The sequence below is a fragment of the Strongylocentrotus purpuratus genome, unplaced genomic scaffold (assembly GCF_000002235.5).
Source record: "Strongylocentrotus purpuratus isolate Spur 01 unplaced genomic scaffold, Spur_5.0 spur5_scaffold_17, whole genome shotgun sequence".
Classification (NCBI taxonomy): domain Eukaryota; kingdom Metazoa; phylum Echinodermata; class Echinoidea; order Camarodonta; family Strongylocentrotidae; genus Strongylocentrotus; species Strongylocentrotus purpuratus.
In genome coordinates this window covers 9793857-9865945 of record NW_022145602.1, presented here as the reverse complement: position 1 = coordinate 9865945, position 72089 = coordinate 9793857, and the positions used below count along the sequence as shown (strand labels likewise).

General features: G+C 36.0%; 3 protein-coding genes across 3 annotated transcripts; 1 reads left to right on the top strand and 2 right to left on the bottom strand.

The window, feature by feature from the left end:
- Positions 1 to 17301: 17301 nt before the first annotated feature.
- LOC753460 (trypsin-2) lies at positions 17302 to 25700 on the bottom strand. Its single transcript, XM_030988653.1, has 5 exons — positions 25598 to 25700; positions 23185 to 23371; positions 19661 to 19923; positions 18333 to 18478; positions 17302 to 17807 (listed from the first exon to the last, which is right to left on the bottom strand). Exons 1-5 carry the CDS (start codon positions 25644 to 25646, stop codon positions 17643 to 17645), a joined length of 810 nt encoding a protein of 269 aa, XP_030844513.1. The 5' UTR covers positions 25647 to 25700; the 3' UTR covers positions 17302 to 17642.
- A 15010-nt stretch (positions 25701 to 40710) lies between these two features.
- LOC100891279 lies at positions 40711 to 44388 on the bottom strand. Its single transcript, XM_030988652.1, has 2 exons — positions 44229 to 44388; positions 40711 to 43870 (listed from the first exon to the last, which is right to left on the bottom strand). The coding sequence occupies exon 2, from the start codon at positions 43812 to 43814 to the stop codon at positions 43296 to 43298; it is 519 nt and encodes a 172-aa protein (XP_030844512.1). The 5' UTR covers positions 43815 to 43870; positions 44229 to 44388; the 3' UTR covers positions 40711 to 43295.
- A 12840-nt stretch (positions 44389 to 57228) lies between these two features.
- On the top strand, positions 57229 to 60115 carry LOC115925049. The gene is made up of 2 exons (XM_030988201.1): positions 57229 to 58022; positions 59074 to 60115. Exons 1-2 carry the CDS (start codon positions 57756 to 57758, stop codon positions 59671 to 59673), a joined length of 867 nt encoding a protein of 288 aa, XP_030844061.1. The 5' UTR covers positions 57229 to 57755; the 3' UTR covers positions 59674 to 60115.
- Positions 60116 to 72089: the final 11974 nt, after the last annotated feature.

Below are 72089 nucleotides of genomic sequence, written 5' to 3'. Positions count from 1 at the left end.
AAATTGGACAGGCTAAATGTTTTGTATTTAATGGACATTTATCGACAGACTGTAGAGACTCATTTTATATGTATATATGTATATATATATCTTCTGCTTTTTTCCAAATAGACTTGCCATCCCTAAAATGGTCACAGATTATGGAATATATGTTTTAGAAATACACATTTAGTATAAAAGCATTCTAAGTAATTTCTACTTATTAATGATTGAAATTGGTGAAGTAATATAATTGAAATATATAGAGTGCCATAAATGTAATTTTTTTTTGGTCAATGACAATCATGTTTTTTGATGCTGCTTATAAATATCGGCTTGCATGGTGATGTAGATTTCTAGGACTCCCCAATCCTTCCCCTCTCTCACATGGTGCAACCGCAAGCCTACTGTAATTCATGTTTTTGTTTTCCTACTCTGCCTACTAACTATTTGGATGTGAGCACCATGACAATGTGGCATGTTCACTTGACTCTCAACCATAGGGTGGAGGGATTGGACCCATATACTGAATTTATGTTATTTCTTAAAGGGAAAGTCCACCCCCAAAGTAAGTTTGTTTCGATAGAGGCAGAATAATAAGAAAATCAGGTGAGTGAAAGTTTGAGCAAATTCTGAATGAAAATAAGAAAGTTATGAATTATTGAAGTTGTGATCAATCAAATACAAATTGGCAACTCTGTGACTTATTATACGAGCTCTCCTTCATTTGCTTTGTGCATAATATTCCATAAAATCATGTTTTCTTCGTTATTGATGACGGAATATATATTTGTTCCTTGCAGGGGGAGTATAGAAACATATTTGCAATTATTATATGTAGGGTGCATGTACAGTGTATGGTTGAAATTTTTCTTGAGGGAAAATGAAAATTTTAGATTTTTTTAGTACTGAGTAAATGGAATTTGAGCTCGCATGATACGTCATAGAGTTGCCAATTTGTGTTTGATTGATCACAACTTCAAAAATCCTAACTTCCTTATTTTTAATCGGAATTTGCTCAAACTTTCACTGACTTGTTTCTCTCATTTTTCTACTCCTATTAAAACTAACTTAATTTCAGGGTGGACTTCCCCTTTAAGAATTGAGTTGAGGTCTCGTCAAATACCAGTAAAGGGTTACATTATGATAGAAACGGTCTTTAAACGCTTAGGACAGGTCGATAATGTAATACACAAAGTTTTTAATCATCAAAATTACGACTCAACTTTGCTTGAAGTTGCATGCACTGTACAAACAAATAAATACATTTTTAGTTATTCACTATTTCATTACAACAACAATAATATTTTCTATCAATAGACAACTCCATGGGGCTCTGATAATACAATGTAGTGGTAGCATTGAAGTTTTAAGGCAGCTCAGACCACGTTTTGAAAACATATTTATGCAGTAATAAGCACCCTTTTAATTTTACAGTGATATCTGGGTGACTATTTCGAAAGATTTTAAAATGTACTTGAGCATACACAAAGAATTTATGCAAATTAGGCTTACATGTACATCATAGATGACATTATATTTTACGTGTATATCCAATTACTTTGAATTAGATTTGCAAAATATTCAAATTATGCAAGGAAACCTGTTTAATTTCTAGACTTCACTGTCAGAGACTATTGAGTGACTGACTGACTTCTTTTTTTTTCTTTGGTAATAACATTCATGTACATACAATGAGTTGTAAAGGGTAAATGAGCATTTGTCTACATCAATAACCCACTTTTTTGGCCTGCAAATGGGACATGGTACCTTTAAAAAAAATACCATTGTTTAATGTACATTATTGATAATTCACTAGCAATGGTTGATATTTTTATATGATATAGTTTATGCATGTGAACCCATTACACAGGTTTGCATTAGAAACAAAATCTCTTAATATAAAGATAATTAATTGTAATGGAAGCAGAATCCACCAATATTCAATGGTAAAATCAAGAGGTGCTTCAGTTTTTGATGAAAATGTGGAACAAAACAATTGCACAAAATTACCCCGATAAGAATGTACCATAGTACATGTACAGTTAACATCTAAAATATTCATACCTTTTGTACATTTGATGTTTGTCGGTGCTTTTAGTGCTTTTAGTAACCAAAGAATGAATTGTGAACTTGTTGAATTAGCCGGGTCTTTGTTGAGTACCTTTTAGAGTAAGGTTCAAGATGTACCATTTTTAAGAAACCTAAATTGGGACAATTCAGTTTTTCACATACACTGTACTTAATACAATTTCAAAACTTGGTAAGGGTATAAATAACTTGGTATTTAACTGCGCATGTCCATGTAATAATGTAATGTAGTTGTTCCAGATACGTATTTCATGATTCCAATATTTCTATGTTATTCCATTTTGTGTAAACTGCAGTGGTATTGCATCATGTCTTTTTTGTTTGATGAGATTAATTAGAGTAATTTGTGAGTAATTAGTCAATTTTTGAGAGAGACACATAGGACAGATTTCACAAAGGAGGTTAAGATTTAACCCGTGGTTTAAACTCTCATTTACATAACCCATGGTTTAACAAGTCAAGTCAGGAGGTCTAATATTAGACGCGCGCAAGGCAAGGTACGCTTATTTTGAGCTCATTTTAAACCATGGTTTATGTAAATGAGGGTTTAAACCATGGGTTAAATCTAAACCTCCTTTGTGAATTCGGGCCAAAGTCTGTGTTGTAAAGACATGTTCAGCTAGTCAGTCAAGATCTTGTTACATGTTAAATTTATGTTTCCACTAGTACCAAAAAGCACCTGTATTCTAAAATGCATATCTGTCAACAATGAAATGATATTCCACTAAAATCACATTCATGATCCTAGCCATGATATAGTCTGTTGAGAGCTAGAAGGGTGTTAAAGATGAAGTTGAGTTCTGGTCATGCGATTGCATTATGAAAGAAACATCGTGGAATCGATCAGAAAAGGTTGATCAACTAGAAGAATATAAGTATAAATATTGGTGTGTACTGCAAGGTTCTGGAATCATCAAAATGATAAGAAATTTGGCCAAGTCTTGGTAGAGTTACAAGCTCTGTACACAGAAAGATGTATATGGGACTACACGAACACATGGCGTAAAAATCCATCCCGATTTTTACGATGTTACATGCCATATTAAGAATATGAAGGCATTTGAAGAGCCATGCTTTACAGGAAAAATGTTTTATTTAATGTTCTTCCACACTTGCATAATAACAATGATAACACTCACAAATTATTTTTTACCTCTTCCCAGAACTCGTCCTTCTCTTTTACTCTGTGTTAAAGTATATGAGGTACAAGTACATTAATTTCCTTCTACCTTTCAACCGACTAAATATTTTGTTGATGCCTGATGGTGGTTATATCCCCAAATGCTAGACCTTTTGTTGCCAATTTGCCATATTTTTAAGTCCAGCGTTATATACTAATTTTGTAATTCATATTGTATTTTTCTAGTGTAAGTGAACGATGTATTGTATCTAGTTTTAGTGAATGTGTCATATTTATATGCCCAAACTTGGACTTCCCTACTCTTGAAATTATTTTTGTGTGAGTTCCGTGGCCTAGTGGTATGTTCACTCGACTCTCAATCCTAAGGTTTAGGATTCGGATCCCTGCACAGTAATGTTGTAGTTGCTCGGAAGGGTCTGTCTCATAATGTCTGCACGCACCCACTAAAATCCTAACTACTTTTCTGCTGGCAAAAATATTTTAGATTGGTCCATTTAGATATTCAAACTCCTAAGTTTAGATGGAGAATATTTTATTTTGTAGAAGTTGACTATGAAGACCATTTTTTTCTTCGATACGACTTGTACATTGTATTTTGGAATAGTGCCATTTAAAGACTCCACGTTGTGACAGAATTTTTGTTCTTCTAAAAGGGCAATTTGTTTTATCGTGACCATGTGTACATTCTATTTCATAGGGTGTCATGTTATAGACAGGGTAATTTAAATATTGCATCCTTTGATTCTGAACTCTATGTCTAGACAGAGATGTCTAAATAAACATTGGGAGTGTTTCACTAAGACTAAGATCGACTTTAAGTTGGACTTAAATATGGCAGGCTGTTCATGCCACTGTTTGCTCTAACCATTACTGGCATTTGTCTCTCGAGGGACGTACAAATCATGGTTACACTTCTACAGAATTAATTTTTTTTTCATAGTTCATTATTGACGGAAAAAATAGTATCTAAAGATCTTAATTGAGAAACCAATGGTGAGAGCAACCAGTGGCAAGAATGGCCTGCCATAGTTAAGTCAAACCTAAAGTTGATCTCAGTCTTTGTGAAACACTCCCCATGTGTACATTGTATATCTTCGAGTGCCATTTTATAAAAAGGTTTATGAGATATTTCACTTGTCGGTATTGATCAGAAAGCTTTGACATAACATGTAGTATGTACACATCAAATGAAAAAATGATTAAGAAAGGGTATTAATGTTCATATTTGACATTGTACAATATATTTATAAAGGTGCCATTTATACAGGGGTTTATTTAGTCACTGTGTCAGTTAATTTTGAACTCAAATTTTAAATGGTATACATTGTTGAAAAGAAAATGCCTTAGAAAAGATAATAACAATCAAATTAGGCACAATGTATACAAACCTCTTTTCTTTGACATTGTTCAATGAATATGAAGGTGCCAATGTATAGAAACCTCTCTTTTAACAATGAATTGATAAAGGTGCCATTTATAGAGAGTTTATTTAGTCACTGTGCCAGTTCATTTTGAAATCAAAGTTTAGATGTTATACGTTTTTAGTAAAGAGGGTGCTTTAGACAATATCCTGAACAGTATTAGCTATCAGATTGGACACAATGTACATGTATACATAACTTTTATCTTATTTATTTGCTGTAATCCAAGTATTTGCCTGATAGCTATTCTGTTTGAACTGCTTCCAATAATTTGGGATAATGCCTGCCTTGGACAATATTTTCTTGTATAGTTTTTCATCAATTTTTCATGTGCAAGCTCTGATTTAAACTTTAATTTACTCTCTCATGTAATTTCCATATATTGATATCTTGAAAATGAAGATTTCTACGGAATGTGTTGAATGTTTTGTGTAAATTCCATGCGATGATAGCTTTAAATTCGATTGAAGTCGTACCAATCATGTGAATGTTTGTTTTATAGGTAAATAAGTGTAGAATTTTAATATCGTTATTAAATTAAATTTTATCAAATAATCACCTGGCTTGAGAGTATATTTAATCCTTTGTATCACGTCTACTTTTCCAAATGTCCGTTTATTTGTTTGATGATGATTTTTGTTTTGCACGCCGAGGGGGTGATAACAGGATTTAGCAGGATTTAACTTCCACGAGAGCCTATAAAAACAAATATGCCTCGATTGTTAAAGCAGTTTTTATATGTTTTATATACCAAATTCACAAAAAAAATCTACAAAGAATAATTTCCTTATCCCTTTCTTGAGTAAAGACTGGTTAAAACATCACCGAAAGTCTGAGACACTGTCAGTAAATCTTCGCTGGAAAATTGCCTGAATGTTACAATCATTCGGGAATCGCACACACACTGCACTATATTTTGTATCCGCGCTCGCACAAACAAACTTTTTACACGTAAACCAATTAGGATCTTACCAAAATTTATTTATGCGGCCCGTTAACAGGGGCATGCGGGCACCTTTTAAAAGACTATTGACCGGCATGGCTAAAATTACGACTCCAATTTCGACCAATCAAATGGCTAAATTTTTAAAGAGAGGTATATATAATAATATAAAAAATGGACTACCACGTTGTTGACAACGCAATGTGATCAAATCTGGCACTGATCATAATTTTGCTTGTAGTGTCCCGTAAACATCCTGAATTAGTATTTAAAATTCCCTCAACTACAGTACAGGCTCTTAGCAGGTTAATGGAAACGCAATGTGTTTATATGACGCGTTGATTTCCGTTATGGGCGTGACCCGGGAAATTGATTGCTGTCAATTCGGGTTAATCGACTTTCACAAAAATTAGAAAGGTCATGAAGAGAACAATGCCGTAGGATATATGTTCATTTAAGGCCTTAGGTTAATTTGAGTTGCATGATTGCGCGAGAAAAAAAAAATATCCTCAAAAATGCAAGTGAATCATGCAGTTTAAAACAAAATGGAGAAGAAGATTTTTTCAATTAAATTTTGGACGTTTGGTCAAATTTCATATGTAAAATTGTTGATAACACCAATTATCAAATGTTTGCATGTATCTCAGAAATACCTTCCATAGAACAATTTCCTTCTTAGCTAATATTAATTTAAAAATAGCCTTAAGTTTACTTGAGTGAAGGAAGCAGAAGAAAAGGGGGATGATTAAGAACTAGGCCTATCTGTAGTAGAAGAAAAAACAAAAGAGGTGAAGAAGTAGTAGTCGTAGAAGAGGTTCGAAAAGGAGAAGAAGCAGTAGTAGTATCATTATTAGTAGTATTAGCCTACTACTACTACGTAGTAGTAGCAGCAGCAGCAGCAGCAGTAGTAGTAGTAGTAGTAGTAGTAGAAGTAGTAGTAGTAGTAGTAGCAGTAGTAGTAGTAGCAGTAGTAGTAGCAGTAGCAGTAGTAGTAGTTTTCGTATCAGTAGTATCAGTAGAAGTAGTAGGAGAAAAACAAAGGATGATGATACAAGATAGAAGCCCAACGAAACATGAATTACAAAAGAAGAAAATGAAGAGAGCATTATCTGAGAAGTAGAGAGAGAGAGAGAGAGAGAATGAGGAAGAGATAGATTAAGGACACAATCATGACAACTCGAATAAATATACGAAGCCATAAAACAAAAGTGGGTCAAATTCGGTCATGGAAAAAAAAATCCTTTAACACGTTTGAAAAAGATGAACTTGATACAGGCCTTCACATTTGCCATAAAGTCGCAGAATTTTAGATCCCAAAGTGAGCGTTATAAGTGCAAATTTAAATAACCTTTATGGCCAGTAACGATGGCAAGTTATGAATATTTTGAATGATACATGCTGTATATAAACAACTATTAATCCACTTTGTCTCCTCTTGAGCGGCTCTTGTCAAACCAAAGGACAACAAAGTCCGGAAACGCAGTACAAGGAAATCGGAAACTCCCGGCAACTGAAAACGACCGTTAAAACTATGCAACATGTTAAAATGCAGACAGAATCATGTTATGTAGCAACAGTTCACCTCTCAGCTTATAAAATACACGGAGTACACATCAGGAATTACTCACGGCTGGTTTGATGAAGAGACTACTTACCTTTTCGTGTTTTAGTCGGTTGTAAAAATAGCAACATTGCTTTCTGGATCGTGGAAAGACCGAATTCTTGAAGCGTTATTAGTTGGCAGCTAAAAACAAAATGTGGTATTTTTAAAAGGAACTAAACTGACTCATAGGCCTATATTTCAAGCGTATGAAATTGTGTCAGCAAGTTCGGCAACCCCAACGCGTGAATGACGACACTTTCTTTCCATAAGTCAAACAACACATTTTGTGCACGATCTTGAAATAGACGTGGGAACGGCTTTCAAAAGAGGTTTTTTATTTCCTCAAGTGAGCTTATTTATTCGTGTGGGAATCCTCTTTGTCTCAAAAATTCAACTCTGTTAAATATGGCGGACCTTCAGCGTTGGATGTTCCTTGTTGCATTAGTCTTATATATTAGTTTTTCGTTTGCTTTTGGACTGTCAGAAAGTGATCAACTACAATGCTCGGCAAAGCCAGAGAGTGGGGGAAGACCGTTCCGTGTTGGTCAGTTCATCATCTTAGAATGCCACTGGGTAGATCTGGCCGTTCCTAGCAACCTGCTTAGCAACGATTCATCAGTAAATTCCACAACCACTACCACCACCTCCTCTTCTGGTACCACTGCGAGGGGCAGTACCACACCTGCTCCTGTTGTCAGACCCGAGCTCGCGTGGTTTCGGAGGGAGCTGTCAGGAAACTTGAGCGAAACGTCGGTCAGGCACGAGATGCTGGTAAAATACCGTCTAGTTGGTGATGATTTTGGTATCGAGTTCCTCTGCGCGGCGACTAACGGATCCGAGGTTCTCTACAGCTCCACCTGCTCCCTGGTTCCCTTGGAAGTAATCCCCGAGGTAACAATAATCAGTCACCCAGGAGAGCACCATGTCGGCAAGAGCAACACCTTCAAATGCGACGCACAGCCGGCATCCGAGATCGTCACCTATGAATGGTTCGTCGACGGACGCCAACAATTCCCGGAGCACGATGTCCGCTTCGACGGCGACACTCATATCCTAGTCGATGACGAATACGAGCACCACCACGGGTATCTTACCTTTGATAGCTTGAATATGACTGATAATGGGACTGTTATCACTTGTAAAGCGTGGACGACGACCAACATAACCAACGAGGTTTCTATCGTGTTAATCATTACAGAAGACAAAGAAGAGGCATCATCCTGGACCAAGGAATCGGTTGTTTTGATAGGGTGTCTGACCGCCGGAGGTGCTCCTGTACTCTTTCTCATCATTGTCTGCATCATCTGGTGTATACGTCATGCTATCAGGAAGCGACGCCGCGGTTATGAAATTGACTACAGCGGTAGCTTCAAAAGTGAGGAAGATATACCCGCAGCGACCGAAGAAAACGGCACGCCTTTACAAAATCGTTTCCAAAGCAACACCGCGGCGAGTAACTCTAACCACCGCGCCGGTGCCGGTCCAACCGCAGCGGCTATACACCGGCCTAATTTCTTCCGCGAGAAGTTGAACCGCTTCAGTCAGCTGTTCTACGCCCCGACGCGGCACATCGATGACGAGTCCATCTACGAGAACACGACACCGTCACTGACCACGACGTTCAACGATCAGAGCCTCAGCCGCGGTGGATCGATCCCGAAAGGGGGATCTTTCACAAGGGGAGGTTCCCTTCAACTACCGCATCGTCCACCGCTGACGAAGTCATCGTCCACGGTTTCGACGCCCATGTCAGCACCGCTGTGTACCTCTAGCCTGTCGAGGAGTCAGCATGTAGAAGCAGACGAGCAAGAATACGAGAATTTTGTGCCGCCATCTCTTCTAGAAGGTTCAATTTCACCATCCTGGTAAAAACGCTGCAAAATTATCAAACCCTTATTTTAATCATGTTCATTGTAAAACGAAGAAAAGAAATGTTTTGGTCTGTTTATATTGATGGTGTCAATAACATTTTAGCATTATCGATGGACTACTAGATTCTTTTTGCAGAATATGAAAGACTGAAATCTTTATTTTCTATAGTTTTTGCTCATTGTTATAGTGTACATGTATACATGAGGCAGGGCGTGAACATATTAATCAGAGATACTTTAAAAAGAAATTAAGTTCATAGTTGTGCAAAAGTGTTCATCATCAATTATGTGTTTTATTTCAGCTAGTTTAGACAAAAATTTGTTCTAAATATCACGGTAGATGATATAATATGTCGCACATAAGTACGCACAAGCAAGCTTTGTAGCAATGGTTGCCAATATTACTTTATCCTAATCGGTTCGGATAGTAAATATGAAACATATTTTGCAAGAGCAACATAATCCTAAACTTGCATTCATACCTTCATGTCACCCTATGCAAAATAGTCCTCGTCACTTTCCTCGACATATAGCTTATTTGTATGATTAATTTGTTTATCCCTCAAAGTTGCATACTTCATGTATTTGGTTCACGATTCGGTGTCCGAATCAGGGACCCGTTTCCCAAAGCCTTTTTTCAATGACAAATATGACAAAAAAAATCAGTGACACATCTGCTGATAACCAATCAATAGCAAGGATTTCAGTAGCTTATAGCAAAAACTGTCATTTTTAATAATAACAAATTCTGTGAAATGGGGCCCTGGTGCCTAGCAGCAATATAAAAGGGGACCAATTTAGTAAATGGGTGCAATAACAAAACTTCATGGCCTCCTTACTCTTATTATGCCACACAAATAATCTTCCTGTGCCACATTGTATTTATCTAGGATAGATATACCAAATGCTCAACGGTTATGAACTGTACAGAGTGCAAGATTAATCCATACCGATGTTAAAATGGTTGTCATAGTTCTAATCAAGAATGGAAATGAGAAGTTTGCAAAGCCATTGTCATGATTGCATTGCACAAAACAATGCTTTCGTTAGTTGGTGCGTATTATATTGTTCAAAATTGGACGCGTGGCAAAGGAGCGACACTGCCAAGAGGCAAAGAAGCAAACGAAGTGTTAAATTTGTGCCGATATTGAGCTTGAAGGCCTCACTAAAACGCGTCGGAGGACTAAAACTAAAAGACGATGACGATGATGATTCTTTAAATTGATATTGTGCCATATTATTGCTTAAAGCATTAAAGGTGCAGCTCTTCCAGGAAATAGCTAATGCTCACGTTATGTTGATACAAAGGAGACGATTTCAAGTGTTCGATCTAGACTGGCAAGCAGGGGCGGCGATTTTTTTTTCTTCATGACCGGGGGGGGGGGGGGGGGGAACAAATGCGAGAGTTTTTACAATATGTAATTCTGCATTTTGAAGGATATTATGCGACGGACGTGCCCCCCCCCCGTCTCCTCGGGATCGCCGCCCCACTCTTGGGCCCTCCAGAGCCTAAAAGTGTGCTGCAGTCTTTAGTCAATATTTGCTATACATTTCTTTTGGCAATTTTTCAAATTTTCCGGGGGGGGGGGACGATTCTCCCAAAAGAAATTGAGAGGGGACGTGCCCCCCCCCTTGTCTCCCCGGGATCGCCGCCCCTGCTGACGAGTATACCCTCTTCACGGAGGGAGTAAGGGGCGAGTTCCTCTAACATGACTAAGACAGTATAGCAGCGTTTGTTTAGAGGGGGTAATAGGGTAGGGGGCATGTGCCCCTATACCTCTTAGGTCCACCACTCATGTTTTTTTCTTTTCAAGAGAGCACTGTATAAATCTGAAACCAAAGTCCTCACCAGATGATAGCATGGGATTTAACTGTGTGTTTTATAATGTGTTTCCTCTTCTTTGTTTAATTAAAGAGATATCCTTGGTTTAATCAACGAAATGGTCGACCTTAATGGAAAATCAACCATGACTAGGAAATTGTGTCGGTCGTTATTCCTCGATAAAACAACGAAGGTTTGTGTTTTTAGGTAGTTTACCTTTGTATGCCATTCACTGTCATGTTTTTGTATCTTCCAAATACTGGCGAACACTAGCTAACAGGCACAGAACGTGTTATTACACTATAAACTTTTTTTTGTTATTAAATGAGTTGCATCTTTTTATTTTGCAAGTACACGAGTTGAGAATACATTACATTGATACCTCTAACATTGTTATTATTACGCCGAGTACCCCTTAAATTGTTGCTCATAATTACATAAACAAATTATTTATGATTTTACAAGTGTATGGATTAACATAAATGTTGTCTACACGTGTTCGACATTAGCACAACAGTTTGTTTTTTAGTGGATATTTTAAATTTGTAAATGACTTATGAATTGATTAATATTTCCGTCGTCCATGTAGGACTACACAGATTTGGGCAAAGTCAGTAGCATTGGGTAGCAGCAATTAGGCGCAAATTCCCTTTATACTCTGCACTTACCTGACATAGTACCTTGCGCCATATTGTTACCTCATGAAAGAGAGCTTGGCAAACTTTGTATCTTGACCCTTTGTTTCCACGTCGAGAGGTTGTGTTGTTCAATGTTCAATGAAATCCATTAAAAAACACCCCGATCACCAAGAGTTTGAAAACTCTATTATAATGCCTATAGTAAAGGTGCTCAGATTACATTATATCATACCGATTTACTAACTTAATATTCAAATGTTATGCTAAGTGTTTAAACATAGGTTGTTCTTGACAATCTGAAAGCTTGCCCGAGGCTTGTCAGACATAGCAACAAGTAATATATGCAGACTGGATTCCGAGTAATGTACTTCATTTATTTATAACATGTTAATTGAATTACTCGTCACTAGATTGTTAGATTGTAAGATTTTATTGACTCTATCGACCCCCTCTCGGGGTATGAGAGTACAAACATATATACAACATAGAATCAATATAACAATAGTATAACTAGATCCCCAGGAAAGAGACATCTATACATTTGAATATGTTACTGTTAGTAACCAGGTCTATTATGTCACTATAATGTTTGCACATTTCAATAAATGACGCATAGGATATTGATATTGCCTTTACGTAGATCGTCTTTGCGATAACAATTGAGTTAATAGAATAAACAACTGTATAGTCCTTATTGAGGAAATACACCAGACGTCGTAAAATTATAGAGGTTATGAAACAAAACAAAAAATGAAACATGATAATAATAATCCATCATGAATGCTCAGACAACAAAGATTCAATATATATATATATATATATATATATATATATATATATATATCGAGGGTTCAGTGACACAAAGACGTAACTCTATATTTTGCCAGAATGAGTATTTGATATCAAAATGTTAAGATATATGTGAGCTTTCAATGAAACACAAAGTCTTATTAAAACACCCCATTGAAGTTAATGGCTAGTGAAACATAGACTTAACTCATTAAGGCCTAAAGGCTCAGTGACACATAAACCACTTTTTCTCAAAATGGCCAAACTGGAGTTACGTCTTTGTGTCACTGACCCCTCGATATGTAGCTTCTGAAGTAGTACAGACCCAATTCCATTCGATTCTTTTAGGTTTGGTATTATTATAAAGGAAATGCGTGATTCATGGATTCGAGAGTACCTTTTGTATTTCCTTCCTCCCTGCAAACTGCGTAGTGTTTTTATTACTTGTATTTTCTTTGTTCTCTCATAGGCCTACCAACGCCAGGACCTAGTTCAATGGTTCATGTTTTTTGTGATTGAGTGTAGACTGGATTGATCGTTTTCCACTTATCGCCTTGACCTCTTAAAGGTTATCTTTTATTGTTTGACAGATGTGGACATTTAAATGTAGGTATTTAGAAATGAGTACACAGGGTGACGTTGGAGGAACATCTGGGCCCCGTTGCACACAACTTATCATTTATGATAACTTTCCCATCAATGGTAACTACAATGGAAATCTTGATTTTGTTTTGCTGTTGAGCCTTGTAACCATGGTAGTTGCCTTTAATGGCCAATTTACCATCAGTAGTAAGTTTTGTGCAACGGGGCCCAGCCTGCAGTACCTATTGCTAAACGTGATACAATGTGTATCAAATGTATGTCAAATTTTTGAATGTGTGTATTGATATCGAAAATACAAGAACAATGCTTACATAATACATTAAGGCGGTGATATGCGGATTTATGGATGATAACATTAAATTAAACTAGCAATTATGTAGTGTTTATGGAACATTTCATTATTGATCTCGAATATTCACTTCTTTTTGCATTAAAAACGGTTTAAACTTCATGAAACATTTCCAACGCTATCAAATACAATCTTATTGCTACCAATAATTGTCCATTCCCTATGCAATAACTTCTAGTGTGGTTTAAAAACATTACGAATAAAAAAAACACGAATTATAATGATTATCATGTATTGTATATAACAAAAATCGATTCTCGTGATATTATTTCCTGAATTATAATGATAACCATGAACTATTGTAAAAAATAACATTCAATTCTCGTGATACTATTTCCATTTCATAGCAACACCAGTGTCATTATCCTGCATACCAAGTTTTTTAAAGGTAATACAAAGTTTTGGAATGGGGTCCTGAATTTATTGAACATTTTGGAAGCATATGCGATCCTACAATATTCAGTGATCGTTGTTGCGGTTGAAATCGAGTCTAAAGTTATGAAATTTTAAATAATAAACTCTTTAAGTTGTATACGTAGCTCCCTCTCAAGGTCAAGATATTAATTAAACTATAAAAACAATGTTTCTTGACTAAAATCGATCGATTTGGAAATTATATATCACAACTACGTATTCTGAGATTTTCATGGTCGCTATTTGAAATTCATCAAAGTTTACCGGGAGCACCGGTAAATTTTTCTCAAAAGCAGAAGTGTTTTAGGAACTTAATTTTCTTGTGCTTATAATACATCCACAGGGGCATCCAGATATATCAAGATTGTAAAGAATCACTATCCAGCCAATTTTCAAAATTTCCCAAAACTTTGTTTTACCTTTAATATTGTCGTGTGATTCGAATCATTTGTGTATTCCTCACCTTGAACCAAAATGGTTGCCTAATTTGTTTAACTGATGAAGTACCTTTTTGATGACATATCCAACCACAAATGTACGTTCAACTTCCTACTTTTCCACTGCCGTATATTGTATCATTGGGGTACGAGGCAGGGGGAGGGGGGGGGGGTGGGCTAGAGGGCTGCAGCCCCTGTAGATTCTTAAAGTCTCTATAATTATTCAGGCTACTACCAACTCGAATTCTGGTAGCGAGGTGCCTAAATATGCTCATAATGGCCAGCGAGGTGACTGAACATGAATATGCAATTTATGAAAGTTTTACTAAACAAATCAAGAGTATAATATTTATGTTTGGGCAAAAGGCGTTGATCCAGTTTTCCTTTAAAGCTTATCTGCCGTAGTTTACAGGAGGGATTAGAGCGCCCTGCAAGGTCACTGGACAGGTGGTTATCTCATCAACTCAGCTCTCAGTTAACATAAGAATAAGAGGATCATGGGGGACCAATGGTCACCGATTAGGCATTGTTTGTTATATAGAGGGCGCAAGTAGCTACAAGTAGTGCAGTGGGCCTTTAAAAAGGACAACAACGCGGGTGACGTTTCCTAACCTCACTATTGTCATCGATTTGTTGACTACAAAGTTATACATAGGACGTGAGAACAAAGCCAGATGTTTTGGAGAAGAAAAAATAGGATTACAGCGATAATGATTATATAACACGTTAAACCAAACTATTTATATCCATAATAAAGACACTTTTGGAAATGTCAATAGCTTTGGAAATAGACGCCAAAAAATAATGATGACAATAATATGCGATCTGAAATTGAAAAAAGAAATACAGAAATGACTGGTACTACAAAATCGATAAAATATAGCAACAATGACAGACATCCTTTAACTTCCGCTAATATTGTCTGATTTGGGCTTCCTGTTCATCCTTGCGATTTACTCCGATGAAAAAAAAGACGAAAAGCTGTAATTATATGTCTGTTTGCGTTGGTATTTTTCAATGAGGAATATTCTCCATTCTACAAATAAGAAAGAAAGGAATAAAGAATGAAAACGATTAAGGGGAGAGAGAAGGTCGGAGAGGAAAAGAGAAAGGAACGGGAATTTCGGGAGAAATATGACAATTTTAGTAAATTCTCATTTGTCAGAGGGAGAGAGGAAGCGAGAAAGACAGAGAGAGAGAGAAGGAAGGAGGGAGAGATAGAGAGAGAGAGAGAAAACGTGTGTGTGTGTGTGTGTGCGAGAGAGAAAGAGACATATATATATAGAGAGAGAGAGAGAGAGAGAGAAGAGGGGGAGGGGTCGAGCGGTAAGAAAATTGAAGTAAAAAAAAAATCACATTTATCTGTTTTTTATCGTATATAGTTCTTACAAGGATGCCATATATGTTTAAGAAAATAAATTCCTTTTCTTTGATAAGATAAAGTCCAAGTCTATTAAAATAATGCAATTTGTTTAGCAGTACCCTTCCACAATAGTAAAATGCAAAGAATTTAGCACAAGCAGTAATCGTAAAAGACGGACGGTATATAATAGATTTAATTATGACATTTTGACTTTGTAGTGCGTGATATACTAACGTTTTTGAATTAATTTTAGAAATAAAAGGCATACAATTCATTTTAGAGGTCTAGTGGTCGAGTGGATACGTCTCCCGACTGTGGATCGCATGGACCGCGGTTCGATCGCGAGTCCCGCCGCGGCACTAATGTCCTTTGGAAAGCGATTTATCTACATTTTCCACACTCGACCCAGGTAATGTATTATGGGTACATGGCAGGAGTTTAAAATTCCTCGAAATGATTGAGCGCCATGCTAAACTTGGGGTAATAATGTAAAGCGCCATGAGTGTCAAGTCTGACAGAAATTAGCCCTATACAAGAACCCACTATTTTTGTATTATTGTTTTCAAAAATAATTAAAAAATTCAAAAATAGATTAGAGACTGTTGGAAAGAATTCCACTATACCGAAAGCAAAATAATTACACACTGAACATGTCGCTCAAGCATATTGAATAACGTCAATATCGTGGTTTCGTTTTGAGGGGGGAAAGGCGGACATGAATTCTATACAGAGGTTTCATGAAACGATTAAAATGATTGTTTTAACTTCATAATTGTCAATAAATAAATGTAAATCAGACACTCTGTTTAGACTTAAACGGAGAAATTCCCCTTACAATTCCACGAGTGCTTCTAAGTGTCATCACTATCTTCAGGATATCCAACTTGAGGGTCCCATGACTTGTACAATTACTAAAAAATTATGTACTTTCATTTTCATTTAATTTGTATTGACTCAACTTTCTACATTGAAATCTTTAGCTTTTGATTAACTGCCAAATTAAGATAAATGATTATTATAATTATCCTCATCATCAACAAAATTATGTATTCAAATTCTGATGACGCACTTGAATTGGGGAGGCCAATGTACTACTTTACTAAGGCTGTTTGACTACAGTTTTGGATTACTTACAGTGTCATACTGGACATTGTATTACCTTAAGTTTCTTTCATTCTCGCTCCTTTTCTCTCTCTCTCTCTCTCTCTCTCTCTCTCTCTCTCTCGCTCTTTCTCTCTATGTTAGGTTACGTATGGATAACTGATTAATATAACCAATAACAATACGAACCCTTTTTAATTCTACTTGAATATGATCATTGGAAAGAGAGAACGAGACATGCATGCATGGATAGGAAACTGGAATGGATAGGGTTGAGTAACTGTAAGAAAGGAGAATTAAGTGAAAGAGAGAAAGAAAGAGAGGAAGAGAGAGAGAGAGAGAGAGAGAGAGAGAGGGTGGACGAGAGGCAGAGAATAAAGATAGTAAGAGGTATTCCGTGTGCATTGTGTGCGAGGGAGCGTGCGGGCGCGGGGTGAGTTAGAGACCGAAACGGACGGGAAGAGTCACAGACAGAGGAGGATTAAAACACTAGGAGTTGGATGAGAAAGGAGAAAATGTGGAAAACAAGAGAGAGAGAGAGAGAGAGAGAGAGAGAGAAGAGAGAGAGAGAGATAGAGGGGGGGGGGGGGTGTATAGGGAGCGAGGAAGTGCATTGTGTAGGCCTATAAATATTTTAAAAAAACACATGAACGAAGCATGGGGATATTATGGGGCTGGGCATGAGGTACAGTAACATAAGAGAACATTACATAAGAATGAGACTCTACTACTTGGCTTTTTTCTTCACAAAATTATTGCTTTATTTTTCACACACAAAAATAAACATCTATAATTGGTTCGGGGCAAAAGTCGAAAATAATATTCAACATTGCCTGGTACCCTGTCGACCTGTTCGGACATTTCCTACTTTACCCTGTATTCCGATATTGAAATGATTTCGTTCGAAATTAAAGCACACCGTTCAATTATATTAAAATAAACCGGAGAAATTTCCTAAAACCTGTTATCCAAATTGCACTTGATGGAAGCATATAGGCTTATCCAGTAACATTATCATCATGAAGTAACCGATCAGTTGTCGCGGAGCTAAAATGTTCATTAAAATAGCCGCTTAATTTAGTTGTTCCTCTTGATTCCGCTGATCCAGTCGTTGTACTGTGTAACCCTAGTGTAGACTCCTGGGTTCAGGGGATCAGCGCATCCGTAGCCCCAGCTGACGACACCGGTCAATTCCCAGGCCCCAGCGCTGTTCTTGCACACGAAGGGTCCACCGCTGTCTCCCTGTGTACAAAAAAGTAAAAGTCAAAATGTTTAACGAAATATGGAACTTCTGTCTGTCATTCCCGATGTTGATTTTCAAAAATATTGTTTAAATGAGTAAAGTCATAATTTTGTATAAGACATGCAGTGCTACAAAATGTGATCATCAGCTAGAGGCTAAATAATAATTCATACCCCCCACCCCCTAAAGACAAAGTCCTCAATATCATGTGCTCAGATTTGAAAAAAAAGAAAGAAAGAAGCAAGCAAAACCAAAGAAATAATCCAAAGAAAAAAAACAACGAGATAATCGAACTTTTTCAAATTGTCAACAAATCATTTCCAAATTTCGTTCAAAAAAGCAGAAAACACGTTTTAAAAATAGGTGTTTTTTCTCCTTCTCGATTGGAGCCAGGGTTTCAAAACTGCCAGATGGTCCACAGAAATAGTTAAATGGGTGTGTGTGTGTGGGGGGGGGGGGGTGTCTCACTCACCAACAACCCCCCCCCCCCCCCACCCCCATCCTGAATAAAATGGAACACATACCTGGCAAGAGTCCATGCCACCGGAAGAGTATCCAGCGCAGAACATGTTGTCAGTGATCTCGCCATTGTACCACGAGGGACGATTGCACACCTTGGTGTCGATGATGGGTACGTAGACCTGTTGGAGCTCGGCATTGTCGATGGCAGCTAAGGAAAGACGGAAACAGGGGGTTAAAGGAAACCAAAACCTTCATACTAAGTTACTTTTATTGTAAAGTTTAAGATATTTGAAAAATATCAGTGAAAATTTGAACAAAATCGGGCAAGGAATAAGGAAGTAAGAGCTTTTTGAAATGACTAGTCACTAGAGGGCGGTATTCAATTTGATGACATCATCTGTTAACAACTCTCCATGCCTTTTGTACATAAAATTTCACAATTTTGTTGTTTTCTTCGTATTTATTTGTGTTCTTGATCCGACTTCATAACATGTGAAGTAGAATATCATTTTGCATACTATATCTTGCTTTCGGGGTAGTACATTATCTCAATCACAAGAAAGAAGGAAAAATATGAAACTTGATGTACAAAAGGCATGGAGAGTTGTTAACAGATGATGTCATCAAATTGAATACCGCCCTCTAGTGACTAATCATTTCAAAAAGCTCTTACTTCCTTATTCCTTGCCCGATTTTGTTCAAATGTTCACTGATATTTTTCAAATATCTTAAACTTTACAATAAAAGTAACTTAGTATGAAGGTTTTGGTTTCCTTTAACAGTGACGATCATTGACTGAATTGATAAATAGATATATTATATGAAATAATAATACTAACAAATACAAATAATGATTAGAATACTAGTAAAATACATATAACGCCTAGGCTATTCCTCTCTCTCTCTACCTTGTTGTCTTTTAAAATCTCTTCGTTTTAATTATCTTGTTCATTCTCCTTATCTCTCTTTTTGTATTTCTTAAATAAAATGCTACTTTCTCTCACACCTCTTTTCTATCTTTTTAAAAATATATTAATATATATTATTCCCTCTCATAATTTCTCTCCCACCCTCTCTTCCTTTCTCCTATAAACTCTTACGTCTAATAATTTCGCTTTCACACTTTCCCTCTTTAATCTGTTGTAATATTTTTCATCTTGATTCTCTCCCTCTCTCCCACCCCCATTCTCCCTCTTGCCATTCTTTCCGACTCTCCCTCTCACCCTCTCACCCCCATTCTCTCTCTCTCTCTCTCACCCTCTCACTCTCTCACACACACTCTCTCTTTCACCCTCTCACCCTCTCTCTTTCTCTCTCTCTCTCTCTCTCTCTCTCTCTCTCTCTCTCTCTCTTTCATACACCCTCCTACCCCACCCCATTATCCACTTACCCTCCTGGTCGCCCCAGCCGGTAACCACGCACATGGTGTCGGCGGGGTAGTCGGAGGTGGCCACACAGGCCTCACTGATGGCGTCGTTGAAGTCGATGGGGGTCTCGAGCTTGAGCATGGCGATATCGTTGTCGAGGGTCATGGAATTGTAGTCCTCGTGGACGAAGATGCCGCCGAGCTTGGCGTTCACCTGGGTGGAATCTACTTCGTCGCGGTCGTGGGATCCGAGTGTGATGGTGTAGTCGGATAGACGCTTCCAGCGGCTGTAGAGATTAAAATCCTCTTTTATTTAATCTATTTATTTATTTATGTATCAATCTATTTACACATTTTATTGGTGTAGTTATTAATTCATAAACGAATAAATAAATTCATTCATTCATTTATCTTTTTTAATAATTTCGGCGGTATGCATTCATCTTCGTGTCAACACTCAAAATATATTGTCAACAAAACGTGTAAGCCATGTTGTTAAATTATGTAATGCAATAAAGTACCTCCAAAGAGGAAATAAATTATTGAAGATAATAATATGTAATATGTAATTATTCATTTTGTTTATTAACCATATGACTCTGTGACAGTGAATTACAACGTTAGTAACATACAGTGCGATAAAAATGATAATACCCCAAGATTAGATTTTCATAGGAAACACCAAGGAAATATAACTTGGAACATCGCCCTCCAACAGTAACTCAATACTTTGAAGTTGATGGAGGCGGAAAGGAGGATCGGAGATCTACAATCTAATGAAATGTGAAAGTGAACATGGAAACGGCGTACATATTTCCAACAGACTTCTTTCTTTGACATTCTATACTTATTATCAATGTATTGTTCTATTTATTTACTTATTTTGACACATCTGATTCCGAGGCAGCCATGTTAACCAGTAGGTGACCAATGAACAAAAACAACACTGAAAATGTATTTAAAGCATTTTATTCATAAGGTTCTTATTTTCCCAGCATTGTGATGATCATTGAAAACATCCTTGTCAATCACATTGTATTGCGTGACAGAATTCATCCTGTTTTCATTTGTTTTCATTTTTTTATTATTAGGAAATAGGAAAGTTAAAATAGTTCTTTGACTTTTGTGGTAATATAATCGGTACTTATCATCTTTTTTTGGATAAACTTGATCTTAATGGCCCACTTCATTTTGTTATGAATATCGAAAGTTAAAACAAATGAAATGAAACAATAATAGATTAAAAAAAAATAACATCATAATCACATTTAACATTGAGGAGATTACCAGGAAATAGTCTCATATTCCCGGTGTCATGATTTTATCATTAGCCCAATTTCCATTTAATACAAACACATCTTTTATCATGCGTCAGGGAGTAAAAATAAAGACAAATCGGAAATGAGATGGTGAGTATGAAGAATAAAAAATATCCCTAAATTTTATTGGATGTATGACTTAACAAAATGTATGATTACTCTTTGGCCAAATTGAAGGTAATTCGTATTGTCTCTTTTCCATGGAAATTAATCAGCCTTGACCACGTGAACAGTAATGTCACAATATTAAATAAAAAATATCCCTAAATTTTATTGGATGTATGACTTAACAAAATGTATGATTACTCTTTGGCCAAATTGAAGGTAATTCGTATTGTCTCTTTTCCATGGAAATTAATCAGCCTTGACCACGTGAACAGTAATGTCACAATATTAAATAAAAAATATCCCTAAATTTTATTGGATGTATGACTTAACAAAATGTATGATTACTCTTTGGCCAAATTGAAGGTAATTCGTATTGTCTCTTTTCCATGGAAATTAATCAGCCTTGACCACGTGAACAGTAATGTCACAATATTAACTATTGACGGAAAAGTATTCTCTATTTTTTCCTTTTGGCACGCGAATTTTCAATTTAGATGCAATCCCCCAAAATGTAATCAACGATAAGAACACAAGATACATGGCATAATGTGGGACATGAAGAATGTAAATGCAATATACAGAAAGTGTAAACGCGATATGGACAACATATGATTAAGTCAGAACAAAAAGTATTAATGATGCCACGAGTACCACCTTGGCGGGTTATGTTTCCGTATACGAATCATATACATTCGTCCATATATACACCCTCTTATACACCTCTAAATACAAATGAACATAACAAAAATATACCAATCAATAATTAAATTGTCATATGGATTCCTATATTCAGAGTCATTGATAAATTATGTGAGCATCAGTGCGCAAATGATGTTAAAAGGGTAAACATATTCTTCTGGTATCATAAGCTTTACTATGACAATATTCATCAATATTTTGTTCCTTTTTCTAGGGGGAGGCGGAGGAGGGGAAGGGGGGGGGGGAAGGGGGGGGGGGAGGCGGAGGAGGGGAAGGGGGGGGGGGGGGGAAGGGGGAAAAGGGGGGGGGGGGGTAAATTTTCGCCAGAGATGGTCCTATACCCCATTCGAGAATGTCCCTGAAGTGTTCCCATTCCCACTGTGATCATTCTGTGCTCAAACTCTGTGGTCTTCCTACACCTCCCATCCCATAATACCATACTATACTACTGCTACTGCTGCTACTACTACTGCTACAACTACTTCTAATATTTCTACTACTACTACTACTACTACTATTGCTACTACTAATACTACTACAATTCTTTCTACTAACAATTTTATTCACCCAGGGAAGACACATCAGCATTAATACTCTTCTTTCTGAGGGCCCTGCAATTATGTTTTACTCCATTAATAACTGAATTTTTTTTTCACATGGGTGAAGAGTGGTAAATGTGGATTGATGACTACCCAAGAGATGATAGTTCCGGGCTAGGATTGGAACCCTAAACCCTTAGATTGAGAGTAACGTGAATGAACCACCATACCACGCAACCTCCACCCAGGGGTCATCTAGAAATACTGTTAGCATGCGTGACCACAGTTTTTCCAGACATCCCCTAAACGAGGATTTCTTCTGAAGCCAAAATACACCCTAAATGAGGACTTCGCGTGGGTTTTTCAATAGTCTCGGCAATTGGCAATTATTACCCCCCCCCCCCCCCTATTATCCCGGTATGGCCCCGAGGACTAGAAAAAAAACTAAACTTAACGCGTATACCAGCGCGTACAGAAGGATTTTTTTTTTACCATTTCTTAACTTAGTACCCTTTTTCATCACTAAATATGGCCCTAAATTGACGTTTTTTAACCTCTTAATGCGGCACCGCGCGGACCGCGTCCAATCTATAAAAAAAAAAAAAAAAAAAAAAACACGCCTTAAAAGGCGTTTCTTTGTCACGCATGCTTACAGTATGTATATTTGACTGAGGCCCCCGAGCACCTCTACGACACTAGGGACTTTGAGATTTGCACGACGAGAGCGTGGACTGCCGCGTGTGACATTGTGTTAAGGCACTGGGCCGTCCCCGGCAGTGCCTTAAAAGGACGTGTACCTTAAAAGGATGTCACATTACCTTAAAAGGATGTCGCACGTGGCGGTCCACGTTCTCGTCGTGTAAATCTAAAAGTCCCTACTTACTAGAAGCAGTGAGCTGCAGACACGATCCATTGGTTGTCAATGAGGGTAGCTCCACACATGTGGTATCCACCCTGTCCGACAAGGTAGTTCTTCCTGATGCCGACCTGCCACGGCCAGGAGCCGGGCATGGCGGCGTCGCCTCCCACGATAAAGGTGTTGACGGGGTCGACGGCGGGCTTACCACAGTCTGCGAGAAGAAGAAGAAGAATACAAGAAGAAGAAGAAGAAGAAGAAGAAGAAGAAGAAGAAGAAGAAGAAAAAAAAGAAGAAGAAGAGGAAGTTGGGTTAGTGATGTAGACAAAATGGCATTGTTTAACGATGTTAAATCTGAGATGCATGGCCCTACATGTTATCAGTGTCTGTGATACGGTGAAATAATCACTATGAACATGGTGAACAATGAAAGCGGACAAAATATACAGTTCCTCGGGTAGACAAAGGAACATCCCTTTACTGCTTTTATGTAAAAATGTGTGGAACAGGTGTCACATGCATATTCACCTGTTCTACACATTTTTACATAATAGCAGTGAAGGGATGTTTCTACCTGAGAAACTGTATATTTTGTCCGCTTTCTTTGTCCACCATGTTCATAGTGAATGAAGCCCTAACAAAAAATGCGCTCCAAATGATCATGAAGTGCCTCAAAAAAATAAAAAAATTTGAGTGACCGGTTTTACCATACTCATTTTCCCCAATAGACTGTAGTGTTATCAAAACCGTTAGGAAAACGCACAATGAAATTTAATTTTCAATCATAATTATCTTGATAATCAGACAGGCGATCGGCTTGTAAAAGTTATGGGGCTCCTGACTGACCTAAAGGTTTATAATTATCATTGCAGCATGAGCTAAATCCAGGATTTTGTTTCAGAATCTGAGATAAAATTACCAGATCCCTTGATGCTGCGTCTTTGCATTTGGCGCACTGCATTTCTATGATGCTGTTGATTGAACAAATTGAATAAATTCATCAATTCCTGATGAAGTCGTATGAGCGAGAATTCAATTTATTGTTGTCTCATATACGGTTGTCTTATTTACTTCGTATATATATGTATTTATTATGAAAATGTGATAGCAAAATGTGTATATTGATGGTCATCTTGCGAGTAATAACCATTAACTACTCTCATCGGACTCTCACCATTAATTTTTCTCTTCATTTTTTATTTTTTATTTTTTTATGGTGAACTATTGGGGGGGGGGGGGGGGGATGATTGTACAGGCCATCACCCCACCTGAAATATTTTTTTTTTTGGGGGGGGGGATATATCCCCCCATCCCCCGGGATCGACACCCATGATTAGGACACTGCTAACGTTACAATTTCACAGATATGACATACGTGACATATTCATAATTCATGCAAAGTTCTACAGAATTTGAAGTTGGCTGCAAATGGGACATAGTATCTTTTTGTTTTAACAGAGATGGCGCCATTTAATAATGATCCATTTTGAACAAGAAATCTTCCATGTCATTTGATAATCTTCGTCCATAATCATGAACAGAATACCAAACACAAAGAGTATTTGACATGCATGTACAGCAAAGCTTAAAGAGACATTTTTTTGTAGATATGATTGAAATTTGGCAAATACAAAATTTAAACTTTCTTTGTAGGTGAGTGTAAATGGTATTTTTTTTTTCTTGAAGGTGTACATGCTATTAGACAATTATGTTTCGGTATCATACAGAGAATATACTCTCTTTACCAATATAGAAAGAGAAACATCTTTTAGAAAATAGGTGTTTAGAACTCTCTCTCTATACGTGCCATATCCTGAGACGTTGGCGACCATTAAGTGCCACAACTCTCTGTCCCATATTCTATAAAATAATTCATTCTCCCCGAGATCAATTCCACTATCAGAAATCCTACTTCTTTTAGCTACTCATCCATAGAATCCTCCTTCTACCCCTACTTCTCCTCCCCTTGATTCTTCCAGTCGGTGCAAGATTTTCCAAACCTTTCTTTTCTTTCGTATAACATGACCCAAGAAGCTCACCTGTCGACCACTAATATTATTCAGAACCTTTCGTCTTCTTCCTGCCATGGCAAATACCTCATTATTTGAAACTCTTTCTGTTCATGAAATTCTTATAGCATCCCTCTTAGGAAACGAACTTCACAACTTTCCAGTCGTTTTCTTAGGTCTGATGTCAGGGACGAACCTCCACTAACAATAAATTAGAACATAATATCGGCCTCGATTGAAAGAGCAGACAAACATTTTGAACAACCACGAAGGAACCAAACTTCACAACTTTCCAGTCGCGTTCGAAGGTCTGATGTCCGGGACCAAACTCTAATAGCAATCCATTAGAACATAATATCGGCATCGATTGAAAGAGCAGACAATAATTTCGAACAACCAAGAAGGATATTTTTGTTCTTGCAAAAACTTACCGGCCAGAGCGGCAGCGACGCAGGAGAGGAGTACGATTGCCTTCAACATGATGAGAGCTTCCAGGTTCTTCTTCCAGAACTGTAGTCGAGATGACTTGTAGGAAACCTCCGAATCCGCCACCTTTATACCAAACTGGTATCATCTTAATCCGATTTAATAAGGGCTTAGTTTTGGGGACGCGTGTGGCCTATCTTAATCCTGTCTTAAGCCAGACGTGTGCGTAGATGTGACGTTAATAAGGTCCAAGATAAGAACAAATGACCTTGCATTCATATGCATCATGTTACGATTAAAACAAAACATACTTATACTTTACGTATATTTCTAACTTCTATGTTTGTTGAAACCAACCCCCGGCCTATCTTCAATTCAAATCAATACTTGGTTGCCAAAACTGTGAGAAAAAGAGCATTTTGCTAAATTTCACAAAAATGTGAATATGTGAATAAATGTGAGTAAATGTGAATATTGCCTTTATTGCTTGCTTCAAAGGCATTATTTTATAATTATTGCAATTATATTAGTCTATGAGAAACTAAATAAAATGGTTTATATTGTTGAAATGCGTTAATGAATCATTATGTATTTTATTTTAAAGAATACTCCTGTGAAACTTCCGCTTTTGCGAATAGCACACCAATGAAACCTAAATTTACAATATGTTTAATCTTTGTTCATTAGGATTAGTATCACCGCTTATTATTTCCGTGAAATATAACCTCATTTATATCAATTACAAAGTTTAAAGAAAAATATTTCATAACTTTATTTCAGCCAGAACTGCATGAACAAATCTTAATTCAACATAGAGAAAGATGAGATTAATATGCAAAATTTGTAATGATGTAACGATATAACAAAAAGAACAACAACAACAAAAACAACAACAAAGCACTACGTATATAATAATAATAAATTGATAGATATCTTAGAGATCTATATGAAATTATTTTTACTACAAAGTAACAATATATGAAATGATAATTCCATTGCTACGCGTTTTGTTGTAAATTTACTTTTTTGCCCTCGCGAATTCACTGCTCCACAGTTCAAAATTAACACAAAAATCAACCGAAACAGACTTTTAATGTGCTTACATTGCTAGTTTGCATGATTCAGGGACTCCTTAACTACTATTCTACTACAAATTAAGTGTTTCCAAGTAAAAAATAAAATGTTAAATGATTATTTCGTCTCCTCTGGTATGAATTATTACACAATCCAGGCTAATGACTACCCAACAAACCTATTGGCCCGAATTCACAAAGGAGGTTTGTCGACAAACCTCCTTTTGTTTTTTTACAAACCAGGTTTGTAAAAAACGCGTCAAAACGCGTCATATGACGTACATAAACATCGGTTTGTCGACAAACCTCCTTTGTGAATCCGGGCCTTTAGGTGCCAATTAGTCATGTGCAAGATTTGATACACGCAAACATAATTATGCTGGGAATCTCGCTCAACAATCCTAGTTTTCGGAGATTTCCCTTTTTCCCTTTCAGTTAAATCAAGCAATATGAAATATGTTGTCTTATTCTAGAACTTACATGTACTCTGTAAACTTTTTTTTGTCTCGTAGTTACTTATAAATATTTTATATTTATATTCATTTCTAGTATAATTTATTTGTTCTTTTATATATTGTAATACTGTATAGTGTGTAAATGAAATTTCAATTTTGGATATTTGAGTGGGAAAAAAAAGAAAAAAAAGAGAAAAAGAAAAATCATATCAATGGTTACCAAATTATCTTCAATGGCCTTCAATATGTAAAAATGTCATCTATTCATACATACAATATACATCGATCTACCAACTACCTTTGCCTTATGTTTTGATTAAAACCACGATAAACCACGATCTCCTGCACGTGTTACGAACCGCTGCCTCCATGTCCACTACCTGTATTACGTAACAATATTTATGTTAATCTGCTTATTTGATATCATCACTGATGCCAGGATATATTTCAGTATCGTGATCTGGTTATCATTATTCTATTTATAAAAATAAGGTTTCAATGCCTATAACCTAGGTATAATACCATCTAATCTGATATAACAGAGACATATGGTTTCGAGATACTGCCGTGATAACATTTGTAAATATTTCAGGCTAAAATCAGCGCCCAAACACACACACCCACCCACCACAACACACACACACACACACACACACCACTTCGCTCACTCAAAAAAGTTTACACGTAGAAAATTAATAATCACTTAAAAAAAACAATCTATGAACAGTAAATGATTAAACATCTTATGAAAGAGTGTTTTATCCCAAATCATTTGATATAATTAAATGTGTGGTATGTGCTCACGTGTAAAAGAACAGGATACCTTCTATTATCAATCTCTAATTTTGATACATTTCAGTCATTCTCTCACTTTAATACTTTGGCGTAAGTCGATTTTTGCACTCCATATGGAGTTTGCTTGGATTTGTCTCATAAAACAAGTTGACCACAAACTAACTCCCACACGGTGTTGAGTGCTCAGGGGTCACGGGCCACTTTTTAAGCGGACACTTTTTTTCTTTTTTTGGTCTCGAAATTTGAAAATTTGACATTTTTCATCGTTGGGGGGGGGGGGGGGGGTAAGGTCACCTTTTTTAGGTTAGCCGTGGGCATATATATATATATATATATATATTTTTTTTAAATAATTAAAAAAAAAAAAAAAAAAATCCAAAGGGGGGGGGGGGGGGGGGGGGGGGTGGGTTTTAGGTATTTTTAGGGGGGTTTACACACATAAAAATACCAAGGGGGGGGGGGTTTGAACCCCCCAACCCCCCCCCCCCCCTTCGTACGCCCCTGCATATAGTTGGTAAAAGACTCCGCATGAAACTATAAAACCAAAATGTAATTTGCGTTCTGGCAATTGGAGTACAAAGAAGGATAGCAGGTGAATGAAATGCTTCATCAAGGCACAAACACCTGGGAAGGAGGCATCCATAAATTTGAATAATTTAGTTGATAAACGACTCCGCATGTGGACGTTTAATGGTAGAGCAGTGGATTCTTAATAACACGAACCCATTTAACAGGATGTAAATTAAATTTGGCGCGGTTGGAAAATGCAAGTTTGTACCCTGCGACTTTAATGGTACGATCAAGTAAATTAAAACAGTAAAATGGCTCTTATTTTAAAATTATTCATCAAATGGAACCCACAACGTCAGAGATATCAGACAAAATATGTTATATCTTAATAATAATTTAAAAATGTGTATAAACATTGTGAAAGTGTATCATTTTACGATAAAAGACACCGATTTAGCGAAGATGACGTCATTAGAACCTGTTTATGTGCGCTTGCATCAGGGAATTCAAGGTCAAAAGGTCAATTCAGACGCTGATAAGTTATTGGTCAAGCCTTTTTGTTTCCTTTATTCCGACAAAATTATACAATCAACCAAAACAAGTTTAATACCAGAAGAAAGGTAACGATTAGTATTTTCATTAACCGCTTGCCCAAAGTCGCTTGACCACAGTGAAACGAGTAAGAGCTTGCGAGAGCGGCCAAAGTGTGATTCAAACTCGCTATTTGCTCTTCTCCAACGCAAAAAGAGACGACATTGTGCTTGATAAATATATCTTTTCCGACAAATGTACAGTAAATTTGCATATGGTCTTTTTGTATTATACTTTATGAAATGTTACCCGAGTGACTTCCGGGCACCCCAATGCTGGAAAGAAACGCACATTTTAGAAAACTTTGTTCTATGCACGCAAGTCACATTAAGCGGATGATACAACGTTTCCATATGCGCAAACAATGCCTCCTGTTCATCCAAGCGTAAACACATACCACACAAACATGATATCAAACGATTAGGGATATAACACTCTTTCAAATTCGTTCATAGCTGACTTTTAAAATAAATGACAATTTTCTAAGTGTAAACTTTCTTTTGACTCAAACGAATATAGACATATTCGTGTTAGCATTTACTTTAATGAAATAAACTTAACTGGAATCGTGTTAACACTTACTAGTCAAAACACTCCAGATTTAGCCTTCATGAATCTCAGCAAAAACGTACAACAGGTTGAACAATTTTCCCTTTCTTTCAAGGACTTCAAACAAATAATAGAATCGAAACCTGTAATTGCCAATTAGGTCATCCATTATTTTATTCAAACAATGAATTCGGAGGATTCGCCATTAGGGGTTTTAGTAATGGACAATTTCCGTCTCTTGATAAAATCTATTGGCAAATAGCAATACCCATTAAATTATGCAACGTTTACTTCTTTCTTTCTTTCTTTACAAAAATCGTTTGCGGCAGCGACTGACGGGGTCTTTTACTTTCTTGTGATAATGATATCGCACATAAAGTGAATACAAAATCAATTAACTGAACAAATTTGCTTTGTATTGAGAGAGAGGGAAAGAGGGGGGGGGGGGGGGGGGGTGCAGGAGGGTATATGCAGAGAGAGGGAGCGAGAACTGATCTTCGTACGTTTTACGGTCTACAAAATTTGTAACAGCCCCCAAAGCGAAAAATCCCTCGCTAAAACGAAATAAAGGAAATACAAGAGAAATATCACATTTCTTCGAAACACTGCAAGTTGGTCACTTAAATTTGTTATTGGGTATCCTAATTATGACTTGTCCCTTTTATCGAAAACCTTTAATCACAAACGCACGTATTGTGTTTGACGAATACGAATTATCCGACCAGAAAAGATTTCGTGCCTCGGCCGGGAAAAACAAATAAAACGGTTTAGGTTAATCACGGAACCTTTATGTCAAGTGCTCTTAATGAACAGAGTAAATAAAGACTCGTTCACTCTGCTAACAAAGAAAGGGAAAGTGCTTTTTAACATAAATGACTTTCTAGATATAATTATGTTGAATTTGTGAGTGCTGTCATGAGGGGCACTTTAATGTTAACATTGCAAGGAGAATTTCTGTGGTATAACCCTTTATCATCGTGACTATAAAACGTTCTGCAAACACTAACAAAAATTACTTGAGCTAGAGACATCTGAAATTAAAAATTGATTTTAGCAATCAGTTTGTATTGATGTCGACAGCATTAATTCACAAAATATAAACTTCGACTATTACTGCCTGTGATTGTATGCGTCAAATATCGTGTCTGCGAGGACGGATTTTCTCCGAGGTGAAATATATACCTTATGCGAGTCTTTTTTTTTCACGGTTAAGAAAGCTCTTCTGTGAAGGACCTACTCTGTCAGACATATTGGTATTAAACATGGATTCTCAAACCGGATTTCCAGACTATATTGATTAACTGATGTGAATTTTTATTATAATGATGTGATATGGCTCTGCAGTCGGAGATTTTGAAGGTTAAAACTTGGCATTTTACGAGAGAACATGAATTCGACATCCTATAACACGAGTCTCTCGTCCAATTCTTCAGGCTTCGAGGATTTTGAGTCTGTTTGCGAGTTTAGTAGTCAAGCTATGTCCATAGTGGTCTTGAATGCCATCGCAATAGTTCCACCCTCCTTGACCCTCATTATCATCCTTATCCACAAGAAGCTAAGGAAGCAGCACAACATAATACCTTTCAATATCATTCTTTGTGATTTCTTCGTCGTTGCCCTAAGCGCGTATCTCCTTGCATCGGATTCGTCAGCGGTAAGGAAATGGACCTTAATCATTAATGCGTTTAATAAAGATATATTTATGTATATACATGTATTTATATATAAATATATATATATATATGCACCTTTATATTTATGCACATATGCATACACTTACACACACACACACACACACTTTTTATTTCCATAGTTCTTTTTTTTTTATTGATTCCAAACAATAGAAATCAATCTTAGAAATAAAATACAGTTGTTTTTCATCTTGACATGTATTCAAATCATTTTCATTACAAAGATTGTACGATTGATGAAATCAAAAATGAAATCAGTTGTAACATAAAACATACGCACACACACACACACACGCACACACACACACACACACGCACACGTGTGTGGTGTTTACGTGTGTGTGTGTGTGTGTGTGTGTGACTAAAGTGCAGAAAGGCCATATTTGACTAGCAACAGCACTTATTGTCAGCTGTCTCTTTTAATCCTCCTTACAATGATTTAACTTTCTAAATAAATGTTCATATTTCAAAATCATGTTTCATGATGACTATACCGGATGTGTCAGTAAAACAATTTTAATAGCAGATGCAGTACTTTTTAAGTTGCTGACGATTATATTTTAGTCGCATTTTGATGAGACACATTGTATATGAAATATTCTTATCTGTACTGTGTGCACTGCAGAAGGTTTTAAATTTTTAACATCGATAAATCTTACCTAAACCTTTCAATGACAGGAGACCAGCCTCTTCTACAAGATCGTGCGGACACTACTTCTACCAATCGACTTCTCCTCGTTGATAAACATCCTCCTCGCCGCCGTCTACCAGTTCATCAACATCTGCGTAGACCCCTTCGGTGCCCGCCACATCATCACCACACCCCGCATCATCGGCGCCTGCATCCTAACCTGGCTACTCCCATTAATCCTAATTGGGCCCTTCAATTGGAGAGGCCTTGATCAACATTTATTTTCGGTATTTCTTGGATTTGAAATCGGAGCTCTCCTATTCACAGGCCTCTGCTGTGTCTTCATCTACAGAGCAATTTCTATAGGGCCTCCAGGTGTCGCTTTTTCGGAGGAGAGAAAACGTGAGAACGAGACAGTTTTTCTCACAATTTCACTAGTGTATTTAACAACATTGATCCCTAAATCTGTCCATCTTCTAGGGCTTCTCCTGTACATATATTACAGTGCTCTTTGCGGTCTTATTATTATGTCAAGTGTAGCATACAAAGGGGGTTGTGTTCTAAATAGTCTGGTGTACTGGTGGCGTCTAAAAGAGTTTAGGTCCTTGATAACACAGTGTCGAACAAATAAAGTTGATTTACAATAATTGGTGCACTGACACATGGAAGTTACTGGTAGATCCAAGGTGGTGGTGGGGGTGGGGGCACATGCAGATCCTAACTTTCGGACTATACCCAACTTGGATAGAAATTATGGAAACAGATAATTCATCCAATAAATTAACCTTTGGTTTATAATTTATTTTATCAAGTGTTTTTTTCTTCTAGTAGGTTAAGATTGCAAAAATTATTCCTGTCCATAGAAAAGATGATTGTGATTCATTCAAATGTCATCAACTGATATCTGTGTTGCCTTGTATACCAAAACCATTAGAAAAATGCGTTTATAATCGTTTATATAATTCCCTTAAAAAAAGATGTACTTTCTGATTGTCAATTTGGTATTGGAAAAAAACATTCTGCAATTAACCCATGCTTTAATTGATTTACAGGATAAAATAACCTTAGCAATTAAAAGTAATAATTTTTGTATTGGAATATTTATGGATTCATCAAAAGCTTTCGATTTTGTTAATCAATCAACTCGTTTGTATGCAATATGTGGAATCCCATTTCAATTTGTTAAAGATTATTTACATAGTCGTCTCCAATATACTATATTTAAAAATTCTACATCCCCCAATGGTCAATTCTAGGTCCCTTGTTTAAAAAAAATATATATTAATGATCCAGTTAAATCCTTTGAAAAGTAAGATCATGTTATGTACGCCTATGACACAACTCTTATGTTTACTCAATCTGATAATATTAATGTTAAAAGTAATGTTAATGAAGAAAGTGAATAACGTGGCTAAGTGGTAAAGGTAATAGATTGATACTTAATCTGAGCAAAAACAACTTTTGCAAATTTTATATTACAGAAAATACTGTTTCAAATCTGCTTAATAACAGACCTATATCATTTAAAATTGATTTAGTTTGTTTTTCTAAGCAAGAAGTTGTTAATTTTCTTGGTGTAAATGTAGTTAATAAATTTTATTGGGATGCGCATATTAATATTGTTATAAGTAAAGTGTCAAATGTATTGGTATACAATATAAAGATCTATATACCACTCTTGATATTATTTAAAGTATATATTGTTTTATCTCACATATTGTATTGTTATTTGGGGAAATTCTATTCAAATTCAAATGAAAACTCTTTATAATTAACAGAAAGAGGGCCTACGCATTGTTACAGGAAGTAGATATACAGCTCATTCTGGTCCATTATTATTAAGATGGTAGTGCTTGAACATTTTTTATTCTTTTAAATATCACATTGCATAAGTTGATGTCACATATTTTTTTTAATTGATCAATGAAAGACAGCTGTATTGTTTTCAAACAATAAAGAAAATCATGCTTATGATGATGATGATGATGAACAGCATATGTATGGCGCCATATATCTGTTTCAAAAAAAATTCAAATACTAAAATTTATAAATTATTTCATTTACGGAAAGTAAAAACAACCTATGTCAAAAAATCCGTTAGTAATGCTGTACCTTTCATTTGGAATAATCTATCACAGTGAACCCGTCTGTATAAAAACCTTTATTGTTAAAAAAAAAAAAACAGCTTAAATATAATATTTATTCTAAATATGGTTGACGTATAATACTTACCTGTATCATATTCTTGTTCCCAGTAGTTTTCTCTTTCTTTCTTTTTTCTTTTTCATCATCTTTTGTTATGTGTAGTTTGAGCACTCCTAAAATGTATTATTTAAAACTAAGATAGCTGTAAACTACAAAGCCTTATACAGGTTTTCCCATAGTTATGTTTTTTAATTTCTGATATTTAACGGTTTGTTTATGTTTATACATAATATTTATTTAATGATTTGTATTGTTTGTATTTTGAACGAATAAACCAACGAATGAACAAACCATTAACTGTTGTTAAATCCTTAATATATTTTTTTTGTTGACTTTATATAGAGCTTTGCCGATCGCTTGAGTAATTAATTTTCTTTTATACAATTATTTTTCTTTTTACTTATACTCCGTAACAAATATTTAGTTACCCATGGCTGACGTATTAGTTCTTTTAGATTTAATAGGTACAAGAGGTAAATATTTATCATATAATCTACTTAGCAAGATAATAAATACATTCTACTTTTGTTCTACATTGGGATACATAAATATTTATTATTTATTATATTTTTTATATTTATTTATTTATTATTTAACTCCGTTCTCAATGCATTGACAGATGCCTTGGTGATTTTATGAACATGAGATGGAGACACGTTATTATTGTTAGATTATTTGACTAACTCAAAAGAGGAAAAATATAGGTAAGTGATCAGTAATGTCAGTAGGCCCGACATATTGTTCCACTCGTGCATTTGCAATTTGTCATATTAGTAAATATATTATCAATTAGTGTAACACTAATACTGTACCTGTAATACGATTACTTCTTTATTTAAAAAAAGATCTCTTTGCAGCAGCGACTGACGTGGTCTTTTACTCACTTTGTGATAATGATATCGCACAAAAAGGGAATGCAAAATAAATAACCTGTAAACATTGCTTTGAATTACTGCTACTACCAGTAGAAACCCCACGTGTTTTATCCTGTGGTAGAGGTTGCGTCATTTTGCTGAAACATGAATGCATCAGCGACTGACGTGGTCTTTGACGCGCCTTGCGATACCGTACAAAAAGTGAATAGCAATTCAACAGCTTGGAAATGTCGCTTTGATTTACTACTGCATGCGCTAGTTTCATTAATTAGGAGTAGAGGCTCAGTGAATAGTCTGAGATGTCAAATAAGAATAATCTGAGCAGAAAAGATTTAGTGCCTCGACTTGGAAAAAATGGCTATGGTTAATCACAGAACCTTTATGTTAAGTGCTCTTACCGAATAGAGTCAATTACAAATGTGTTTACTCTGCTTACTTACAAAGAAAGGGAGAGTGCTTTTAACATAGATTATATAATTATGTTTAAGTTGTGAGTGTTCTCGTGAGGGGCACTATGATGTTTACATTGCAATGGGGATCTCTTTGGTACAGTCCTTTTTTTTATCTTGACATGGCCCAGTTGTCGTCAGAGAGCATAAAGTCTTCGTCCAATAACGCGAGTCTCTCACCTTAACACATTTGAAGACAATTATAGTCTGGTATCGACATGTACCATGTGTACAAGATCATGAAGATTAATGCCTTAATGTAGGATATAATATGGCACACTGATATCATCCAAGAGTATACATTCCAAATCATCAGCTAATTATTCAGGTGAAGGATATCTACATGAACATCTGTACATAATATATTCTTCGTGCTCTGATGATTTTTCGTCTGGCGGAGACTTCAGACTTCATATCTATGCCCGTTGGAGGACATGAATCTACACCCAATAACGCAAGTCCCTCGGCCAGTTCTTCAGGCTTCGAGGATGTATAGTGTCTGAGATCTAGTAGATTAATTCTCACTTTGAATGAACTGACAACCTGAAGGAGATTTTGAAGGGATAAAAACTTCGTATTTTACGAGGAAACATGAATTCGACATCCTATTACACGAGTCTTTCGTCCAATTCTTCAGGCTTCGAGGATTTAGAGTCTGTTTGCGACTTTAGAAGTCAAGTTCTGTCCATAGTGGTCTTGAATGCCATCGCAATAGTTCCACCCTCCTTGACCCTCATTATCATCCTTATCCACAAGAAGCTAAGGAAGCAGCATAACATCATACCTTTCAATATCATTCTTTGTGATTTCTTCGTCGTTGCCTTAAGCGCGTATCTCCTTGCAGCGGATTCAGGGGGTTCAGCGTCAGCGGTAAGGAAATGGACCTCAATCATTAATGCGTTTAGTAAAGATACATGTTATGTATATACATGCATATATATATATATATATATATATATATATATATATATATATACCTTTATATTTATGCACATTATACACACATGTACATTCACACCCACACCCACATTTTTTGGTTCAATGTTGTTGTTTTTTTTATTCCAAACGATACAAATCAATCTTAGAAATTTTATTACAAATATTGTACGATTGATGAAAACAAAAATGAAATCAGTTGTAAAATAAAACACACGCACACACACATACACACACACGCGCACGCACACACAAGTTCATAGTATTTGCGTGCGTGTGTGTGTGATAAAAGTTGAGGAAGGCCATATTTGATAAGCAACAACACTAATTGTCAGCTGTCTCTTTTAATCATCCTTACAATGATTTAACTTTATAAATAAATGTTCATATTTCAAAATCATGTTTCATGATGACTATACCGGATGTGTCAGTAAAACAATTATAATAGCCGATGCAGTACTTTTTAAGTTGCTGACGATTATATTCTTGTTGCATTTTTGCTGAGACACACTAAAAATGAAATGTACTTATCTGTACCGTGTGCAGTGCAGAAGGTTTTAACATCGATAAATCTTTCCTGAATTTTCAATTACAGGAGACCAGCCTTTTCTATAATTTCGTGCAGACGCTACTTCTACCAATCACCTTCTCCTCTCCGATAAGCATCCTACTCGCCGCCATCTACCAGTTCATCAACATCTGCGTAGACCCCTTTGGTGCCCGCCACATCATCACCACACCCCGCATCATCGGCGCCTGCATCCTAACCTGGCTACTCCCATTAATCCTAATTGGACCCTTCAATTGGACAGGCCTTGATCAAAATTTATTGTTGGTATTTCTCGGATTTGAGGTCGGAGCTCTCCTATTCACAGGCCTCTGCTATGTCTTCATCTACAGAGCAATCTCTATAGGTCCTCCAGGTGTCACCTTTTCGGAGGAGAGAAAACGCGAAAACGAAACAGTTTTTCTCACAATTTCACTAGTGTATTTAACAACATTGATCCCTAAATCTTTCTATCTTCTCGGGAATCTCCTGTACATATATTATGGTGCTGTTTGCAGCATTTTCATTATGACAGGTGTAGCATACAACGGGGGTTGTGTTCTAAATAGTCTGGTTTACTGGTGGCGCCTAAAAGAGTTTAGATCTTTGATAACACAGTGTCGAACAAATAGAGTTGATTTACAATAATTGGTGCACTGATACATGGAAGTTACTGGCGGGTCCAAGTTGGTGGTGGTGTTGGGGGTGGGTGCACCTGCAGATCCTAACGTTCAGACTATACCCAACTTGAATAGGAATTTTGTTCAATCTTCTTTTTCTCTAGATACAGTGGAATGTTGAGGCTGATAATCACTGTCTTAGATATGTTATGTTAAATGTGTAGTTGATTGTTGCGAGGAACCGAAAGCATCGGTGTCATGAATGTGTTATTTATTCTTATTTTATTATATCCATACGTTAAATTAATAATCAACGTATACAAATTACAATGGACACAGTATCTGTCCTTGAGGGACACCTACACGATATACTTGATATTATCAGTAGGTCGGAGGAAGGGAGATCTAGGGTACTCTGTGACAGTTAAATTAATTTTATGAATCGGCTCACAATATAAAGAGATATTTATTTTATTCCTGTCTTTATATTATATAATTATAACAAGAAATTCTTAATTTCTGAGGAAATGGGGGAATCCACTGCAAAAGCAGTGCATGTAGTTTGTGGATCCCCCAGAAAAAAAGTTGTATTAGATTATGCCTACGAAGACTTGGAAAATACAAAAATAATATTACAAAACAAAAAACAACCACGAAACGACAAGGAGAAGTAAAACAGATTTTTAAAAAAAAAAAGAAAAGGGGGAAGAAGGAAGAAGGAAGAAGGAAGAAGGAAGAAGCAGGATAAATCATGATAATCGAAGAAAATGTAGTTATAGTGGTGATTCTGGGGAGGTAAGATTATAAGACCAAATTAATATTAAAGTAATCGAGCAGCAGATCAAGACCTAAATAAAAAATTAAGATGATTACCAGGTGTTATCAAATTATTATTGTATATTACTATGATAAAGTTTGAGCTAAAAATATTTTAGTTTTTTTTTCTTGAAAGAATTTAGGGATGGACTTTTTTAATACCTTCACTTAGAAAATTCCAAAATCTAGGACCATCATACGTGAAAGACTTCTTCGCTAATAAAGTTCTAAAGAGTAGTATGTGAAACTCGTTAGACCATCTAGTTGGGTAATCATGAAATGACCGTTTTAGGGATAACATGGCATCAAATATATTATGTGGAAGGGTCTTCTTCTTTTTTTTTTTTTTTTTTTTTTTACTGTACTTATACATAAATTGTCCTTAGTGAAATAGATACAGGTCATTTGTTTTTAATAGTCTGCTATTAACAAATAACGGGTCTGTGTGTGAGAGTATAGCAGAATTGTAAATAATACGAAGAGACTTCTTTTGTAATAATAACAATCTATTTAGTAGAGTTTGCTGCGTATTGCCCCAGGCAAGCATCCCATAATTCAGATATGGGGAAATAAAGATAAATAAAGCATGAGCAGGGATGATGTCGGAAAATGACATAAGTTTATTTATTACGCCAATATTCCGTGAAATGATCTTACAATGCATTATCTTTATGGTATTTCCACGAAATTCTGTTATCAACAGTTATGCCTAGAGATGTAATGAATGAAACAACTTCCAAAGGGGTATCGTCAACAAAATTATTCATGGGCAGTGTGTCTATAGAATTACTAAATAACACGTTGTTGTTTGTTTCTTTTAGGTTAAGGGATAGTTGAGTAGTTTTGATCCATCGGGTGACTTTTTCAAGTTCAGAATTTACAACATTGACTAAAGTATTTGGATTTCTGTGGGAATAAAATATATAAGATCGTCTGCAAAATATACATATATATGAAAGGACATCGGACGATTTATGATGGTTTAATTGCCTTTGTACGCTATAAATAATGATGAATTAAGACAGAGTGAACAAACTATCGCTAATTAATTCTTATTTTATTTCTTGTTCTTCTACTTTGCATGATAATTTTGCTCGAATTGATTCGTTGTCCCATAATGATTATTGGTATGATCCTGTAACTGAAACAATATATTTTAATCTTATAACTGAAAATGATTGTTGGATGTTTGTAAAATATTAGAACACACTTATTCGTGTTGCTATGATAATGCAAGTTGTAAAGTATTGAAACAGAAAATTCATCCAATAAATCAACCTTTGGTTTATTTTTTATTTTATCAAGTGTTTTTTTCTTCTAGTAAGTTAAGATTGCACAAATTATCCCTGTCCATAGAAAAGATGATTGTGATTTATTCAAATGTCATCAACCGATATCTGTGTTGCCTTGTATACCGAAACCATTAGAAAAATGCGTTTATTTCGTTTATATGATTCCCTTAAAAAAAAAATGTACTTTCTGATTGTCAATTCGGTATTGGGAAAAAACATTCTGCAGTTAACCCATGCTTTAATTGATTTACAGGATAAAATAACCTTAGCAATTAAAAATAATAATTTTTGTATTGGAATATTCATGGATTTATCAAAAGCTTTCGATTTTGTTGATCAATCAACTCGTTTGTCAAAATAGTATTTCTTTGCAATACGTGGGATCCCATTTCAATTTTTTAAAGATAATTCACATAATCGTCTCCAATACACTATGTTTAAAAAGTTCTACAGCCAAATTTTGGTTATGACATGTGGAGTCCCCCGATGGTCAATATTAGGGATTCAGGATTTCAGGTGTGAATATTTTTAGAATAAGGTGACATTTTATTAAAAATTCATATTATAACATCCTAACCACAAAACAGTAACAACTTATGAATTACAAATACAAACAATAAGATACCTGTGTATAGACGGTCTTACGTTTTTTAAAATCAGCAAATCATCAATTTTACAATCAAGTTATCTGCGCATGCCCAAATTGCATTAACATACATGACTATGTATAAGGTTCGTTACAATATAGATAATTTGTGTTATTATTTCCTATAATTAAAGAAATTTAACTGGGTACGTACTAACGCTTACTTTTCAAAGCCTTCCGGATTTAGCCTTTACGAATCTCTGCAAATACCTAAAATAAGGTTGAAAGCTTTTCCTTTTAATTCTAGAGCTTTATAACAAACAAGACAATTTAAATCTGTAATTGCCAATTAAGTCATCCATAATTTCATTTAAACAATCAACTTGGAGCATACACCATTAGGGGTTTCAGTAATGGACAACTTTCGTCTATTGATAAAATCTATTTGCAAATGGCAATACCAATACATTATGCAGCGTTTACTTCTTTCTTTAAACAAAAGAGATCTCTTTGCAGGAGCGACTGACGTGGTCTTTTACTCATTTTGTGATAATGATATTGCACATAAAGTGAATGCATAACAAGGTACCTGTCATCATTGCTTTTGATTAATGCTACTACCCTAGGGAGCCCTCAAGTGTTTTTCTTGTTGCAGAGGTGGCGTCATTTCGCTGAAGCATGAATAACAAATAAAATGACTTGGTTAATCACGACACCTTTATGTCAAGTGCTCTTAATGAACAGAGTCAATAAAGACTAGTTCACTCTGCTTACAAAGAAAGGGAGAGTGATTTTTAACATAGATGACTTTCTAGATATAATTATGTTTACGTTGTGAGTGTTCTCGTGAGAAATCTCTTTGGTTTAATCCTTTTTTGATCTTGACATGTTTCAGTTGTCGTCAGAGAGCATGAAGTATAATTGATAACTGACACATATTTGTAAAGCTTAGATCCTCTTCTTTCATTTGATGCAACTCATATGATGCATATTTCACGCATGAGTGATCAAAACAAATTTGAAGAGAGGAAACCAAAAAGTCATTTGGCGGGCGGTATCTGAATTTCAAGGAGACGTCACATTTCTGGAAAGTTCAATTTCTACCCTTTCATATGAAAACTCAATCAGGAAAAAAAAAGAGCCATTTCTAAATACTTTCAAGTTTTGAATTAATTTCATTATATGTGATTTAGTTGATGTTAATTTATTTTCATGTACATGTACATCAGCTTTATAGTTACAATCCTGTCAATGTTTAAAAAGTTTTATCAGATTTTTGTAGTTGATTGATTCATTTACCATCAGCAAATAAGTACCATGCATTTCATTCAACGATATTTATATGTTCAAGAATAAGAAAATAATGGTTGGTAAAATGGGCTGGATAATAGCATAATGTGCTAGTCGATCCTAACGCCTTACAGATAAACAATGTATTTTGTACAAGTAAACTTCAGAAAACAAAACAAAAACAAAGAAAATAATTAAGCATTGCAATCAATATATTAAAAATAGATAACTTTAACAATGTCTTACAAGATACAAACTGATGTTGTGAAATATATTTTTATACATATTATACAGACTATTTGCACGGATTATTTATTCATGATTTTTTTTTAACAAATGTGACAGAATCTGACATCAATAGGTAATCACGTAACTAGCCACAAGAGACAATGAAAATCGACCTTGTGTCTTTCAAAATTTTGGCAGACGTAATTTTTCACTTTCTCTTTGCCTTGTGGAGTAGCTAATTTACTATAGAATATCACAGTAATCTATCAAAAGATGAGGCAAAATTTTATGAAACAGATCAAACATGAAAGTAATGGAGCTGAATAAGTTCTTCACTCTCTAAATGCAAAAAAGCACGAACTACCATTTTCTACGAATACAATATGCTTCTTAATAGGCTAACCTTATATTGCTCCCTTACACCCGTGTGGTTTTATCCACGTTTTATATAATGATGGATAATGACAAAGTACGCCTAGGAACAAAATATCGCACTCCTGATACACTGATTTACATAACGAATATGACTATTCCATGGCATATTTCTATCATTAATGGCAACATCAACTTCTTGGATTTTCTCTCCAGCTATGTTCAGTTTACCGTTTATACCTATTTTTTTACTCCTACTACTTATTAACATGAAATACGTTTTCATTGAATTAATTGTAAGTTTGTTAGCAGTGCCCCACTTTTCCGTGTGTTGTTAATGACTTCATCCACATTAATTTCGCCCTGGTCAGATGGAAAAGTATGAGTTATGTTAGAATCATCGGCAAACAGCCGCAAATTGAAATAACCAGTTACTGATGGCAGATCAATTATATAAATAAAAACAGAGTTGGCCCTAGTATTGATCCTCGTGGAACACCACATCTTATCGTATATCTTATAGATAACGTTTAATCACATCGAACAATTTGGATCTGTTACTAAGATAGTCCTTAAACCATGCAAAAGGTTAAACTCGATTGCCATGATTAGACAGTTTTGCTAGTAGTATAGATTAATGGTGTCAAACTTGCTTTCTTAAAATCGATAAATATGCCAAGAGTAAATCTCACTTCTTCGTTCCTGTAAAAGCAAGCAATGTAATAATCGTGATGCAGCGACGCATATTACAAGAGGGTAAAAGTGTACACACTAATGGGTGTAATGTACTCAAATTAAATAAGGTGTACGCAATATTGGGTTTACAATGATTTACCTAACAAACATTTCTTTAACCAATGTTTGGTCAATTTGATAGTCCCGAATTGTTTTAGTATTTAAACCCGACTCTGGATTTAAACATTTGTGATTTAAACAAGAAAATTGGGCGGAGATTTAAGTTTTCTTTCATGCATGATTTTAGACCCTGGATAGGACAAGAGAATACGAACCTTACAGTAAACCTTCATTATGTTTCGAGCAAATTTAATGATTTGACTTGTTAAAATCAAATAACAGGTACTTGGAGGATTACAACAATCATAATAATAATGCTGTTTTCATAGTTTGTCTGAATAACGAGGCATATAAACCCTGAATTAAATGGTGATATGGAACAGATTGAGCTAGTTCTCTAAACACTGGTGTCTGTGTCATCATCTTCCATTTGATCCTTCCGAGGATCAGCTGACTTTGTTCTCTCGAACGCATAGTTCTCGCAGAGCTCTTGGCAATCCCCACGATTCATGCGTTCGAAAGCCTTGGCCAAGTCCCCAAGGTTCTGAATCTTCTTTTGACTCTCCGCAAGAACAAGTAGTTCTTCAGTCGGATTCTTGCACTGCTCCAGTGATTGTATATAGTCGTCAAGTCCCAGCTGAATGGCAAGACCCCTCCAGTCACCAAAGACTGGGCTATCTCTGTTCAACCGGCAACGCAGCTCATGCTGTAGCATAGGAGGTACTATGGAAGCAATTGGAAGAGGGGCAGCAGTATTTCCTTGAGGATTATTCCCTTTGGGATTGTGGATGACCATCTCTTGGACGTAGATATTGACGTTCCCAGAACGCTGGTGCATATTTCGGTCTGCTGAAAGTCCTGGAACGAATTCTTGGACAATGTTTTCCACAATTGCTGATTGGGCTAAGACTCCCATTGTCCCCTCTGCTGCAGACTCTAATGAATGAACGGGCACTGTCGACGATGTCGGAGCTTAAAACAAAAAGAACAAAAAGATGATATGACGTAAATCAATTACATCTTTCAACTTTCAGTAGAGCATGTGAAGGAAATAATCGTTTATCACAAAGTATACGCTTTTAAAGGGCTTAAGATATTATTACCCCGGTTAAGTTCCAGCAACCGTTTAAGGTAGCCCGCCCACTTATTACACATGGATCGAGTGTAGCATAATTATAACAAATATTTTTTTACCAAAGGATTTTGTTCGTTACTATATGTAACATAAAATCAAATGTCAGTAACTATTCACCTCAAAGTTACGATTGATTGAGGAGATGAGATAATTTTTTGTGAGATACAATTGACTTTGTCGCAATTGACTCCTTACCAACTGCCCCTGTCTCTGTCACCAAATCATGTGTGACTTGGTAGGCATGTTCATATGACGGTGACTCTATCGATGGTGGAGTCAACGGCCTAGGTCTTGTAAGGAGTTCAGTAGGACTACCTCCGTCTGAAAAAAGGAAACGAAAAAAAAAAAGCTTTTAGAAAATAATTAAAACCAGACTCCGACCTGTGCTGTAGAGAACTCTGACTGATCCGTTATTTTTCGCACGTCGACTCTTGTAGCGAAGAGATGAAATTGTTCAATTTAAAGAGTAAATATTATACGGTATAAAAATACAATGATAATACAGTACAGGATAGTTAAAACAAAGGCCAATTTCAAGAATATAGGCCGCAGTAGCCTCCCAAAGAAGCACATGCAGAAAACGAATGCTAGAAGACCCCACCTCCTGCGTCCTCCTGCGCCCCCCCCCCCAAGAAAAAAATTTAAAAAAAAAACTTTTTATACATGTATTCCTCCAAGACCGCTCCTGATAGGACATAGTCTTACCCTTTGTGTCTGCAGGCTCAGGTGATGTTGAACCTATCGTTTCAAGATGATGCTCGCTTCTCGTCAGCTCTTCGGAGAGCTGAGATGCTGAAAATGCAATATTCAATCAAAATCAAATCAGCAATTCAGCACATATACAATTTTTTTCTCTCGATTTTGTTAAAATTGTCTCTTTACAGAATAAGGAAATTGTTTCATATAACAAGCTCGCCGAAATCCCATTGAAAGCGTGTTCATTTTCTTGCACACATTTCTTCACTTTTACCCATGACGATCTCGTAAAACGATGCCCTGCATATCGAAAAGTTTGTGTGTTTTTTAATCTTACATGTTGATGTTCCCCGTCCAACATCAGTGGGTTCAGCTTTGTCTTTGGTCGATGTAGATCCTTCCGGAGTTGATTGGGCACTTGGATTCTCATGCGGCGCATCTAAATTGTGAATACATAATATCAAAGTGAGGAGAAGCGATTAGCCTAAAATGATACTTTTTCGAAATTGGAGTCACTTGCCATGGTGCTTTTGCTACACTAAATGAACTGTATAGCATTGTACGTAAAAGATAATGTGCATATAATATATATATATATATATATATATATATATATATATATATATATATAATACAGGGTGGCCCAATACAATTCAATGATGTGGGTCGAATTCACTGGTACCAGCAGTAGTAGAATCTTTTCACATGAAAAAAATGATACCAGTATTGACAAAGCCGGTAAAAAAAATATTTTTTGTCTTCTCGAGCATTTTGTCCAGGATAAAAAAAAAAATTAAAAAAAAAAAAAAAATCAGTTTTTCAGAATTCGTATAATATCATGTCTTTCTTACACAAGTCATTAAAACGCCTGAAAAGAAAGAAAGGAATTCATGCTCTTGATATTACCCTTGTACTGTACTGGGAAGGTGATCTTCTTCGTGATTTTTTGCTTCAAGATGAAAGTGACGAGAACTCTGGATACTATTTGTTCACGTGGCTGAAGATTGAAGGGCATCCGATGGGTCGTCATGTCAAAGAAAGCACATTCTTCAAGTTCCTAAGAAAATCAGAGATAACCATCAATTAACACCCTTCGAAGTTTAATTTAGGAATTGTGACATGGTTTTTTTTCTCATTTAAAAGTGACAACATGAATTATGGCCAAATTTGAATCAAGTTTCCCAACATTATATTATAACGAGAACCAAGTAACCTGCAAACTAATTCTATTTATTGGTCCGTCTGACGTGTATTAAAGTCCAGAGTGTACTAGAAGCACAGCGGTAACGGTCCCGTAACTCGTTGCGATGATGGTTATCGCTTCGAACCCTCTGTCTGCAAAGCGGAAACACAAGCCATTGGATGTGTTGGTAAGTTGACCATGAAGTGGCGCTGTGCAAGTAACAGTACGCTACAGCAGAAAGTTCATCAGTACAAATTATATTGAGATTCTTACATCTTTTGACACTTCCTCTTCGTTTTCCAGATGTCTGACGAAAAGAGGTCCTTTTCCCCAATATACACAGTACTGCTCTCCAGGAAAGGCTACCTTGTAGTCTTGTATGGTATCCTGCAAAAGGTTGAACATTATATGAATCCATATTGACAGAATGATAATAACAATAATACTAATAACAATAATAATTGCAATAATGCTGTTCTTCAGAGGACACTGCGCTATGCTCTAGCAATTGTCAGGAACTCAGATACACCTGGGTGACACATATTGACTAATGTCTTGCCAAAGCACGTTAGCGCCTGGCTGGCATTCGAACCCTCAATCCTTTGATTCAGCGTCAAGTGGAGTGAATGACGACTATACCACGACACCTCCACGAAAGCGGGTGATGAATCTTGTGTGAGTCTTGAACTGATTATTTACTGCAAGGTGCGAAACGTTTATCTGGTTTGAATTTGTTGTGACCCCCCCCCCCAAACCCCCTTCGTGCACGGACCACTCTTCTCAGAAAAAGTTATACAATAAAGTATTGACATCGTAACCAACGGAAGACCGGGGACAAAAACAAATTATCTCAATGAATAAGGTATACAAATTTGGATCCCTTTACCGGTGTTTGCCTGACAAACAAAAATACAGTGTAAGTTGCAATGACTTACTATATGATTTCTGTCCATTATAACATTTAATTAATTCAAATTCATCTTTGTGCACTTAAATTTTAGCCTGGGAATCCGGGATCGTGCAAATGTCAAAGTTGATTTTAGTTATTATGTCTTCCAGGTTTAATAGCCAATGGTCACTCATTATCAACGAGACAGGACCTTATAACGAACGAGGGATGTATTCGATGATGCTTTGGGGGATTTGGTTGCAAACTGACAACATCGATTCATGCAATTGTACGTTGGCAGCTACGGATGACGAACTTGATTTGACTTTGACGAAACTAGATGCAAACTTATGAAATCGATTGGACAAAGTCTGAAAATGAATGACCAAAAGCGAAATTGACTATGACATGTACTAGATTTATTTATTTATTTATTTATTTATTTATGTATTTGAAAATATTTCCTCAGGATAACAAGATCAGAAAGGACTGGTTTACATCCTGGTCCTGAATAATAAAAGCTTACACTAAAACATCAAAACAAAACAAAATCATACATATATAATGAGCATTGTTAAAATACTCATGGAGTCATGATAACAATATTTAGTGACCATAATCTTGAGTAAAAACCAAGGCAAAATTACATGATATTTATTTTAAATATATAAAAAACAATAATGGAATCAAATAATCAACTAATTTATTTAAAATCAAAAATCTATCACAATACAAAATGAACTTATATCATGAAGTACAAAATTAAACTTAAAGCAAAAAGAGTAAAAACGACGATGATATTATTCATAATTTGCTGAAATAGGTTTTCTTATACTTGTTTTTGAAACAGTCGATGGATTGTGTATTTTGTAGGTTAGAGGGTAAATTATTGCATACTTTGCCGCCTTCGTAACGTAAACTATTCTTGAAAATTTCAATATTAGGCTGGAAAGTTTCGTGACGAAATGAGGAAGAAAAAACAAAACCATAACATGGGCTAGAAATATACCATACTGTTAATTCAAATAGAAATACCTCTTTCGTGCCGTAGAAGTCGTCTTTAATGACGAGCAAGATGTAGTTCCTGACGCCACTGTATGTTGACTGGGGAACGTATGGCGTACATGTGAGCCGTTTACCGATGAAGTATCTCTTGATTAAGGAGATAATCCACCATTCCGAGAAATGGTCTAAGTGCAGAGTAAGGTGATTATTTGCGACTACACACCGAGCAGCTTCGTCAGAAGCAGGAACTATCCTTGAGAATTCGTCAGACTCTTAGACCATAAACAAGAGGGGGACCGTGTTAATATTGTTAAGCAGTGAACTGTCAATGGTATGAGATTTACTTTCCCCCAAAAAGGAAATACAAATATATTATGTAAGGTTAGCGGATTTGATGGGGAGCTTTGTTGGAGGGTCGTTGTTTATACATGAGCAATAACGACATAAATGTTATTTGCTATTTGGTTACTTATAAGTTATTCAAACACAAAGACTGAAACATTTTCTTTTAAGTGAATTTCTATTCTAATAGAAGTTTCTCAAGTGAAACTCAGTGAAGTAGAACATTTTCAGATGAACATCAAAATTGAAGTGAGGACATATGATACCAAGAAATGTAAGAAAAGATTGATTTTGTGTGAAGATCTCTGTCATAATTGTGATGTGTTCGTCGTTGCAGTCAGGGGCTATCTGCATTGTCACAACATATTTCCCCTATCCCATCTCATTTTGTTTGTCTGACCAAAGAACATTAAGTGATTGAATACACTGTAATTTAATCAGTCGACTGTAATATGTTTGAATACAATGAGAAATGTACACTAGATCATTTAATCGCGATACCTCTCGCACTTTGAAAGTTCAGTTCAAAGCTTGATTAATGACAATAATCAGTGGTTGATATGGACATGTTACAGAGACTGCACTGTGCGCAAAGTTCTTATTGAAAATTGCTTGAGTCGAATTTATAAAAAAATGAATAATTAGTTAGAAACATCATCGTGTAATTTCAATGCGGAAGTTGACCAAATGTGGGTTTTAATAGGAGAAATGCTCCTATGCCCCTCTCCCCCCCATCCCCGGATAACACAATGCTTCTCCAGTGTTTATGTTACAGACCTCTAACCTAATGGACAATTGTGAATTATGCCATGCTCATGGCATACCGTGGCCTGAGCTAGACTGGGTTTTGCTCCACTAGGGCAGTAGTGCCATTAGGACTTTGACCATGGACCTACTGCTCTGACTGAGCGTTAAGTCATAGTGATCCAGGTCCAGATTAAACTTAGTTTGGATCTACATTACAAAACAGAAAAATGTCTCTCTCCTTAGCTTCCGAATGCTAGCTAGCACCAGCGCCAAAAAGTTAATAAACAAAATTATTGATACTGCCAAACATTTTCTTCGTCTGATTTTGTAAAACATATGTCAAAGGGATAGTTGAGTTTATCTTTAAGACCGCAAATGCCTTCAAAGTGCATGGTTATTGCTCTTATTCTTATTCATGTCATTTCCAGTGCCATTTAGTGCCCATTTTAGACCCCAAAGTGTGTGAAATTAAATTGATTACGATCATACCGATTCAGTTCCACTTGCCCCAAAATACGGTGACTGTCATTACACGGGCCGGCTGGTTGTGCGTATTATAACCAACACAAAAACCAACAAAAAGCCAATATTGGCATTGGCTGGATACAAACGTATTAGGCGCTATCTCCGTTTTCAACGGCTGGTTCAAAAGTACCGAAATATTTGTGGGGCACCACAAATATTAGAGATTGTTATATTTATGGATATTTGAGCCGTCTGTGAACCGATTTTGATCAAACAAAGATGATTTTGTCATTTAAATTGTATATTCTTTCAAATTTGACAGTCAGTTTTTCATTATTTTACAAACAAATATTCTGTGTAGCGCACTCCCCATCAAATCTCAACTATCCCTTTAAGGTGGTAATGATGATATTATGATGATGATGATCCTGAAAAATGCCGATGATGATCTAGGCACACAATTTTGTTATCTGTAAAAAGCTGTATGACTGCAGGCAGAAGCGTACGCATTTTTAAATCGGGCCGAAAATTTTCGCAACGACTCAGCCAGCCGCTAAATAAGCGGGGAAGAGGGGAATGTGGGGGGGGGGGGGGGGGGGGGGGGTAACGTCAGTTTTTTTTTTCACCCATTAACATAATTTGTCCTCCAAAATACACACATAAGAAACCCAAACCTTTGGCTAGTTTTTTGCAGCAGGCTCTGTAAGTCGTGTGCAGCACTACGCAAGCTCTGCAAGTGTAGTATTCTTGATCTACGGATATCTCGTTGCGTTCAAAGTTGGAACGCGATGTAATGCATGTAATTACATACGGGATGGTGGTGGGAACGTACCATGGTATGTACCCTTGCCGGGTACCCATAAAACACTTTGGTGGAGAGTGGCAAGTTCAGATTTATGTCTTGCCTGAGTGCCGCCGAACGTGAATTTTTTAATCCGCAGTCCGGCGGCGTATCCACGAGCTAGACCACCACATCTTCGCAGTTTTGATACAAAGAAGAAGGAAAATTTTAGCATAAGCTTGTCTTGTTTATATCTTTACGCCTTCAATATAATATATTAAATCTAAGAGCGAATCAAAGAAGATTGGACAAAGAGAGGGAAATAAAAAGAACGGAAGGGAAAGAATTTTATATGGAAATATTGGATCTATGGTAACAGGAAGATCTTACCAGTCCTTCGGGTGTACAGCACAATTTCTGCCTCGTCTAGGTTGCTGAAAATAGCGCTATGCAAGACCGTGACCTCCACCGGAGTGTTAAACTGAAGACCAGGAGGGGATAGCTTAAGCCCAACTGAGATGACTACTTCGTCTATTTCCAGGTTTAAGTCAGGTGGAATGCTCGTCAATGCTTCTGCTGTGATATATTTGGCTCTGTCCAGATCGTCTGGTGAAAGTGGAACCTTGATGCTGCACTCGTCGAGACTTATAGTCATTGTCTCTTCTGTGATGCTCTTCCTCGAGGAGCGAGAGCTGTCACGTCGACTGGTAAGATATGGATCGTATGGTCGAGAGTATGGCGGCATGAAGCTAGGGAAAGCCTTACCACCAAAAGTACTGCGAATGTAGTCAAAGTGGTCCTCTTCCAACCCAATGAACGGCTTAATGATCTGTGTTGCTTCTCTATTTAAAAGATAGTCATGTGTACCGAGATGGCCGACTTTAAAAGCAAGGCGTGAAGGTGTCCAGTAATCATTAGCAAGTTTATCCGGGTCTGCACCTTTACTAACAAGGTATTTTACAATATCTAGTCGACCCTTGAATGATGCTAGGTGAAGAGCTGTAAACCCATCTTTATCAACAATTTCAATGCCTGCTCCTTTGTTCACGATATACTCGACGACTTCAAGATGGCCTTCTTGAGAAGCACAATACAAGGGTGTCCTGTCGTTATTGTCACATTTGTCAAGCTGTGCCCCTTTACTAACAAGGGATTTGACAATTTCTAGATGACCCTCGAATGATGCTATGTGAAGAGCTGTAATCCCATCTTTATCACCAATATCAATGCCTGCTCCATTGTTCACGATATACTCGACGACTTCAAGATGGCCTTCTTGAGAAGCACAAGACAAGGGTGTCTTGTCGTTTTTGTCACATTTGTCAAGCTGTGCCCCTTTACTAACAAGGTACTTGACAATGTCAAGATGACCGTTCAATGATGCTATGTGAAGAGCTGTCAACCCATCTTTATTTCCAATTTCAATGCCTGCTCCCTTGTTCACGATATACTCAACGACTTCAAAATAGCCTTCTTGTGAAGCCCAAGACAAGGGTGTTCTGTAGTTTTTGTCACATTTGTCAAGCTGTGCCCCTTTCCTAACAAGGGAGTCGACAATATCTAGATGACCCTTGAATGATGCTATATGGAGAGCTGTAATCCCATCTTTATCAACAATATCAATGCCTGCTCCTTTGCTCACGAAATACTCGACGACTTCAAGGTGGCCTTCTTGTGAAGCACAAGACAAGGGTGTCCTGTCGTTTTTGTCACATTTGTCAAGCTGTGCCCCCTTCCTAACAAGGTATTTGACAATGTCAAGATAACCGTTCAATGATGCTACGTGAAGAGCTGTCAACTCATCTTTATTTCCAATTTCAATGCCTGCTCCTTTGTTCACGATATACTCCACGACTTCAAGGTGGCCTTTTTGAGAAGCACAATACAAGGGTGTCCTGTCGTTTTTGTCACATTTGTCAAGCTGTGCCCCTTTACTAACAAGGTATTTGACAATGTCAAGATGACCGTTCAATGATGCTACGTGAAGAGCTGTCAACTCATCTTCATTTCCAATTCCAATGCCTGCTCCTTTGCTCACGATATACTCCACGACTTCAAGGTGGCCTTTTTGAGAAGCACAATACAAGGGTGTCCTGTCGTTTTTGTCACATTTGTCAAGCTGTGCCCCCTTCGTAACAAGGTATTTGACAATGTCAAGATGACCGTTCAATGATGCTATGTGAAGAGCTGTCAACCCATCTTTATTTCCAATTTCAATGCCTGCTCCTTTGTTCACGATATACTCAACGACTTCAAAATGGCCTTCTTGTGAAGCCCAAGACAAGGGTGTTCTGTAGTTTTTGTCACATTTGTCAAGCTGTGCCCCTTTACTAACAAGGTATTTGACAATACCAAGATTACCCTTGAGTGATGCTATGTGAAGAGCTGTAAACTCATCTTTATCACCAATATTAATGCCTGCTCCTTTGTTCACGATTAACTCGACGACTTCAAGATGGCCTTTTTGAGAAGCACAATACAAGGGTGTCCTGTAGTTTTTGTCACATTTGTCAAGCTGTGCCCCTTTCCTAACAAGGTAGTCGACAATATCTCGATGACCCTTGAATGATGCTATATGGAGAGCTGTAATCCCATCTTTATCAACAATATCAATGCCTGCTCCTTTGCTCACGATATACTCGACGACTTCAAGGTGGCCTTCTTGTGAAGCACAAGACAAGGGTGTCCTGTCGTTTTTGTCACATTTGTCAAGCTGTACCCCCTTCCTAACAAGGTATTTGACAATGTCAAGATGACCGTTCAATGATGCTACGTGAAGAGCTGTCAACTCATCTTCATTTCCAATTCCAATGCCTGCTCCTTTGCTCACGATATACTCCACGACTTCAAGGTGGCCTTTTTGAGAAGCACAATACAAGGGTGTCCTGTCGTTTTTGTCACATTTGTCAAGCTGTGCCCCCTTCGTAACAAGGTATTTGACAATGTCAAGATGACCGTTCAATGATGCTACGTGAAGAGCTGTCAACTCATCTTTATTTCCAATTTCAATGCCTGCTCCTTTGTTCACGATAAACTCGACAACTTCAAGATGGCCTTCTTGTGAAGCACAATACAAGGGTGTCTTGTCGTTATTGTCACATTTGTCAAGCTGTGCCCCTTCGTTAACAAGAACTTTGACAATGTCAAGGTGTCCCCCAAATGAAGCCAAACTAAGTGCGGTCCAGCCATCGTCAGTGCTCCTATCCAGTTCTGCTCCTTTACTGGTTAGATATTTCACTCCATCAATATTACCAGTTTGTGATGCAGCATATAGTGCTGTGAATCCACCTTTACCACACGTGTTAATGTTAGCTCCTTCTGTTAAAAGGTATTCTGCAATGTCAAGATGGTCACCGTCTAAAGCAAGGTGTAAAGGGGTCCAGTAATCATTAGCAAGTCTCTCCAGCTCCGCCCCTTTACTAACAAGGTATTTTACAATATCGAAATGACCCTCAATTAATGCCATGTGAAGAGCTGTAAACCCATCTTTGTCACCAACATCAATATCTGCTCCTTCGTTCACTAACAGCTCTACAACATGAATATGACCTTTCTTTGAGCATAAATGAACTGATGTCTGTCGGTTAGAATCGACCACATTCACGTTTGCGCCACGATGGGTAAGGCATTTAACCGTTTGCAAATGTCCGTTTTCTGAAGCAATGTGGAGGGCCGTCTTGCCAGACGTATCTGAGCAGTTTATATAAACTCCTCGCGAATCCTTTGACTTGTCTTCCGAGTCGATTAATGATTGTATCTTCAGGACGTCTCCTTTTGCTGCTGCTGAAAACAGCGCCATGTTAAACGTAATTCACACCCACAACGTTTTTCGCATCATGATATTACCGTGCTCTCCATACACGATGTTAGTTATTGTCATGTGGCATTGAACTACTGTGTAAATTGGCCCGTATCATTTAGAAGTGTTATGCATTTGGAGTATTCTAAGGAGCAATCAAGCGTGATTATTTGAAAGCATTCCATAAATTGGACTTTGCATTCATATCCATATTCGGCTTCAGAAGTCTGACTACGTTAATGTACAGTGTATAGCAGCACTACGTAACTATTGCCTTGCCATTTCTCTGTATATCTTTTGGCCTGAAATATACCTGGTTTCTAATCTACCCGAAAAAGAATACGGCAGAGTAATGACGTGACGTGCACCCCCTCCCTACACCCATACAGACACACACACTTTAACAAAAGTAATTAATATGTTTTATTTCTCCAAATGTGTAATACAAACAATAACATACAATTTAATAAAATATAAGTTTACAATATAATGATTGATCGTACATAAACATAAGTAAACAAAAACTTATTTCCAGTACATATAACTTAGCAACAAAGAACTTAAAGTACCTATACATAATATATATGTCAATTGTAAATGTCATTCAATTAAAAAAAAGTAAAACAATTCTGGAGGTAGTTGGCACTAATTTTCTGTTTCGCCTTCGAAAATTTCAGAAATCGCACCCCAAAAGGTAAAATTAACGTGTTTTTACACGTTTTTTTCTCCAGGGGGGGGGGGGGCTCCCCTGGCCCCCTTGGATCCGCCACTTTCACACTTCTCACTCAGTGGATGTCTGCTAACATTCTCAACTCAACTTAATTTCATCTAACTCAAAAAGCTGTACTAAAGCCTGTCCTATCCTTTGAACGCTCCCGCTTGATAAAAATAAATATTTGTATGTTAAAACGAACATAAATTATCACCAACAAAACCAACTGTAGGAAGATGCACATCGGTAAATTTCGCTCCATGCCATAATTTAAATTGAAGTTCATGTTGTTTTTTAATGAGTATAGTAATTCTTGGTCTAACAATATTTCTTTTAGCTCTTTTATCTGTAAAATCATAATCATTTTGCCCATCCCTTACCGGCGAATCATACGTTTGCTGCAGTACTTATATAAAATAATTATAAATTGTTCTTGAACCCACATCACAAAACTGTATTTTTTAAACCTAAAGTATGAAAATAAGTATTAAAGCTTATGAAGGTGATTCTGGGATGGTAAGATCATATTAAGACCAAACTAATATTAAATTAATCGAGCAGATGATCAAGATCTAAATAAAAAATTAAGATGATTATCAGCTGTTATCAAATTATATTGTACACTGTTGGTCATAAAGGTGAAATAATTATTTTTACACCAATTTATAGAATGATTTTGACAATATTATATTCCTAATAGATCCAAATAATAGTATACATTCTCAGATTTTATTGAATGACAATTGCTGATTGTTTTGCGTGACTGCTAAAGCATGTGTGTGCTACTATGCTCATCAACTGGGGTACCTACGTCCTTAAGACATAACTGACAGTAATGGGGATTAATGCCTCATAAAAGGGCACTAACATAGCACATCGACACGGTTTTCATTATGGGGGCTAACAGTAACGAGTCCATTGATTAGCCCATGCATCATGACTGTTTACGCAGCGGGCGCCAGGGTACGTCGACGCCCCCTACCCTAGCCCCCGCTGCGTACAGTCATGGTTCAGTAACAAAACAATGGCCTCGTAACTGTGAGGCCCCAGGATCAAAACCGTGTCGATGTGCTATATTAGTGCCCTTTTGTGGGGCATTAATCCTCATTACTGTCATTTATGACTTGAGACCGTAGGTCCCCTAGGTAATAAGCATAGTAGCATATACATGCTTTAGCAGTTCCGCAAAACACACATAGGCAAGTTATTATTCAATAAAATCTGAGAATGTATACTATTATCTATATCTACTATTTTTAAATAATTTTTAAAATAATTCCATGAATTGGGGTAAAACCAAAATATTCCACTTTTATGAGCGACAGTGTATGTTTAAAAATTCTACATCATGTTTTTTGGTAATGACATATGAAGTCCCCCGATGGTCAATACTAGGGCTTCAGGAATTCAGGTGTGAATATTTTCAGAACAAGGTGACATTTTATTCAAAATTCATATTATAATATCCTAAACACACAACAGTAACAACTTACGAATTCAAAATAAAAACAATAAGATACCTGTGTATAGACGGTCTTTTAAATCAGAAAATCATCACTTTTACAATCAAGTCATCTGCGCATGCACAAATTGCATTAACACACATGAATATGTATAAGGTTCGTAACAATATAGATCATTTTGTGTTAACATTTCCTATAATTAAAGAAACTTAACTGGGTTCGTACTAATGCTTACTTTTCAAAGCCCTCCGGATTTAGCCTTTACAAATCTCTGCAAATACCTAACAAAAAGGTTGAAAGCCTTTTCTTTCCTTTCTAGAGCTTTATAAAAAACAACACAATCGAAATCTGTAATTGCCAATTAAGTCATCCATAATTTCATTTAAACAATCAACTTGGAGCATACACCATTAGTGGTTTCAGTAATGGACAACTGTTGTCTATTGATAAAATATATTTGCAAATGGCAATACCAATAAATTATGTAGAGTTTACTTCTTTCTTTAAACAACAAAAAAAGATCTCTTTGTGACTGACGTGGTCTTTTACTCATTTTGTGATAATGATATTGCACATAAAGTGAATGCATAATATCGGGCACACTGAGACAGAGAGAGAGAGAGAGAGAGAGAGAGAGGAGGATGAGGGGGAGGGGATGGGGATATATGAAAAGAGAGGGAGCGAGGACTGATCTTCGTAAGTTTTACGGTCTAACAAATTGGTAACAGCTCCCGATGCGTAAATTCACTCGCTAAAAAGAAATATAAGAAATATAGAGGAAATATATTTCCTCGAAACACTGCAAGTTGCTCTCATAAATTTGTTATTGGGTATCCTAACTATGATCTGTCCCTTTTATCGAAAACCTTTAATCCCCAACGCCCGTATTGTTTTTGACGAATGAGAATTGTCTGAGCAGAAAAGATTTCGTGTCTCGGCTGGGAAATACAATTAATGACTAGGTTCAATCACGGAACCTTTATGTTAAGTGCTCTTAACGAACAGAGTCAATTACAAATTTGTTTAATCTGCTTACAAAAATAGGGAGAGTGATTTTAACATAGATGACTTTCTAGATATAATTATCTTTACGTTGTGAGTGTTCTCGTGAGGGGCACTTTGATTGATGTTTACATTGCAATGGGAATCTCTTTGGTGTAATCCTTTTTTGATCTTGACATGGCCCAGTTGTCGTCAGAGAGCAAGAATTCTACGTCCAATAACGCGAGTCTCTCACCTTTACACATTTGAAGACAATTATTCGACATCTACCATGTGTACAAGATCATGAAGATTAATGCCTTGATGTAGGATATAATATGGCACACTAATATCATCCAAGCTTATACATTCTTAATCATCAGCTAATTCTTCATGAGAAGGATATCTACATGAATACCTGGACTTAATAGATTCGTCATGCTCTGAGAAATGTTGGTCTGGTGGAGACTTCAGACTTCATATCTAAGCCCGTTGGAGGACATATATTCTACACCCAATAACGCAAGGCCCTCGGCCAATTCTTCAGGCTTCGAGGATGTATAGTGTGTGAGATCTAGTAGATTAATTCTCACTTTGAATGAACTGACAACCTGAAGGAGATTATGAAGGGATAAAAACTTGGCATTTTACGAGAGAACATGAATTCGACATCCTATAACACGAGTCTCTCGAACAATTCTTCAGGCTTCGAGAATTTGCAGTCTTTTTGCGACTTTAGTAGTCAAGTTATGTCCACAGTGGTCTTGAATGCCATCGCAATAGTTCCACCCTCCTTGACCCTCATTATCATCCTAATCCACAAGAAGCTAAGGAAGCAGCACAACATAATACCTTTCAATATCATTCTTTGTGATTTCTTCGTCGTTGCCCTAAGCGCGTATCTCCTTGCAGCGGATTCGTCAGCGGTAAGGAAATGGACCTTAATCATTAATGCATTTAGTAAATATATATTTTATGTATATACATGTATATATATATATATATATATATATTCATATATGTGCCTTTATATTAATGAACATATACATACACACACACGCATACACATACACCCTCACACACACTTTTTATTTCAATAGTTTTTTTAAAATTGATTCCAAACAATAGAAAAACATTTTCATTACAAAGATTGTACGATTGATGAAAACAAAAATGAAATCAGTTGTAACATAAAACATACGCGCAAAACACACACACACACACACAAACACACACACGCACGCACTCACACGTGTATAGTGTTTACGTGTGTCTGTGTGTGCGTGTGTGCCTAAAGTGCAGAAAGGCCATATTTGACTAGCAACAGCACTAATTGTCAGCTGTCTCTTTTAATCCTCCTTACAATGATTTAACTTTATAAATAAATGTTCATATTTCAATATCATGTTTCATGATGACTATACCGGATGTGTCAGTAAAACAATTATAATAGCCGATGCAGTACTTTTTCAGTTGCTGACGATTATATTCTTGTCGCATTTTGATGAGACACACTGTATATGAAATATTGTTATCTGTACTGTGTGCACTGCATAAGGTTTTAACTTTTAAAGGTAAAGACCAGTATTGGAAATGCCCCAATTTCAAAAATTGAAATGGAAGCTCTCATTACCAATCATGTGAAAGAATATGTTTTGACTAATACATGATGATAAAAAATTTGCCGGGAAACCGCCTACTAATTCATATATTTGGTAAATTTGTTTCTCTCATGGTGTGTGAGAGATATAGGGTAGTCCCATATACATCTTTCTGTGTATAGTGCTTGTAACTTTACGAAGAATGGGCCAAATTTCTTATCATTTTGATGATTCCAGAACCTTGCAGATGCTTGATGCTAGATGATCAACCTTTTCTGATCGATTCCACAACGTTTCTTTCACAATGCAATTGCATGACCATAACTGGTCTTTACCTTTAACATCGATATATCTTACCTGAACCTTTCAATAACAGGAGACCAGCCTCTTCTACAAGATCGTGCGGACGCTACTTCTACCAATCGACTTCTCCTCTCTGATAAACATCCTCCTCGCCGCCATCTACCAGTTCATCAATATCTGCGTAGACCCCTTCGGTGCCCGCCACATCATCACCACACCCCGCATCATCGGCGCCTGCGTCCTAACCTGGCTACTCCCATTAATCCTAATTGGGCCCTTCAATTGGAGAGGCCTTGATCAAAATTTATTTTTGGTATTTCTTGGATTTGAGTTCGGAGCTCTCCTATTCACAGGCCTCTGCTATGTCTTCATCTACAGAGCAATTTCTACAGGTCCTCCAGGTGTGAATTTTTCGAAGGAGAGAAAACGCGAAAACGAGACAGTTTTTCTCACAATTTCACTAGTGTATGTAACAACACTGGTCCCTAGATCTTTCTATCTTCTCGGAATTCTCCTGTACATATATCATGGTGCTCTTTGCAGCATTGTCATTATGGCAGGTGTAGCATACAACGGGAATTTAGTTGTAAATAGTCTGGTGTACTGGTGGCGTCTAAAAGAGTTTAGGTCCTTGATAACACAGTGTCGAACAAATAAAGTTGATTTACAATGATTGGTGCACTGACACATGGAAGTTACTGGTAGATCCAAGGTGGTGATGGGGGTGGGGGCACATGCAGATCCTAACTTTCGGACTATACCCAACTTGGATAGAAATTATGGAAACAGATAATTCATCCAATAAATTAACCTTTGGTTTATATTTTATTTTATCAAGTGTTTTTTTCTTCTAGTAAGTTAAGATTGCAAAAATTATTCCTGTCCATAGAAAAGATGATTGTGATTCATTCAAATGTCATCAACTGATATCTGTGTTGCCTTGTATACCAAAACCATTAGAAAAATGCGTTTATAATCGTTTATATAATTCCCTTAAAAAAAGATGTACTTTCTGATTGTCAATTTGGTATTGGGAAAAAACATTCTGCAATTAACCCATGCTTTAATTGATTTACAGGATAAAATAACCTTAGCAATTAAAAGTAATAATTTTTGTATTGGAATATTTATGGATTCATCAAAAGCTTTCGATTTTGTTAATCAATTAACTCGTTTGTATGCAATATGTGGAATCCCATTTCAATTTGTTAAAGATTATTTACATAGTCGTCTCCAATATACTATGATAAAAAAATTCTACATCCCCAAATGGTCAATTCTAGGTCCCTTGTTTTAAAAAAAAAATATATTAATGATCCAGTTAAATCCTTTGAAAAGTAAGATCATGTTATGTACGCCTATGACACAACTCTTATGTTCACTCAATTTGATAATATTATGTTAAAAGTAATGTCAATGAAGAAGTGAATAACGTGGCTAAGTGGTAAAGGTAATATATTGATACTTAATCTGAGCAAAGACAACTGTTGTATATTTTATATTAAAAAAACATGCTGTTTCAAACCTGTTTAATAACAGGCCTATATCACTTAAAATTAATTTCGTTTGTATATCTAAGCAAGAAGTTGTTAATTTTCTTGATGTATATGTAGTTAATAACTTTTGTTGGGATGCACATATTAATAATATTATAAGTAAAGTGTCAAAATGTATAGGTATACTGTATAAAGATTTATTTACCACTCTTGATATTATTTAAAATTTATGATTCACTCATATTGTCTTATTTCACATATTGTATTGTTATTTGGGGAATCTTTTTGGTGTAATCCTTTTTTGATCTTGACATGGACATAATAGAATTTGCTGCATGAGCAGGGATGATGTCGGAAATGAAATTTAAGTTTATTTGTTATGCCAATATTCCATGAAATTATCTTACATGTATTATCTTTGTGGTGTTTCCACGAAAATCTGTTATCAACAGGTAAACCTAGAAATTTAATGCATGAAATAACTTCCAAGGGGGTATCTTCAAAAAATATTCATGGGCAGTATGTTTATATAATTTCTAAATAACACTCTTTTTAGAGTTAAGGTTAAGGGATAGTTCACAAGCTCTTATCCATCGGTAGACTTTTTCAAGTTCAGAATTTACAACATTGACTAAAGTATTTGGATTTCTGTGGGAATAAAATATATAAGATCGTCTGCAATATATATATATATATATATATATATATATATATATATATATACAGTGCGTCCTAGAAAAAACGAAACCGAGAAGTATCGATGTTTTATCATAACTTAATCACAACCATAATTAATGAATGATACATATTTGGAAAGCTTAGAGTCTCCTCTTGCAGTTGATGCTACTCACGTGATGCATATTTTACGCATGAGTGATTAACAGCAATTTGAAGGAAGGAAACCGAAAAGTAATTTGGCGGACGGTATCTGAATTTCAAAGAAAAATTCACATTTTCAGAAAGTTCATTTTCTGCTCTTTCATATGATACCTCAATCAAGAAAAATGAGCCAGGAATAACAAAGTTCTGTTTAATATAATTTTGTTTATAAATTGATTTGATTTGATAAGGTTTTATTCGAATATTCAACAATACAGCTGGAGGCTGATGCAAGTAAATTTACAAGGTAAAAATAATTCCATAGACATACAAATATAATTATATGCTCTTTAACACTTTTAAATGAATCCAGATCTGAACAATACATAGTACATAAATCATAAATAATGAAAACAATAATAATATTGAGTTCGGTTTGCATACTTGGATATGAAATAAATAGAAAATCAAAGGGTATAAGATCAGATATACAGTTTGAGAGTCGGTGCAGGACATCTTGATAATGTATTAAGAAAAAAAAATTATTATTGATCATTAAAAAATTGAAACTAAATGATTAAACTGTAACATTTACATGAAGTATATATAGAAAATAAGTCGATAAACTTCAATTATCAAATAAAACAAGGTGACATTTTATTCAAAAATCATATTATTATATCCTAACCACACAACAGTAACAACTTATGAATTAAAAATAAAAACAATAAGATACCTGTGTATAGACGGTCTTACGTTTTTTAAAATCAGAAAATCCTCACCTTTACAATCCAGTCATCTGCGCATGCCCAAATTACATTAAAACACATGAATATGTATAAGGTTCGTAACAATATAGATCATTTTGTGTTAACATTTCCTATAATTAAAGAAACTTAACTGGGTTCGTACTAATGCTTACATATTGCTCCGTTTAGTCTCATTTCACAACGCCCCCTATCGTCAGAGCATGGTCAGAGTCAGCAGCCTAACACGTTAGCCTATGGACGTTTTTTTTTAAATTCGTTAAAAATTCATTTTTTGTTTAAACGAAAAGCACATCCACCGCGACGTACGTTATCACTAGCTCTTTCATTGGAGCCCTCATGTCTCATTGACTTTTGAAAGTTCACCCACCGTAATTTTTCAAAATAGGTTGCAATTGAGCTCGTCATTGACTATAATACACATGTGAAACAAGTCTAACTTTGGACTCAGTTTGCCAAGCGATTTGAAGATTATAGGTCGAGCACACGAAACATAGAAAGCATGAATTATCATAGATCACTTCTGCCTATTTCATTATGTCCATTTCATCCAACCCCCACCGTAATTTTTCAATTTAGTAAAAGCAAACATTTAGCCGAGGTAAGCAAACACATGAATATTCATGACACACCATGGACTATTCGGTTATTAACAGAGGGGTGCAATCGGTCATCACGTCAAACTCCCCTAATTGCCACCAAGTATTTCATATAATTATATAGTTTGGTATGTTTCTTTTACTCACTCATGAATTATTAAATATCAATGATAGTTTAAAGAAATGTAAAACAAATTTTAGTTGATATTTATTAACAAAGTAATTTATATTTAGCAAAGCAATCTCACATACAAAATTACTATCAAGTGTCGTCTGCTACGCCGATTGTCGCCTGCTTCGTTAAAGGCACATATTTGTCGTTTGGACTGTAAGGTATACCAGGGAGATTTGTATTTTCCTGCAGTACAACGTATAGCATTTAATGATTACGTAATGGAAGTGGCGAGGCAGTATGGTTTGAATAACTTAGGCAGGTGAAATTTATTGTATTGAGATGTAAAGGAATGTTCAGAAAGGCATAGAGAGGGAAGTGGGCGTGGTAGCCATTCTAGCTTTGCACCTACATCAGTACGAGAATACACCCGACAGCGCGGTGGCCTGTACTTATAGCGCGCGAACACATCACACCTAATGGCATACACCCGGTACTCTGCAACACAGTGGAACATTCTAAGAAATTAAAAAATTATCTACAAAATGGACCTCTTGAATCATCTGAGAAGTAACTTACCCTATTCTGATTACTTCAATGAATGTCAAGATAACAATGGCTGCTTTTCCATCCAAAAATAAAACTAGTTTGCAATTAGAAATAGTCAATTTCTCGATAATTTCACAAAATATATTTGCCGCCGCATTCAATATGACGTCATTGACAGCTGATTGGCTAGTTTGGTAGTGACGTCGAAAGAGCTATGTTTGTGCTGCAGTGATCGAGCGAGCGAAAATGAGACAATCGGAGCAATATGCTTTTCAAAGCCCTCCGGATTTACCCTTAACGAATCTCTGCAAATACCTAACAAAAAGATTGAAAGTCTTTCCTTTCCTTTCTAGAGCTTTATAACAAACAACACAATCGAAATCTGTAATTGCCAATTAAGTCATCCATAATTTCATTTAAACAATCAACTTGGAGCATACACCATTAGTGGTTTCAGTAATTTGCAAATGGTAATACCCTGTAAATTGTCCAGTGTTTACTTCTTTCTTTAAACAAAAAAGATCTCTTTGCAGCAGCGACTGACGTGGTCTTTTACTCACTTTGTGATAATGATATCGCACAAAAAGGGAATGCAAAATAAATAACCTGTAAACATTGCTTTGAATTACTGCTACTACCAGTAGAAACCCCACGTGTTTTCTCTAGTGGCAGAGGTTGTGTCATTCTGCTGAAACATGAATGCGTCAGCGACTGACGTGGTCTCTGACGCGCCTTGCAATACCGTACAAAAAGTGAATAGCAATTCAACAGCTTGGAAATATCGTTTTGAATTACTACTGCATGCGCTAGTTTCATGTATGGACTAATTTAGCGCAGCTCCTATAAACGGAATCGAAATGACGAGCCGCGTACGACAGGCATTAATTAGGAGTAGAGGCTCATTGAATAGTCTGAGATGTCAAATAAGAATAATCTGAGCAGAAAAGATTTAGTGCCTTGACTTGGAAAAAAATGGCTATGGTTAATCACAGAACCTCTATGTTAAGTGCTCTTACACAATAGAGTCAATTACAAATGTGTTTACCCTGCTTTCTTACAAGGAAAAGGAGAGTGCTTTTAACATAGATGACTTTCTAGATATAATTATGTTTACGTTGTAAGTATTCTCAAGAGGGGCACTATGATGTTTACATTGCAATGGGAATCTCTTTGGTGTAATCCTTTTTTGATCTTGACATGGCCCAGTTGTCGTCAGAGAGCAAGAATTGTACGTCCAATAACGCGAGTCTCTCACCTTTACACATTTGAAGACAATTATTCGACATCTACCATGTGTACAAGATCATGAAGATTAATGCCTTAATGTAGGATATAATATGGCACACTAATATCATCCAAGCTTATACATTCTTAATCATCAGCTAATTCTTCATGAGAAGGATATCTACATGAATACCTGGACTTAATAGATTCGTCATGCTCTGAGAAATGTTGGTCTGGCGGAGACTTCAGACTTCATATCTAAGCCCGTTGGAGGACATGATTTCTACACCCAATAACGCAAGTCCCTCGGCCAATTCTTCAGGCTTCGAGGATGTATAGTGTGTGAGATCTAGTAGATTAATTCTCACTTTGAATGTACTGACAACCTGAAGGAGATTTTGAAGGGATACAAACTTGGCATTTCGTGAGAGAACATGAATTCGACATCCTATAACACGAGTCTCTCGTCCAATTCTTCAGGCTTCGAGGATTTAGAGTCTGTTTGCGAATTTAGTAGTCAAGTTATGTCCTTAGTGGTCTTCAATGCTATCGCAATAGTTCCATCTTCCTTGACCCTCATTATCATCCTTATCCACAAGAAGCTAAGGAAGCAGCACAATATCATACCTTTCAATATCATTCTTTGTGATTTCTTCGGCGTTGCCTTAAACGCGTATCTCTTTGCAACGTATTCAGCGGGGTCAGCATCAGCGGTAAGGGAATGAACCTTAATCATTAATGCATTTAGTAAAGATACATTTTATGTATAGCCTAAACATGTATATAATATATATATATATGAACCTGTAAATTTATGCACATATACACACACGTACACACACATACGCGCACGTGTATAGTGTTTACGTTCGTGTGTGTGACTAAAGTGAAGAAAGGCAACATTTGACTAGCAACAGCATTAATTGTCAGTTGTCTCTTTTAATCATCCATACAATGATTTTATTTTATAATCAAATATTTCAAAATTATGTTTCATGATGACTCATGTTTCATGATGACTATAAAGGATCTGTCAGTAAAACAATTCTAATCGACGATACAGTACTTTGTAAGTTGCTGATGATTATATTCTGGTTGCAATTTGCTGAGACACACAGTAGGGTAGGTGTGAAGAATTGGAGATCCATTAGCACATTTGCATAATTTACATAAACATGAAAAATGTTACACATACAGAAAGTTGTGTATTCTCTTCAGTAACTTCTTCTCTTTATTTGGTAACACAATTGTGGTATTGATGGAACTGATTAATAAGATAATAATTATTAATGACATCATCACCAAAGTTCTCTCATTACCTACATGTGTAGGTAATAAGGGACAGTTACAAATCAAGACATTTTAAATTCAAATTGGGATTGTTATAGTTAGTTCAAACACTTTTTGAAAGAGATGCATGAGACCAATGAACTTACTGTAATTAAGAAATGATTTAAAAACAATGTGGCCCAAAACATATCTGTAGTTTTTTGTTTACAGTTATAAAGGTGCATTATAATACTTTCAGAATAATGTTCTGGCAATATGACTTTTACATTGATCAAACTCACAGCATAGAAACAACTTCTTAAAATGAAATGCATTCAAATTAGAATGGTGACACGAACAACCAAATATGTTTCATGATAGTGCCTTTCAACATTAAATGAACAACTGCGGGAAAGTAGGCCCCCATCTTGGACCTGGTGTCCCCCATTGCCTACACAAATTTCAGTTCAGACACCATTCATAATGTGCATTGCAACACCCATTCACAACACACAATGGCCATAAGTTTTCTGTGATGGTTGGCACACTACATAAACTTCCTTCTAAAACTACTTTTTAAGAGCCACCCCTAAATATCTGCATACACAACAAAATTCAGTGAAAATTGTGTTTTTATATCAGAGCAAAGTTTTACGATCAAAATTGCTTCCCTTGGTCAATTTTGCCAACTTTCTCGGAGAAAGAAGGCATTGTAGTCTTCAAAATGAATTGGATATATGCAGTAGTGTTGTTAAAGGCCACATATGGCGCTATAGCAATATTATAGCCAACACGGACAGACAGTGATGGGTTCAAGCTTGGTGGTCTCCAATTCCCTACACCTACCCTATATGAAATATTCTTATATGTACTGTGTGCACTGCAGACAGTTTTAACATCGATAAATCTTAGCTTAATTTTCAATAACAGGAGTCCAGCCTCTTCTACAAGATCGTGCGGACGCTACTTCTACCAATCGACTTCTCCTCTCTGATAAACATCCTCCTCGCCGCCATCTACCAGTTCATCAATATCTGCGTAGACCCCTTCGGTGCCCGCCACATCATCACCACACCCCGCATCATCGGCGCCTGCATCTTAACCTGGCTACTCCCATTAATCCTAATTGGGCCCTTCAATTGGAGAGGCCTTGATCAAAATTTATTGTTAATAATTCTTGGAATTGAGTTCGGAGCTCTCCTATGCACAGGCCTCTGCTATGTCTTCATCTACAGAGCAATTTCTACAGGTCCTCCAGGTGTAGCTTTTTCGGAGGAAAGAAAACGTGAAAACGAGACAGTTTTTCTCACAATTTCACTAGTATATGTAACAACATTGATCCCTAAATCTTTCTATCTTCTCGGGATTCTCCTGTACATATATCATGGTGCTCTTTGCAGCATTGTCATTATGGCAGGTGTAGCATACAACGGGAATTGTGTTGTAAATAGTCTGGTGTACTGGTGGCGTCTAAAAGAGTTTAGGTCCTTGATAAGACAGTGTCGAACAAATAAAGTTGATTTACAATAATTGGTGCACTGACACATGGAAGTTACGGTAGATCCAAGGTGGTGGTTTGGGTGGGGGCACATGCAGATCCTAACTTTCGGACTATACCCAACTTGGATAGAAATTATGGAAACAGATAATTCATCCAATAAATTAACCTTTGGTTTATATTTTATTTTATCAAGTGTTTTTTTCTTCTAGTAAGTTAAGATTGCAAAAATTATTCCTGTCCATAGAAAAGATGATTGTGATTCATTCAAATGTCATCAACCGATATCTGTGTTGCCTTGTATACCAAAACCATTAGAAAAATGCGTTTATAATCGTTTATATAATTCCCTTAAAAAAAGATGTACTTTCTGATTGTCAATTTGGTATTGGGAAAAAACATTCTGCAATTAACCCATGCTTTAATTGATTTACAGGATAAAATAACCTTAGCAATTAAAAGTAATAATTTTTGTATTGGAATATTTATGGATTCATCAAAAGCTTTCGATTTTGTTAATCAATCAACTCGTTTGTATGCAATATGTGGAATCCCATTTCAATTTGTTAAAGATTATTTACATAGTCGTCTCCAATTTACTATGTTTAAAAATTCTACATCCCCCAATGGTTCTAGGTCCCTTGTTTAAAAAAAATGTATATTAATGATCCAGTTAAATCCTTTGAAAAGTAAGATCATGTTATGTACGCCTATGACACAACTCTTATGTTTACTCAATCTGATAATATTAATGTTAAGAGTAATGTTAATGAAGAAGTGAATAACGTGGCTAAGTGGTAAAGGTAATATATTGATACTTAATCTGAGCAAAGACAACTTTTGTATATTTTATATTAAAAAAACATGCTGTTTCAAACCTTTTTAATAACAGGCCTATATCACTTAAAATTAATTTCGTTTGTATATCTAAGCAAGAAGTTGTTAATTTTCTTGATGTATATGTAGTTAATAACTTTTGTTGGGATGCACATATTAATAATATTATAAGTAAAGTGTCAAAATGTATAGGTATACTGTATCAAGATTTATTTACCACTCTTGATATTTTTTAAAATTTATAATTCACTCATATTGTCTTATTTCACATATTGTATTGTTATTTGGGGAAATTCAATTCAAATAAAAATGAAAACTCTTTATAATTAACAGAAAAGGGGCTTACGCAATGTTACAGGAAGTAGATATACAGCTCATTCTGGTCCATTATTCTTAAAATGATGGTGCTTGAATACTTTTGATTTGTTTTAATATCACATTGCATAAGTTGACTTCACTTATTTTCTTAAATGGCTTCCATGTAAGAAAGCTGCATTGTTTTCAAATAATAATAGAAATCATGCTTATAATACTAAATTTTGTAAATGATTTCATTTACGGAAAGTAAAAACAACTTATGCCAAAAAATCGGTTAGTAACGCTTTATCTTTCATTTGGAATAATTTATCACAGTGCCCCCGTCTGTATAAAAACCTTTATTGTTTTAAAAAACAGTCGAAATATAATTTTTATTCTAAATATGATTAATATATAATCCTCACCTGTATTATATTCGTTATTCTTGTTCCCAGTACTTTTCTCTTTCTTTCTTTTGTATTTTTCATCATATTTTATTATGTGTAGTTTGAGCACTCCTAAAATATATTATTTAAAACTACGATAACTGTAAACTATAAAGCCTTATACAAGTTTTCCCATAGTTAAGTTTTTTTTGTTTATCATATTTAACGATTTGTTTATGTTTATACATGATATCTATTTAATGATTTGTATTGTTTGTATTTTGAACAAAAAAATCAACGAATGAACAAAACTTTAACTGTTGTTAAATTCTTGATGGAAGGATTATTTTATTTGTCTAATAGAGCTTTGCCGATTGCTTGAGTAATTGTTTTTCTTTCATAGCTTTATTTGTCTTCTTAATACTCCTTAATGAATATTAAGTTACCCATGGCTGACGTATTTGAGTTCTTTTAGATTAATTAGGTACAAGAGGTAATTATTTATCATACAATCTGCTTAGCAAAATAATAAATACGTTTTACTTTTGTTCTTCATATCCAAAATGACAATTCTTTATTATTTAACTCCCTTCTCAATGCATTGACAGATGCCTTGGTGATGTTATGAACATGAGATCGGTAAAACGATATTTTTGTTATATTATTTAACCAACTCAAAAGAGGGAAATATAGGTAAGTGATCAGTATTGTCAGTAAGCCTTACATATTGTTCCACTCTTGCATTTGCAATTTGTAATATTAGTTAATATATCACTAATTAGTGTAACACTAATACCTGTAATACGAGTTGGGATTGTAGCTCAATTATGAAGCCCAAGGAGGCATTTATATTTACAAATTTACCAGCGTCAGTATTAATCACTTGAGCATTATTACATTTATGAAGATTTAAATTCAAACCACCAGCTATAACAACATTTCCATGCGATAAAGTACCAAGTGCATCATTATAAAACTGTACAAAATTCTCATTAACAGAGTTAGGTTTTCTATTAATAACACCCATCGTATATTTACAGGTCAGTTCAAACATAAGATCTACAAATAAATATCCACATATGGGATCATCATAACAATCAAATAAATCATTGTGATCACTACAATTAATATCGTTCTTTACAAATAATGTAGTACCCCCTTCTCTACCGATAACTCGATCTGAATGTATAAAAGTATAACCTTCTAAATGTAAAGGAACAAAAGGGGTAACATAAATCCAAGTTTGTGATAAAGCAATAACAGAGAATAGAAGTGAAAGTGTATCCAAAAAAAGTTTCTGGAGAGACTACGGGCATTAAAATGTATAACAATAAGGTTGATGTTATTTTTTAATATATTTAAATGACATTCAGTGTGAGTATGACGAGGGAATTCATCATGCGAATCTAAATCGTTTGAAAGATATGTAACTGTTCTTTAAGAATAAATCAGGTTTTACCCAATCTTACGATACATATACGTTTCCATCATTCTTCAGTCCCATATGGCAATTCGCTTTAAGTTTGTGCATAAAGAACAATTTAATGACACAACGTACGAAATCTAAACTATTGTTAGCGATGTATACAGCCCTCTAAGACCTGTAATCACTCTCATTTATATTGTGTATGCTTGAAGACAGAAAGGTATATGGAAAATGATTTAACACAGATTTAAAGGAGAATAAAAGTTAAAAAAAAAATAATTGTGCTTCCGAAAATATAATTTCAGTCATTTGAAATCTCTAAAGAAATCCAAAATCTGGTTCGTATACGTATACGTAGCATGTTTCTTTATTAAACGCATTATTGATTAAGGTCCGTTTCCTTACCGCTGACACTAAACCCTCTGCAATATAGTACAAGTTTAGGGCAACGATGAAGAAATCACAAAGAATGATATTGAAAGGTGTGAAGTTGTGCTGCTTCCTTATAGCTTCTTGTGGATAAGGATGATAATGAGGGTCAATGACTTGTAATGGCTTTCAAAACCACTAGGGACAGAACTTCTGTCTTCAAGTCACAAACGGGCTCTAAATCTTGGAAGCCTGAAGAATTGGGCGAGAGACTCGTGTTATAGGATGCCGAATTCATGTTTTCTCGTAAAATGCCAATTTTTAAAACTTTTGATATCTCCCTCAGGTAGTCAATATATCTGGGGTACGAATTAATTCAATATAATTATGTCAAACAATATATCCTCGAAGCCTTAAGAACTGACCAAGAGACTCGCGTTATTGGGTGTAGCGTTCTTTTCTCCAACGGGCTTAGATATAAAGTGTGAAGTCTCTGCCAGATGAAAAATCTTCAGAGCATGAAGAATCTATTTAGTCCAGGTATTCAGATATTGTGTGAAGGATTTCAGTTGTGAATATTGTTAGAACAAGGTGACATTATATTCGAAAATCATATTATAAATCAAAACTACACAACAGTAACAACTTAAAAATAAAAACAATAAGATACCTGTGTAGACGGTCTTAAGATTTTTAAATCAGAAAATCAACACTTTTACAATCCAGTCATCTGCGCATGCCCTAATTACATTAACACACATGAATATGTATAAGGTTCGTAACAATATAGTTCATTTTGTATTAACATTTCCTATAATTAAAGAAAATTAACTGGGTTTGTACTAAGGCATATTTTACAAATCTCAGCAAATAGCTAAAAAAAAAGGTTGAAAGCTTTTCCTTTCGCTTCTAGAGCTTGAAACAAACAACAAAAATCAAAACCTGTAATTGCCAATTAAGTCATGCATGATTTTATTCAAACAATGAACTTAGAGCATTCGCCATTATGGGTTTTAGTAATGGTCAACTTCCGTCTATTGATAAAATCTATTTGCAAATGGTAATACCCAGTAAATTATCCAGAGTTTACTTCTTTCTTTAAACAATGAAAAAAAAATATCTCTTTGCAGCAGCGACTGACGTGGTCTTTTACTCATTTTGTGATAATGATATTGCACATAAAGTGAATGCATAACAAGGTACCTGTAATCATTGCTTTGAATTAATGCTACCACCCTAGGGAGCCCTCAAGTGTTTTTCTTGTTGCAGAGGTGGCGTCATTTTGCTGAAGCATGAATGCGTCAGCGACTGAATTGACGTTGACGCGCCTTCTGATGCCGTAGAAAAAATGAATAGCAAACTAACAACTTGCACATATAGCTTTTAATTACAGTAACTACATGCGCTAATTTCCTTTACGGACTTAATTAGCAAAGCTCCT

Excerpts from the sequence above, each read along its gene's own strand:
- LOC100891279 (XM_030988652.1), bottom strand. The coding sequence starts at position 43,814 with ATGGGAGTCTTAGCCCAATCAGCAATTGTGGAAAACATTGTCCAAGAA.
- LOC115925049 (XM_030988201.1), top strand. The coding sequence starts at position 57,756 with ATGAATTCGACATCCTATAACACGAGTCTCTCGAACAATTCTTCAGGC. Across the intron at positions 58,023-59,073 it reads TTGCAGCGGATTCGTCAGCG|GAGACCAGCCTCTTCTACAA; the intron begins GTAAGGAAATGG and ends TTTCAATAACAG.
- LOC753460 (XM_030988653.1), bottom strand. The coding sequence starts at position 25,646 with ATGTTGAAGGCAATCGTACTCCTCTCCTGCGTCGCTGCCGCTCTGGCC. Across the intron at positions 19,924-23,184 it reads TCTGCAGCTCACTGCTTCTA|CCGCTGGAAGCGTCTATCCG; the intron begins GTAAGTAGGGAC and ends TAATCTCTACAG. Across the intron at positions 17,808-18,332 it reads GTGGCATGGACTCTTGCCAG|GGAGACAGCGGTGGACCCTT; the intron begins GTATGTGTTCCA and ends TTTTGTACACAG.